We start from the raw sequence: 72,089 nt of genomic DNA on the forward strand, positions 1-72,089 counted from the left end.
CCTTTTTTGGCCTTTTCTATCCCGTCTGCACATCTCTAACAATTTTGAAGCCATTTTTGGCCATTTCTAACTCATGTTTGCTCATCCCTAAGCAATTCTGAATTGCATTTTTCGCTGTTTCTAACCCATTTTTGCAGATCTCTACGAACTTTTATGCCTTTTTTGGCCTTTTCTATCCAGTTTGCACATCTCTAACCATTTTGAAGCCATTTTTGGCCATTTCTAACCCTTTTTTGCAAATCTCTAAGCACCTTAAAGCCATTTTTAGCATTTCTAACCCATGTTTGCAAATCTCTAAGCACTTTCAAGCCATTTTTAGCATTTCTAACCCATGTTTGCACATCTCTAAGCAATTTTGAATGACATTTTTGGCCATTTCTAACCCATTTTTGCCGATCTCTACTAACTTTTAAGCCTTTTTTGGCCTTTTCTATCCCATCTGCACATCTCTAACAATTATGAAGCCATTTTTGGCCATTTCTAACTCATGTTTGCTCATCCCTAAGCAATTCTGAATTGCATTTTTCGCTGTTTCTAACCCATTTTTGCAGATCTCTACGAACTTTTATGCCTTTTTTGGCCTTTTCTATCCAGTTTGCACACCTCTAACCATTTTGAAGCCATTTTTGGCCATTTCTAACCTTTTTTTGCAAATCTCTAAGCACTTTAAAGCCATTTTTAGCATTTCTAACCTATTTTTGCAAATCTCTAAGCACTTTCAAGCCATTTTTAGCATTTCTAACCCATGTTTGCACATCTCTAAGCAATTTTGAATGGCATTTTTGGACGTTTCTAACCCTTGTTTGCACATCTCTAAGCAATTTTGAATGGCATTTTTGGCCGTTTCTAACCCATTTTTGCAAATCCCTAAGCACTTTAAAGCCTTTTTTGGCTTTTTCTTTCCAGTTTGCACATCTCTACCCATTTCAAAGCCATTTTTGGCCATTTCTAACCCTTTTTTGCTAATGTCTAAGCACTTTAAAGCCATTTTGGCCATTTCTAACCAATTTTTGCAAATCCCAAAGCACTTTAAAGCCATTTTTGGCATTTGTAACCCATGTTTGCACATCTCTAAGCAATTTTGAATGGCATTTTTGGCCGTTTCTAACCCATTGTTGCAGATCTCTAAGCATTTTTAAGACTTTTTTGTCCTTTTCTATGCAGTTTGTGCATCTCTAACCATTTTGAAGCCATTTTTGGCCATTTCTAACCCTTTTTTGCTAATCTCTAAGCACTTTCAAGCCATTTTTAGCATTTCTAACCCATGTTTGCACATCTCGAAGCAATTTTGAATGGCATTTTTGGACGTTTCTAACCCATTTTTGCAAATCCCTAAGCACTTTAAAGCCATTTTCAGCATTTCTAACTCGTTATTGCACATCTCTATGCACTTTTAAGCCATTTTGGCCATTCCTAACCCATCTTTGCACATCTCTAAGCACTTTTAAACCATTTTTTGTCCATTTCTAACCCATGTTTGCACATCTCTAAGCAATTTTGAATGACATTTTTGGCCATTTCTAACCCATTTTTGCCGATCTCTACTAACTTTTAAGCCTTTTTTGGCCTTTTCTATCCCATCTGCACATCTCTAACAATTATGAAGCCATTTTTGGCCATTTCTAACTCATGTTTGCTCATCCCTAAGCAATTCTGAATTGCATTTTTCGCTGTTTCTAACCCATTTTTGCAGATCTCTACGAACTTTTATGCCTTTTTTGGCCTTTTCTATCCAGTTTGCACACCTCTAACCATTTTGAAGCCATTTTTGGCCATTTCTAACCTTTTTTTGCAAATCTCTAAGCACTTTAAAGCCATTTTTAGCATTTCTAACCTATTTTTGCAAATCTCTAAGCACTTTCAAGCCATTTTTAGCATTTCTAACCCATGTTTGCACATCTCTAAGCAATTTTGAATGGCATTTTTGGACGTTTCTAACCCTTGTTTGCACATCTCTAAGCAATTTTGAATGGCATTTTTGGCCGTTTCTAACCCATTTTTGCAAATCCCTAAGCACTTTAAAGCCTTTTTTGGCTTTTTCTTTCCAGTTTGCACATCTCTACCCATTTCAAAGCCATTTTTGGCCATTTCTAACCCTTTTTTGCTAATGTCTAAGCACTTTAAAGCCATTTTGGCCATTTCTAACCAATTTTTGCAAATCCCAAAGCACTTTAAAGCCATTTTTGGCATTTGTAACCCATGTTTGCACATCTCTAAGCAATTTTGAATGGCATTTTTGGCCGTTTCTAACCCATTGTTGCAGATCTCTAAGCATTTTTAAGACTTTTTTGTCCTTTTCTATGCAGTTTGTGCATCTCTAACCATTTTGAAGCCATTTTTGGCCATTTCTAACCCTTTTTTGCTAATGTCTAAGCACTTTCAAGCCATTTTTAGCATTTCTAACCCATGTTTGCACATCTCTAAGCAATTTTGAATGGCATTTTTGGCCGTTTCTAACCATTTTTGCAAATCCCTAAGCACTTTAAAGCCATTTTTGGCATTTCTAACCCGTTTTTGGAAATCTCTAAGCACTTTAAAGCCATGTTTGGCATTTCGAACCCATTTTTGCACATCTCTAAGCACTTTTAAACCATTTTTGGCCATTTCTAACCCATGCTTGCTCATCTCTAAGCAATTTTGAATGACATTTTTGGCCATTTCTAACCCATTTTTGCCGATCTCTACGAACTTTTAAGCCTTTTTTGGCCTTTTCTATCCCGTCTGCACATCTCTAACAATTTTGAAGCCATTTTTGGCCATTTCTAACTCATGTTTGCTCATCCCTAAGCAATTCTGAATTGCATTTTTCGCTGTTTCTATCCCATTTTTGCAGATCTCTACGAACTTTTATGCCTTTTTTGGCCTTTTCTATCCAGTTTGCATATCTCTAACCATTTTGAAGCCATTTTTGGCCATTTCTAACCCTTTTTTGCAAATCTCTAAGCACTTTAAAGCCATTTTTAGCATTTCTAACCCATTTTTGCAAATCTCTAAGCACTTTCAAGCCATTTTTAGCATTTCTAACCCATGTTTGCACATCTCTAAGCAATTTTGAATGGCATTTTTGGACGTTTCTAACCCTTGTTTGCACATCTCTAAGCAATTTTGAATGGCATTTTTGGCCGTTTCTAACCCATTTTTGCAAATCCCTAAGCACTTTAAAGCCTTTTTTGGCTTTTTCTTTCCAGTTTGCACATCTCTACCCATTTCAAAGCCATTTTTGGCCATTTCTAACCCTTTTTTGCTAATGTCTAAGCACTTTAAAGCCATTTTGGCAATTTCTAACCAATTTTTGCAAATCTCAAAGCACTTTAAAGCCATTTTTGGCATTTGTAACCCATGTTTGCACATCTCTAAGCAATTTTGAATGGCATTTTTGGCCGTTTCTAACCCATTGTTGCAGATCTCTAAGCATTTTTAAGACTTTTTTGTCCTTTTCTATGCAGTTTGTGCATCTCTAACCATTTTGAAGCCATTTTTGGCCATTTCTAACCCTTTTTTGCTAATCTCTAAGCACTTTCAAGCCATTTTTAGCATTTCTAACCCATGTTTGCACATCTCGAAGCAATTTTGAATGGCATTTTTGGACGTTTCCAACCCATTTTTGCAAATCCCTAAGCACTTTAAAGCCATTTTCGGCATTTCTAACTCGTTATTGCACATCTCTATGCACTTTTAAGCCATTTTGGCCATTCCTAACCCATTTTTGCACATCTCTAAGCACTTTTAAACCATTTTTTGTCCATTTCTAACCCATGTTTGCACATCTCTAAGCAATTTTGAATGGCATTTTTGGCCGTTTCTAACCATTTTTGCAAATCCCTAAGCACTTTAAAGCCATTTTTGGCATTTCTAACCCGTTTTTGGAAATCTCTAAGCACTTTAAAGCCATGTTTGGCATTTCGAACCCATTTTTGCACATCTCTAAGCACTTTTAAACCATTTTTGGCCATTTCTAACCCATGCTTGCTCATCTCTAAGCAATTTTGAATGACATTTTTGGCCATTTCTAACCCATTTTTGCCGATCTCTACGAACTTTTAAGCCTTTTTTGGCCTTTTCTATCCCGTCTGCACATCTCTAACAATTTTGAAGCCATTTTTGGCCATTTCTAACTCATGTTTGCTCATCCCTAAGCAATTCTGAATTGCATTTTTCGCTGTTTCTATCCCATTTTTGCAGATCTCTACGAACTTTTATGCCTTTTTTGGCCTTTTCTATCCAGTTTGCACATCTCTAACCATTTTGAAGCCATTTTTGGCCATTTCTAACCCTTTTTTGCAAATCTCTAAGCACTTTAAAGCCATTTTTAGCATTTCTAACCCATTTTTGCAAATCTCTAAGCACTTTCAAGCCATTTTTAGCATTTCTAACCCATGTTTGCACATCTCTAAGCAATTTTGAATGGCATTTTTGGACGTTTCTAACCCATGTTTGCACATCTCTAAGCAATTTTGAATGGCATTTTTGGCCGTTTCTAACCCATTTTTGCAAATCCCTAAGCACTTTAAAGCCTTTTTTGGCTTTTTCTTTCCAGTTTGCACATCTCTACCCATTTCAAAGCCATTTTTGGCCATTTCTAACCCTTTTTTGCTAATGTCTAAGCACTTTAAAGCCATTTTGGCCATTTCTAACCAATTTTTGCAAATCCCAAAGCACTTTAAAGCCATTTTTGGCATTTGTAACCCATGTTTGCACATCTCTAAGCAATTTTGAATGGCATTTTTGGCCGTTTCTAACCCATTGTTGCAGATCTCTAAGCATTTTTAAGACTTTTTTGTCCTTTTCTATGCAGTTTGTGCATCTCTAACCATTTTGAAGCCATTTTTGGCCATTTCTAACCCTTTTTTGCTAATCTCTAAGCACTTTCAAGCCATTTTTAGCATTTCTAACCCATGTTTGCACATCTCGAAGCAATTTTGAATGGCATTTTTGGACGTTTCTAACCCATTTTTGCAAATCCCTAAGCACTTTAAAGCCATTTTCAGCATTTCTAACTCGTTATTGCACATCTCTATGCACTTTTAAGCCATTTTGGCCATTCCTAACCCATTTTTGCACATCTCTAAGCACTTTTAAACCATTTTTTGTCCATTTCTAACCCATGTTTGCACATCTCTAAGCAATTTTGAATGGCATTTTTGGCCGTTTCTAACCATTTTTGCAAATCCCTAAGCACTTTAAAGCCATTTTTGGCATTTCTAACCCGTTTTTGGAAATCTCTAAGCACTTTAAAGCCATGTTTGGCATTTCGAACCCATTTTTGCACATCTCTAAGCACTTTTAAACCATTTTTGGCCATTTCTAACCCATGCTTGCTCATCTCTAAGCAATTTTGAATGACATTTTTGGCCATTTCTAACCCATTTTTGCCGATCTCTACGAACTTTTAAGCCTTTTTTGGCCTTTTCTATCCCGTCTGCACATCTCTAACAATTTTGAAGCCATTTTTGGCCATTTCTAACTCATGTTTGCTCATCCCTAAGCAATTCTGAATTGCATTTTTCGCTGTTTCTATCCCATTTTTGCAGATCTCTACGAACTTTTATGCCTTTTTTGGCCTTTTCTATCCAGTTTGCACATCTCTAACCATTTTGAAGCCATTTTTGGCCATTTCTAACCCTTTTTTGCAAATCTCTAAGCACTTTAAAGCCATTTTTAGCATTTCTAACCCATTTTTGCAAATCTCTAAGCACTTTCAAGCCATTTTTAGCATTTCTAACCCATGTTTGCACATCTCTAAGCAATTTTGAATGGCATTTTTGGACGTTTCTAACCCTTGTTTGCACATCTCTAAGCAATTTTGAATGGCATTTTTGGCCGTTTCTAACCCATTTTTGCAAATCCCTAAGCACTTTAAAGCCTTTTTTGGCTTTTTCTTTCCAATTTGCACATCTCTACCCATTTCAAAGCCATTTTTGGCCATTTCTAACCCTTTTTTGCTAATGTCTAAGCACTTTAAAGCCATTTTGGCCATTTCTAACCAATTTTTGCAAATCCCAAAGCACTTTAAAGCCATTTTTGGCATTTGTAACCCATGTTTGCACATCTCTAAGCAATTTTGAATGGCATTTTTGGCCGTTTCTAACCCATTGTTGCAGATCTCTAAGCATTTTTAAGACTTTTTTGGCCTTTTCTATGCAGTTTGTGCATCTCTAACCATTTTGAAGCCATTTTTGGCCATTTCTAACCCTTTTTTGCTAATCTCTAAGCACTTTCAAGCCATTTTTAGCATTTCTAACCCATGTTTGCACATCTCGAAGCAATTTTGAATGGCATTTTTGGACGTTTCTAACCCATTTTTGCAAATCCCTAAGCACTTTAAAGCCATTTTCAGCATTTCTAACTCGTTATTGCACATCTCTATGCACTTTTAAGCCATTTTGGCCATTCCTAACCCATTTTTGCACATCTCTAAGCACTTTTAAACCATTTTTTGTCCATTTCTAACCCATGTTTGCACATCTCTAAGCAATTTTGAATGGCATTTTTGGCCGTTTCTAACCATTTTTGCAAATCCCTAAGCACTTTAAAGCCATTTTTGGCATTTCTAACCCGTTTCTGGAAATCTCTAAGCACTTTAAAGCCATGTTTGGCATTTCGAACCCATTTTTGCACATCTCTAAGCACTTTTAAACCATTTTTGGCCATTTCTAACCCATGCTTGCTCATCTCTAAGCAATTTTGAATGACATTTTTGGCCATTTCTAACCCATTTTTGCCGATCTCTACGAACTTTTAAGCCTTTTTTGGCCTTTTCTATCCCGTCTGCACATCTCTAACAATTTTGAAGCCATTTTTGGCCATTTCTAACTCATGTTTGCTCATCCCTAAGCAATTCTGAATTGCATTTTTCGCTGTTTCTATCCCATTTTTGCAGATCTCTACGAACTTTTATGCCTTTTTTGGCCTTTTCTATCCAGTTTGCACATCTCTAACCATTTTGAAGCCATTTTTGGCCATTTCTAACCCTTTTTTGCAAATCTCTAAGCACCTTAAAGCCATTTTTAGCATTTCTAACCCATGTTTGCAAATCTCTAAGCACTTTCAAGCCATTTTTAGCATTTCTAACCCATGTTTGCACATCTCTAAGCAATTTTGAATGACATTTTTGGCCATTTCTAACCCATTTTTGCCGATCTCTACGAACTTTTAAGCCTTTTTTGGCCTTTTCTATCCCGTCTGCACATCTCTAACAATTATGAAGCCATTTTTGGCCATTTCTGACTCATGTTTGCTCATCCCTAAGCAATTCTGAATTGCATTTTTCGCTGTTTCTAACCCATTTTTGCAGATCTCTACGAACTTTTATGCCTTTTTTGGCCTTTTCTATCCAGTTTGCACACCTCTAACCATTTTGAAGCCATTTTTGGCCATTTCTAACCTTTTTTTGCAAATCTCTAAGCACTTTAAAGCCATTTTTAGCATTTCTAACCTATTTTTGCAAATCTCTAAGCACTTTCAAGCCATTTTTAGCATTTCTAACCCATGTTTGCACATCTCTAAGCAATTTTGAATGGCATTTTTGGACGTTTCTAACCCATGTTTGCACATCTCTAAGCAATTTTGAATGGCATTTTTGGCCGTTTCTAACCCATTTTTGCAAATCCCTAAGCACTTTAAAGCCTTTTTTGGCTTTTTCTTTCCAGTTTGCACATCTCTACCCATTTCAAAGCCATTTTTGGCCATTTCTAACCCTTTTTTGCTAATGTCTAAGCACTTTAAAGCCATTTTGGCCATTTCTAACCAATTTTTGCAAATCCCAAAGCACTTTAAAGCCATTTTTGGCATTTGTAACCCATGTTTGCACATCTCTAAGCAATTTTGAATGGCATTTTTGGCCGTTTCTAACCCATTGTTGCAGATCTCTAAGCATTTTTAAGACTTTTTTGTCCTTTTCTATGCAGTTTGTGCATCTCTAACCATTTTGAAGCCATTTTTGGCCATTTCTAACCCTTTTTTGCTAATCTCTAAGCACTTTCAAGCCATTTTTAGCATTTCTAACCCATGTTTGCACATCTCGAAGCAATTTTGAATGGCATTTTTGGACGTTTCTAACCCATTTTTGCAAATCCCTAAGCACTTTAAAGCCATTTTCAGCATTTCTAACTCGTTATTGCACATCTCTATGCACTTTTAAGCCATTTTGGCCATTCCTAACCCATTTTTGCACATCTCTAAGCACTTTTAAACCATTTTTTGTCCATTTCTAACCCATGTTTGCACATCTCTAAGCAATTTTGAATGGCATTTTTGGCCGTTTCTAACCATTTTTGCAAATCCCTAAGCACTTTAAAGCCATTTTTGGCATTTCTAACCCGTTTTTGGAAATCTCTAAGCACTTTAAAGCCATGTTTGGCATTTCGAACCCATTTTTGCACATCTCTAAGCACTTTTAAACCATTTTTGGCCATTTCTAACCCATGCTTGCTCATCTCTAAGCAATTTTGAATGACATTTTTGGCCATTTCTAACCCATTTTTGCCGATCTCTACGAACTTTTAAGCCTTTTTTGGCCTTTTCTATCCCGTCTGCACATCTCTAACAATTTTGAAGCCATTTTTGGCCATTTCTAACTCATGTTTGCTCATCCCTAAGCAATTCTGAATTGCATTTTTCGCTGTTTCTATCCCATTTTTGCAGATCTCTACGAACTTTTATGCCTTTTTTGGCCTTTTCTATCCAGTTTGCACATCTCTAACCATTTTGAAGCCATTTTTGGCCATTTCTAACCCTTTTTTGCAAATCTCTAAGCACTTTAAAGCCATTTTTAGCATTTCTAACCCATGTTTGCACATCTCTAAGCAATTTTGAATGGCATTTTTGGACGTTTCTAACCCATGTTTGCACATCTCTAAGCAATTTTGAATGGCATTTTTGGCCGTTTCTAACCCATTTTTGCAAATCCCTAAGCACTTTAAAGCCTTTTTTGGCTTTTTCTTTCCAGTTTGCACATCTCTACCCATTTCAAAGCCATTTTTGGCCATTTCTAACCCTTTTTTGCTAATGTCTAAGCACTTTAAAGCCATTTTGGCCATTTCTAACCAATTTTTGCAAATCCCAAAGCACTTTAAAGCCATTTTTGGCATTTGTAACCCATGTTTGCACATCTCTAAGCAATTTTGAATGGCATTTTTGGCCGTTTCTAACCCATTGTTGCAGATCTCTAAGCATTTTTAAGACTTTTTTGTCCTTTTCTATGCAGTTTGTGCATCTCTAACCATTTTGAAGCCATTTTTGGCCATTTCTAACCCTTTTTTGCTAATCTCTAAGCACTTTCAAGCCATTTTTAGCATTTCTAACCCATGTTTGCACATCTCGAAGCAATTTTGAATGGCATTTTTGGCCGTTTCTAACCCATTTTTGCAAATCCCTAAGCACTTTAAAGCCATTTTCAGCATTTCTAACTCGTTATTGCACATCTCTATGCACTTTTAAGCCATTTTGGCCATTCCTAACCCATTTTTGCACATCTCTAAGCACTTTTAAACCATTTTTGGTCCATTTCTAACCCATGTTTGCACATCTCTAAGCAATTTTGAATGGCATTTTTGGCCGTTTCTAACCATTTTTGCAAATCCCTAAGCACTTTAAAGCCATTTTTGGCATTTCTAACCCGTTTTTGGAAATCTCTAAGCACTTTAAAGCCATGTTTGGCATTTCGAACCCATTTTTGCACATCTCTAAGCACTTTTAAACCATTTTTGGCCATTTCTAACCCATGCTTGCTCATCTCTAAGCAATTTTGAATGACATTTTTGGCCATTTCTAACCCATTTTTGCCGATCTCTACGAACTTTTAAGCCTTTTTTGGCCTTTTCTATCCCGTCTGCACATCTCTAACAATTTTGAAGCCATTTTTGGCCATTTCTAACTCATGTTTGCTCATCCCTAAGCAATTCTGAATTGCATTTTTCGCTGTTTCTAACCCATTTTTGCAGATCTCTACGAACTTTTATGCCTTTTTTGGCCTTTTCTATCCAGTTTGCACATCTCTAACCATTTTGAAGCCATTTTTGGCCATTTCTAACCCTTTTTTGCAAATCTCTAAGCACCTTAAAGCCATTTTTAGCATTTCTAACCCATGTTTGCAAATCTCTAAGCACTTTCAAGCCATTTTTAGCATTTCTAACCCATGTTTGCACATCTCTAAGCAATTTTGAATGACATTTTTGGCCATTTCTAACCCATTTTTGCCGATCTCTACGAACTTTTAAGCCTTTTTTGGCCTTTTCTATCCCGTCTGCACATCTCTAACAATTATGAAGCCATTTTTGGCCATTTCTAACTCATGTTTGCTCATCCCTAAGCAATTCTGAATTGCATTTTTCGCTGTTTCTAACCCATTTTTGCAGATCTCTACGAACTTTTATGCCTTTTTTGGCCTTTTCTATCCAGTTTGCACACCTCTAACCATTTTGAAGCCATTTTTGGCCATTTCTAACCTTTTTTTGCAAATCTCTAAGCACTTTCAAGCCATTTTTAGCATTTCTAACCCATGTTTGCACATCTCTAAGCAATTTTGAATGGCATTTTTGGACGTTTCTAACCCTTGTTTGCACATCTCTAAGCAATTTTGAATGGCATTTTTGGCCGTTTCTAACCCATTTTTGCAAATCCCTAAGCACTTTAAAGCCTTTTTTGGCTTTTTCTTTCCAGTTTGCACATCTCTACCCATTTCAAAGCCATTTTTGGCCATTTCTAACCCTTTTTTGCTAATGTCTAAGCACTTTAAAGCCATTTTGGCCATTTCTAACCAATTTTTGCAAATCCCAAAGCACTTTAAAGCCATTTTTGGCATTTGTAACCCATGTTTGCACATCTCTAAGCAATTTTGAATGGCATTTTTGGCCGTTTCTAACCCATTGTTGCAGATCTCTAAGCATTTTTAAGACTTTTTTGTCCTTTTCTATGCAGTTTGTGCATCTCTAACCATTTTGAAGCCATTTTTGGCCATTTCTAACCCTTTTTTGCTAATCTCTAAGCACTTTCAAGCCATTTTTAGCATTTCTAACCCATGTTTGCACATCTCGAAGCAATTTTGAATGGCATTTTTGGCCGTTTCTAACCCATTTTTGCAAATCCCTAAGCACTTTAAAGCCATTTTCAGCATTTCTAACTCGTTATTGCACATCTCTATGCACTTTTAAGCCATTTTGGCCATTCCTAACCCATTTTTGCACATCTCTAAGCACTTTTAAACCATTTTTGGTCCATTTCTAACCCATGTTTGCACATCTCTAAGCAATTTTGAATGGCATTTTTGGCCGTTTCTAACCATTTTTGCAAATCCCTAAGCACTTTAAAGCCATTTTTGGCATTTCTAACCCGTTTTTGGAAATCTCTAAGCACTTTAAAGCCATGTTTGGCATTTCGAACCCATTTTTGCACATCTCTAAGCACTTTTAAACCATTTTTGGCCATTTCTAACCCATGCTTGCTCATCTCTAAGCAATTTTGAATGACATTTTTGGCCATTTCTAACCCATTTTTGCCGATCTCTACGAACTTTTAAGCCTTTTTTGGCCTTTTCTATCCCGTCTGCACATCTCTAACAATTTTGAAGCCATTTTTGGCCATTTCTAACTCATGTTTGCTCATCCCTAAGCAATTCTGAATTGCATTTTTCGCTGTTTCTATCCCATTTTTGCAGATCTCTACGAACTTTTATGCCTTTTTTGGCCTTTTCTATCCAGTTTGCACATCTCTAACCATTTTGAAGCCATTTTTGGCCATTTCTAACCCTTTTTTGCAAATCTCTAAGCACCTTAAAGCCATTTTTAGCATTTCTAACCCATGTTTGCAAATCTCTAAGCACTTTCAAGCCATTTTTAGCATTTCTAACCCATGTTTGCACATCTCTAAGCAATTTTGAATGACATTTTTGGCCATTTCTAACCCATTTTTGCCGATCTCTACTAACTTTTAAGCCTTTTTTGGCCTTTTCTATCCCATCTGCACATCTCTAACAATTATGAAGCCATTTTTGGCCATTTCTAACCCTTTTTTGCTAATGTCTAAGCACTTTAAAGCCTTTTTTAGCATTTCTAACCCATGTTTGCACATCTCTAAGCAATTTTGAATGGCATTTTTGGACGTTTCTAACCCTTGTTTGCACATCTCTAAGCAATTTTGAATGGCATTTTTGGACGTTTCTAACCCTTGTTTGCACATCTCTAAGCAATTTTGAATGGCATTTTTGGACGTTTCTAACCCTTGTTTGCACATCTCTAAGCAATTTTGAATGGCATTTTTGGCCGTTTCTAACCCATTTTTGCAAATCCCTAAGCACTTTAAAGCCTTTTTTGGCTTTTTCTTTCCAGTTTGCACATCTCTACCCATTTCAAAGCCATTTTTGGCCATTTCTAACCCTTTTTTGCTAATGTCTAAGCACTTTAAAGCCATTTTGGCCATTTCTAACCAATTTTTGCAAATCCCAAAGCACTTCAAAGCCATTTTTGGCATTTGTAACCCATGTTTGCACATCTCTAAGCAATTTTGAATGGCATTTTTGGCCGTTTCTAACCCATTGTTGCAGATCTCTAAGCATTTTTAAGACTTTTTTGTCCTTTTCTATGCAGTTTGTGCATCTCTAACCATTTTGAAGCCATTTTTGGCCATTTCTAACCCTTTTTTGCTAATCTCTAAGCACTTTCAAGCCATTTTTAGCATTTCTAACCCATGTTTGCACATCTCGAAGCAATTTTGAATGGCATTTTTGGACGTTTCTAACCCATTTTTGCAAATCCCTAAGCACTTTAAAGCCATTTTCAGCATTTCTAACTCGTTATTGCACATCTCTATGCACTTTTAAGCCATTTTGGCCATTCCTAACCCATTTTTGCACATCTCTAAGCACTTTTAAACCATTTTTGGTCCATTTCTAACCCATGTTTGCACATCTCTAAGCAATTTTGAATGGCATTTTTGGCCGTTTCTAACCATTTTTGCAAATCCCTAAGCACTTTAAAGCCATTTTTGGCATTTCTAACCCGTTTTTGGAAATCTCTAAGCACTTTAAAGCCATGTTTGGCATTTCGAACCCATTTTTGCACATCTCTAAGCACTTTTAAACCATTTTTGGCCATTTCTAACCCATGCTTGCTCATCTCTAAGCAATTTTGAATGACATTTTTGGCCATTTCTAACCCATTTTTGCCGATCTCTACGAACTTTTAAGCCTTTTTTGGCCTTTTCTATCCCGTCTGCACATCTCTAACAATTTTGAAGCCATTTTTGGCCATTTCTAACTCATGTTTGCTCATCCCTAAGCAATTCTGAATTGCATTTTTCGCTGTTTCTATCCCATTTTTGCAGATCTCTACGAACTTTTATGCCTTTTTTGGCCTTTTCTATCCAGTTTGCACATCTCTAACCATTTTGAAGCCATTTTTGGCCATTTCTAACCCTTTTTTGCAAATCTCTAAGCACCTTAAAGCCATTTTTAGCATTTCTAACCCATGTTTGCAAATCTCTAAGCACTTTCAAGCCATTTTTAGCATTTCTAACCCATGTTTGCACATCTCTAAGCAATTTTGAATGACATTTTTGGCCATTTCTAACCCATTTTTGCCGATCTCTACGAATTTTTAAGCCTTTTTTGGCCTTTTCTATCCCGTCTGCACATCTCTACCCATTTCAAAGCCATTTTTGGCCATTTCTAACTCATGTTTGCTCATCCCTAAGCAATTCTGAATTGCATTTTTCGCTGTTTCTAACCCATTTTTGCAGATCTCTACGAACTTTTATGCCTTTTTTGGCCTTTTCTATCCAGTTTGCACACCTCTAACCATTTTGAAGCCATTTTTGGCCATTTCTAACCTTTTTTTGCAAATCTCTAAGCACTTTAAAGCCATTTTTAGCATTTCTAACCTATTTTTGCAAATCTCTAAGCACTTTCAAGCCATTTTTAGCATTTCTAACCCATGTTTGCACATCTCTAAGCAATTTTGAATGGCATTTTTGGACGTTTCTAACCCATGTTTGCACATCTCTAAGCAATTTTGAATGGCATTTTTGGCCGTTTCTAACCCATTTTTGCAAATCCCTAAGCACTTTAAAGCCTTTTTTGGCTTTTTCTTTCCAGTTTGCACATCTCTACCCATTTCAAAGCCATTTTTGGCCATTTCTAACCCTTTTTTGCTAATGTCTAAGCACTTTAAAGCCATTTTGGCCATTTCTAACCAATTTTTGCAAATCCCAAAGCACTTTAAAGCCATTTTTGGCATTTGTAACCCATGTTTGCACATCTCTAAGCAATTTTGAATGGCATTTTTGGCCGTTTCTAACCCATTGTTGCAGATCTCTAAGCATTTTTAAGACTTTTTTGTCCTTTTCTATGCAGTTTGTGCATCTCTAACCATTTTGAAGCCATTTTTGGCCATTTCTAACCCTTTTTTGCTAATCTCTAAGCACTTTCAAGCCATTTTTAGCATTTCTAACCCATGTTTGCACATCTCGAAGCAATTTTGAATGGCATTTTTGGCCGTTTCTAACCCATTTTTGCAAATCCCTAAGCACTTTAAAGCCATTTTCAGCATTTCTAACTCGTTATTGCACATCTCTATGCACTTTTAAGCCATTTTGGCCATTCCTAACCCATTTTTGCACATCTCTAAGCACTTTTAAACCATTTTTGGTCCATTTCTAACCCATGTTTGCACATCTCTAAGCAATTTTGAATGGCATTTTTGGCCGTTTCTAACCATTTTTGCAAATCCCTAAGCACTTTAAAGCCATTTTTGGCATTTCTAACCCGTTTTTGGAAATCTCTAAGCACTTTAAAGCCATGTTTGGCATTTCGAACCCATTTTTGCACATCTCTAAGCACTTTTAAACCATTTTTGGCCATTTCTAACCCATGCTTGCTCATCTCTAAGCAATTTTGAATGACATTTTTGGCCATTTCTAACCCATTTTTGCCGATCTCTACGAACTTTTAAGCCTTTTTTGGCCTTTTCTATCCCGTCTGCACATCTCTAACAATTTTGAAGCCATTTTTGGCCATTTCTAACTCATGTTTGCTCATCCCTAAGCAATTCTGAATTGCATTTTTCGCTGTTTCTAACCCATTTTTGCAGATCTCTACGAACTTTTATGCCTTTTTTGGCCTTTTCTATCCAGTTTGCACATCTCTAACCATTTTGAAGCCATTTTTGGCCATTTCTAACCCTTTTTTGCAAATCTCTAAGCACCTTAAAGCCATTTTTAGCATTTCTAACCCATGTTTGCAAATCTCTAAGCACTTTCAAGCCATTTTTAGCATTTCTAACCCATGTTTGCACATCTCTAAGCAATTTTGAATGACATTTTTGGCCATTTCTAACCCATTTTTGCCGATCTCTACTAACTTTTAAGCCTTTTTTGGCCTTTTCTATCCCATCTGCACATCTCTAACAATTATGAAGCCATTTTTGGCCATTTCTAACTCATGTTTGCTCATCCCTAAGCAATTCTGAATTGCATTTTTCGCTGTTTCTATCCCATTTTTGCAGATCTCTACGAACTTTTATGCCTTTTTTGGCCTTTTCTATCCAGTTTGCACATCTCTAACCATTTTGAAGCCATTTTTGGCCATTTCTAACCCTTTTTTGCAAATCTCTAAGCACTTTAAAGCCATTTTTAGCATTTCTAACCCATGTTTGCAAATCTCTAAGCACTTTCAAGCCATTTTTAGCATTTCTAACCCATGTTTGCACATCTCTAAGCAATTTTGAATGGCATTTTTGGACGTTTCTAACCCTTGTTTGCACATCTCTAAGCAATTTTGAATGGCATTTTTGGCCGTTTCTAACCCATTTTTGCAAATCCCTAAGCACTTTAAAGCCTTTTTTGGCTTTTTCTTTCCAGTTTGCACATCTCTACCCATTTCAAAGCCATTTTTGGCCATTTCTAACCCTTTTTTGCTAATGTCTAAGCACTTTAAAGCCATTTTGGCCATTTCTAACCAATTTTTGCAAATCCCAAAGCACTTTAAAGCCATTTTTGGCATTTGTAACCCATGTTTGCACATCTCTAAGCAATTTTGAATGGCATTTTTGGCCGTTTCTAACCCATTGTTGCAGATCTCTAAGCATTTTTAAGACTTTTTTGTCCTTTTCTATGCAGTTTGTGCATCTCTAACCATTTTGAAGCCATTTTTGGCCATTTCTAACCCTTTTTTGCTAATCTCTAAGCACTTTCAAGCCATTTTTAGCATTTCTAACCCATGTTTGCACATCTCGAAGCAATTTTGAATGGCATTTTTGGACGTTTCTAACCCATTTTTGCAAATCCCTAAGCACTTTAAAGCCATTTTCAGCATTTCTAACTCGTTATTGCACATCTCTATGCACTTTTAAGCCATTTTGGCCATTCCTAACCCATTTTTGCACATCTCTAAGCACTTTTAAACCATTTTTTGTCCATTTCTAACCCATGTTTGCACATCTCTAAGCAATTTTGAATGGCATTTTTGGCCGTTTCTAACCATTTTTGCAAATCCCTAAGCACTTTAAAGCCATTTTTGGCATTTCTAACCCGTTTTTGGAAATCTCTAAGCACTTTAAAGCCATGTTTGGCATTTCGAACCCATTTTTGCACATCTCTAAGCACTTTTAAACCATTTTTGGCCATTTCTAACCCATGCTTGCTCATCTCTAAGCAATTTTGAATGACATTTTTGGCCATTTCTAACCCATTTTTGCCGATCTCTACGAACTTTTAAGCCTTTTTTGGCCTTTTCTATCCCGTCTGCACATCTCTAACAATTTTGAAGCCATTTTTGGCCATTTCTAACTCATGTTTGCTCATCCCTAAGCAATTCTGAATTGCATTTTTCGCTGTTTCTATCCCATTTTTGCAGATCTCTACGAACTTTTATGCCTTTTTTGGCCTTTTCTATCCAGTTTGCACATCTCTAACCATTTTGAAGCCATTTTTGGCCATTTCTAACCCTTTTTTGCAAATCTCTAAGCACTTTAAAGCCATTTTTAGCATTTCTAACCCATGTTTGCACGTCTCTAAGCAATTTTGAATGGCATTTTTGGACGTTTCTAACCCATGTTTGCACATCTCTAAGCAATTTTGAATGGCATTTTTGGCCGTTTCTAACCCATTTTTGCAAATCCCTAAGCACTTTAAAGCCTTTTTTGGCTTTTTCTTTCCAGTTTGCACATCTCTACCCATTTCAAAGCCATTTTTGGCCATTTCTAACCCTTTTTTGCTAATGTCTAAGCACTTTAAAGCCATTTTGGCCATTTCTAACCAATTTTTGCAAATCCCAAAGCACTTTAAAGCCATTTTTGGCATTTGTAACCCATGTTTGCGCATCTCTAAGCAATTTTGAATGGCATTTTTGGCCGTTTCTAACCCATTGTTGCAGATCTCTAAGCATTTTTAAGACTTTTTTGTCCTTTTCTATGCAGTTTGTGCATCTCTAACCATTTTGAAGCCATTTTTGGCCATTTCTAACCCTTTTTTGCTAATCTCTAAGCACTTTCAAGCCATTTTTAGCATTTCTAACCCATGTTTGCACATCTCGAAGCAATTTTGAATGGCATTTTTGGACGTTTCTAACCCATTTTTGCAAATCCCTAAGCACTTTAAAGCCATTTTCAGCATTTCTAACTCGTTATTGCACATCTCTATGCACTTTTAAGCCATTTTGGCCATTCCTAACCCATTTTTGCACATCTCTAAGCACTTTTAAACCATTTTTGGTCCATTTCTAACCCATGTTTGCACATCTCTAAGCAATTTTGAATGGCATTTTTGGCCGTTTCTAACCATTTTTGCAAATCCCTAAGCACTTTAAAGCCATTTTTGGCATTTCTAACCCGTTTTTGGAAATCTCTAAGCACTTTAAAGCCATGTTTGGCATTTCGAACCCATTTTTGCACATCTCTAAGCACTTTTAAACCATTTTTGGCCATTTCTAACCCATGCTTGCTCATCTCTAAGCAATTTTGAATGACATTTTTGGCCATTTCTAACCCATTTTTGCCGATCTCTACGAACTTTTAAGCCTTTTTTGGCCTTTTCTATCCCGTCTGCACATCTCTAACAATTTTGAAGCCATTTTTGGCCATTTCTAACTCATGTTTGCTCATCCCTAAGCAATTCTGAATTGCATTTTTCGCTGTTTCTAACCCATTTTTGCAGATCTCTACGAACTTTTATGCCTTTTTTGGCCTTTTCTATCCAGTTTGCACATCTCTAACCATTTTGAAGCCATTTTTGGCCATTTCTAACCCTTTTTTGCAAATCTCTAAGCACCTTAAAGCCATTTTTAGCATTTCTAACCCATGTTTGCAAATCTCTAAGCACTTTCAAGCCATTTTTAGCATTTCTAACCCATGTTTGCACATCTCTAAGCAATTTTGAATGACATTTTTGGCCATTTCTAACCCATTTTTGCCGATCTCTACTAACTTTTAAGCCTTTTTTGGCCTTTTCTATCCCATCTGCACATCTCTAACAATTATGAAGCCATTTTTGGCCATTTCTAACTCATGTTTGCTCATCCCTAAGCAATTCTGAATTGCATTTTTCGCTGTTTCTATCCCATTTTTGCAGATCTCTACGAACTTTTATGCCTTTTTTGGCCTTTTCTATCCAGTTTGCACATCTCTAACCATTTTGAAGCCATTTTTGGCCATTTCTAACCCTTTTTTGCAAATCTCTAAGCACTTTAAAGCCATTTTTAGCATTTCTAACCCATGTTTGCAAATCTCTAAGCACTTTCAAGCCATTTTTAGCATTTCTAACCCATGTTTGCACATCTCTAAGCAATTTTGAATGGCATTTTTGGACGTTTCTAACCCTTGTTTGCACATCTCTAAGCAATTTTGAATGGCATTTTTGGCCGTTTCTAACCCATTTTTGCAAATCCCTAAGCACTTTAAAGCCTTTTTTGGCTTTTTCTTTCCAGTTTGCACATCTCTACCCATTTCAAAGCCATTTTTGGCCATTTCTAACCCTTTTTTGCTAATGTCTAAGCACTTTAAAGCCATTTTGGCCATTTCTAACCAATTTTTGCAAATCCCAAAGCACTTTAAAGCCATTTTTGGCATTTGTAACCCATGTTTGCACATCTCTAAGCAATTTTGAATGGCATTTTTGGCCGTTTCTAACCCATTGTTGCAGATCTCTAAGCATTTTTAAGACTTTTTTGTCCTTTTCTATGCAGTTTGTGCATCTCTAACCATTTTGAAGCCATTTTTGGCCATTTCTAACCCTTTTTTGCTAATCTCTAAGCACTTTCAAGCCATTTTTAGCATTTCTAACCCATGTTTGCACATCTCGAAGCAATTTTGAATGGCATTTTTGGACGTTTCTAACCCATTTTTGCAAATCCCTAAGCACTTTAAAGCCATTTTCAGCATTTCTAACTCGTTATTGCACATCTCTATGCACTTTTAAGCCATTTTGGCCATTCCTAACCCATTTTTGCACATCTCTAAGCACTTTTAAACCATTTTTTGTCCATTTCTAACCCATGTTTGCACATCTCTAAGCAATTTTGAATGGCATTTTTGGCCGTTTCTAACCATTTTTGCAAATCCCTAAGCACTTTAAAGCCATTTTTGGCATTTCTAACCCGTTTTTGGAAATCTCTAAGCACTTTAAAGCCATGTTTGGCATTTCGAACCCATTTTTGCACATCTCTAAGCACTTTTAAACAATTTTTGGCCATTTCTAACCCATGCTTGCTCATCTCTAAGCAATTTTGAATGACATTTTTGGCCATTTCTAACCCATTTTTGCCGATCTCTACGAACTTTTAAGCCTTTTTTGGCCTTTTCTATCCCGTCTGCACATCTCTAACAATTTTGAAGCCATTTTTGGCCATTTCTAACTCATGTTTGCTCATCCCTAAGCAATTCTGAATTGCATTTTTCGCTGTTTCTATCCCATTTTTGCAGATCTCTACGAACTTTTATGCCTTTTTTGGCCTTTTCTATCCAGTTTGCACATCTCTAACCATTTTGAAGCCATTTTTGGCCATTTCTAACCCTTTTTTGCAAATCTCTAAGCACTTTAAAGCCATTTTTAGCATTTCTAACCCATGTTTGCACGTCTCTAAGCAATTTTGAATGGCATTTTTGGACGTTTCTAACCCATGTTTGCACATCTCTAAGCAATTTTGAATGGCATTTTTGGCCGTTTCTAACCCATTTTTGCAAATCCCTAAGCACTTTAAAGCCTTTTTTGGCTTTTTCTTTCCAGTTTGCACATCTCTACCCATTTCAAAGCCATTTTTGGCCATTTCTAACCCTTTTTTGCTAATGTCTAAGCACTTTAAAGCCATTTTGGCCATTTCTAACCAATTTTTGCAAATCCCAAAGCACTTTAAAGCCATTTTTGGCATTTGTAACCCATGTTTGCACATCTCTAAGCAATTTTGAATGGCATTTTTGGCCGTTTCTAACCCATTGTTGCAGATCTCTAAGCATTTTTAAGACTTTTTTGTCCTTTTCTATGCAGTTTGTGCATCTCTAACCATTTTGAAGCCATTTTTGGCCATTTCTAACCCTTTTTTGCTAATCTCTAAGCACTTTCAAGCCATTTTTAGCATTTCTAACCCATGTTTGCACATCTCGAAGCAATTTTGAATGGCATTTTTGGACGTTTCTAACCCATTTTTGCAAATCCCTAAGCACTTTAAAGCCATTTTCAGCATTTCTAACTCGTTATTGCACATCTCTATGCACTTTTAAGCCATTTTGGCCATTCCTAACCCATTTTTGCACATCTCTAAGCACTTTTAAACCATTTTTTGTCCATTTCTAACCCATGTTTGCACATCTCTAAGCAATTTTGAATGGCATTTTTGGCCGTTTCTAACCATTTTTGCAAATCCCTAAGCACTTTAAAGCCATTTTTGGCATTTCTAACCCGTTTTTGGAAATCTCTAAGCACTTTAAAGCCATGTTTGGCATTTCGAACCCATTTTTGCACATCTCTAAGCACTTTTAAACCATTTTTGGCCATTTCTAACCCATGCTTGCTCATCTCTAAGCAATTTTGAATGACATTTTTGGCCATTTCTAACCCATTTTTGCCGATCTCTACGAACTTTTAAGCCTTTTTTGGCCTTTTCTATCCCGTCTGCACATCTCTAACAATTTTGAAGCCATTTTTGGCCATTTCTAACTCATGTTTGCTCATCCCTAAGCAATTCTGAATTGCATTTTTCGCTGTTTCTATCCCATTTTTGCAGATCTCTACGAACTTTTATGCCTTTTTTGGCCTTTTCTATCCAGTTTGCACATCTCTAACCATTTTGAAGCCATTTTTGGCCATTTCTAACCCTTTTTTGCAAATCTCTAAGCACTTTAAAGCCATTTTTAGCATTTCTAACCCATGTTTGCACGTCTCTAAGCAATTTTGAATGGCATTTTTGGACGTTTCTAACCCATGTTTGCACATCTCTAAGCAATTTTGAATGGCATTTTTGGCCGTTTCTAACCCATTTTTGCAAATCCCTAAGCACTTTAAAGCCTTTTTTGGCTTTTTCTTTCCAGTTTGCACATCTCTACCCATTTCAAAGCCATTTTTGGCCATTTCTAACCCTTTTTTGCTAATGTCTAAGCACTTTAAAGCCATTTTGGCCATTTCTAACCAATTTTTGCAAATCCCAAAGCACTTTAAAGCCATTTTTGGCATTTGTAACCCATGTTTGCACATCTCTAAGCAATTTTGAATGGCATTTTTGGCCGTTTCTAACCCATTGTTGCAGATCTCTAAGCATTTTTAAGACTTTTTTGTCCTTTTCTATGCAGTTTGTGCATCTCTAACCATTTTGAAGCCATTTTTGGCCATTTCTAACCCTTTTTTGCTAATCTCTAAGCACTTTCAAGCCATTTTTAGCATTTCTAACCCATGTTTGCACATCTCGAAGCAATTTTGAATGGCATTTTTGGACGTTTCTAACCCATTTTTGCAAATCCCTAAGCACTTTAAAGCCATTTTCAGCATTTCTAACTCGTTATTGCACATCTCTATGCACTTTTAAGCCATTTTGGCCATTCCTAACCCATTTTTGCACATCTCTAAGCACTTTTAAACCATTTTTTGTCCATTTCTAACCCATGTTTGCACATCTCTAAGCAATTTTGAATGGCATTTTTGGCCGTTTCTAACCATTTTTGCAAATCCCTAAGCACTTTAAAGCCATTTTTGGCATTTCTAACCCGTTTTTGGAAATCTCTAAGCACTTTAAAGCCATGTTTGGCATTTCGAACCCATTTTTGCACATCTCTAAGCACTTTTAAACCATTTTTGGCCATTTCTAACCCATGCTTGCTCATCTCTAAGCAATTTTGAATGACATTTTTGGCCATTTCTAACCCATTTTTGCCGATCTCTACGAACTTTTAAGCCTTTTTTGGCCTTTTCTATCCCGTCTGCACATCTCTAACAATTTTGAAGCCATTTTTGGCCATTTCTAACTCATGTTTGCTCATCCCTAAGCAATTCTGAATTGCATTTTTCGCTGTTTCTATCCCATTTTTGCAGATCTCTACGAACTTTTATGCCTTTTTTGGCCTTTTCTATCCAGTTTGCACATCTCTAACCATTTTGAAGCCATTTTTGGCCATTTCTAACCCTTTTTTGCAAATCTCTAAGCACTTTCAAGCCATTTTTAGCATTTCTAACCCATGTTTGCACATCTCTAAGCAATTTTGAATGGCATTTTTGGACGTTTCTAACCCATGTTTGCACATCTCTAAGCAATTTTGAATGGCATTTTTGGCCGTTTCTAACCCATTTTTGCAAATCCCTAAGCACTTTAAAGCCTTTTTTGGCTTTTTCTTTCCAGTTTGCACATCTCTACCCATTTCAAAGCCATTTTTGGCCATTTCTAACCCTTTTTTGCTAATGTCTAAGCACTTTAAAGCCATTTTGGCCATTTCTAACCAATTTTTGCAAATCCCAAAGCACTTTAAAGCCATTTTTGGCATTTGTAACCCATGTTTGCACATCTCTAAGCAATTTTGAATGGCATTTTTGGCCGTTTCTAACCCATTGTTGCAGATCTCTAAGCATTTTTAAGACTTTTTTGTCCTTTTCTATGCAGTTTGTGCATCTCTAACCATTTTGAAGCCATTTTTGGCCATTTCTAACCCTTTTTTGCTAATCTCTAAGCACTTTCAAGCCATTTTTAGCATTTCTAACCCATGTTTGCACATCTCGAAGCAATTTTGAATGGCATTTTTGGCCGTTTCTAACCCATTTTTGCAAATCCCTAAGCACTTTAAAGCCATTTTCAGCATTTCTAACTCGTTATTGCACATCTCTATGCACTTTTAAGCCATTTTGGCCATTCCTAACCCATTTTTGCACATCTCTAAGCACTTTGAAACCATTTTTTGTCCATTTCTAACCCATGTTTGCACATCTCTAAGCAATTTTGAATGGCATTTTTGGCCGTTTCTAACCATTTTTGCAAATCCCTAAGCACTTTAAAGCCATTTTTGGCATTTCTAACCCGTTTTTGGAAATCTCTAAGCACTTTAAAGCCATGTTTGGCATTTCGAACCCATTTTTGCACATCCCTAAGCACTTTTAAACCATTTTTGGCCATTTCTAACCCATGCTTGCTCATCTCTAAGCAATTTTGAATGACATTTTTGGCCATTTCTAACCCATTTTTGCCGATCTCTACGAACTTTTAAGCCTTTTTTGGCCTTTTCTATCCCGTCTGCACATCTCTAACAATTTTGAAGCCATTTTTGGCCATTTCTAACTCATGTTTGCTCATCCCTAAGCAATTCTGAATTGCATTTTTCGCTGTTTCTATCCCATTTTTGCAGATCTCTACGAACTTTTATGCCTTTTTTGGCCTTTTCTATCCAGTTTGCACATCTCTAACCATTTTGAAGCCATTTTTGGCCATTTCTAACCCTTTTTTGCAAATCTCTAAGCACTTTAAAGCCATTTTTAGCATTTCTAACCCATGTTTGCACATCTCTAAGCAATTTTGAATGGCATTTTTGGACATTTCTAACCCATGTTTGCACATCTCTAAGCAATTTTGAATGGCATTTTTGGCCGTTTCTAACCCATTTTTGCAAATCCCTAAGCACTTTAAAGCCTTTTTTGGCTTTTTCTTTCCAGTTTGCACATCTCTACCCATTTCAAAGCCATTTTTGGCCATTTCTAACCCTTTTTTGCTAATGTCTAAGCACTTTAAAGCCATTTTGGCCATTTCTAACCAATTTTTGCAAATCCCAAAGCACTTTAAAGCCATTTTTGGCATTTGTAACCCATGTTTGCACATCTCTAAGCAATTTTGAATGGCATTTTTGGCCGTTTCTAACCCATTGTTGCAGATCTCTAAGCATTTTTAAGACTTTTTTGTCCTTTTCTATGCAGTTTGTGCATCTCTAACCATTTTGAAGCCATTTTTGGCCATTTCTAACCCTTTTTTGCTAATCTCTAAGCACTTTCAAGCCATTTTTAGCATTTCTAACCCATGTTTCCACATCTCGAAGCAATTTTGAATGGCATTTTTGGACGTTTCTAACCCATTTTTGCAAATCCCTAAGCACTTTAAAGCCATTTTCAGCATTTCTAACTCGTTATTGCACATCTCTATGCACTTTTAAGCCATTTTGGCAATTCCTAACCCATTTTTGCACATCTCTAAGCACTTTTAAACCATTTTTTGTCCATTTCTAACCCATGTTTGCACATCTCTAAGCAATTTTGAATGGCATTTTTGGCCGTTTCTAACCCATTTTTGCAAATCCCTAAGCACTTTAAAGCCTTTTTTGGCTTTTTCTTTCCCGTTTGCACATCTCTACCCATTTCAAAGCCATTTTTGGCCATTTCTAACCCTTTTTTGCTAATGTCTAAGCACTTTAAAGCCATTTTGGCCATTTCTAACCAATTTTTGCAAATCCCAAAGCACTTTCAAGCCATTTTTGGCATTTGTAACCCATGTTTGCACATCTCTAAGCAATTTTGAATGGCATTTTTGGCCGTTTCTAACCCATTGTTGCAGATCTCTAAGCATTTTTAAGACTTTTTTGTCCTTTTCTATGCAGTTTGTGCATCTCTAACCATTTTGAAGCCATTTTTGGCCATTTCTAACCCTTTTTTGCTAATCTCTAAGCACTTTCAAGCCATTTTTAGCATTTCTAACCCATGTTTGCACATCTCGAAGCAATTTTGAATGGCATTTTTGGACGTTTCTAACCCATTTTTGCAAATCCCTAAGCACTTTAAAGCCATTTTCAGCATTTCTAACTCGTTATTGCACATCTCTATGCACTTTTAAGCCATTTTGGCCATTCCTAACCCATTTTTGCACATCTCTAAGCACTTTTAAACCATTTTTGGTCCATTTCTAACCCATGTTTGCACATCTCTAAGCAATTTTGAATGGCATTTTTGGCCGTTTCTAACCATTTTTGCAAATCCCTAAGCACTTTAAAGCCATTTTTGGCATTTCTAACCCGTTTTTGGAAATCTCTAAGCACTTTAAAGCCATGTTTGGCATTTCGAACCCATTTTTGCACATCTCTAAGCACTTTTAAACCATTTTTGGCCATTTCTAACCCATGCTTGCTCATCTCTAAGCAATTTTGAATGACATTTTTGGCCATTTCTAACCCATTTTTGCCGATCTCTACGAACTTTTAAGCCTTTTTTGGCCTTTTCTATCCCGTCTGCACATCTCTAACAATTTTGAAGCCATTTTTGGCCATTTCTAACTCATGTTTGCTCATCCCTAAGCAATTCTGAATTGCATTTTTCGCTGTTTCTAACCCATTTTTGCAGATCTCTACGAACTTTTATGCCTTTTTTGGCCTTTTCTATCCAGTTTGCACATCTCTAACCATTTTGAAGCCATTTTTGGCCATTTCTAACCCTTTTTTGCAAATCTCTAAGCACCTTAAAGCCATTTTTAGCATTTCTAACCCATGTTTGCAAATCTCTAAGCACTTTCAAGCCATTTTTAGCATTTCTAACCCATGTTTGCACATCTCTAAGCAATTTTGAATGACATTTTTGGCCATTTCTAACCCATTTTTGCCGATCTCTACTAACTTTTAAGCCTTTTTTGGCCTTTTCTATCCCATCTGCACATCTCTAACAATTATGAAGCCATTTTTGGCCATTTCTAACTCATGTTTGCTCATCCCTAAGCAATTCTGAATTGCATTTTTCGCTGTTTCTAACCCATTTTTGCAGATCTCTACGAACTTTTATGCCTTTTTTGGCCTTTTCTATCCAGTTTGCACACCTCTAACCATTTTGAAGCCATTTTTGGCCATTTCTAACCTTTTTTTGCAAATCTCTAAGCACTTTAAAGCCATTTTTAGCATTTCTAACCTATTTTTGCAAATCTCTAAGCACTTTCAAGCCATTTTTAGCATTTCTAACCCATGTTTGCACATCTCTAAGCAATTTTGAATGGCATTTTTGGACGTTTCTAACCCTTGTTTGCACATCTCTAAGCAATTTTGAATGGCATTTTTGGCCGTTTCTAACCCATTTTTGCAAATCCCTAAGCACTTTAAAGCCTTTTTTGGCTTTTTCTTTCCAGTTTGCACATCTCTACCCATTTCAAAGCCATTTTTGGCCATTTCTAACCCTTTTTTGCTAATGTCTAAGCACTTTAAAGCCATTTTGGCCATTTCTAACCAATTTTTGCAAATCCCAAAGCACTTTAAAGCCATTTTTGGCATTTGTAACCCATGTTTGCACATCTCTAAGCAATTTTGAATGGCATTTTTGGCCGTTTCTAACCCATTGTTGCAGATCTCTAAGCATTTTTAAGACTTTTTTGTCCTTTTCTATGCAGTTTGTGCATCTCTAACCATTTTGAAGCCATTTTTGGCCATTTCTAACCCTTTTTTGCTAATCTCTAAGCACTTTCAAGCCATTTTTAGCATTTCTAACCCATGTTTGCACATCTCGAAGCAATTTTGAATGGCATTTTTGGACGTTTCTAACCCATTTTTGCAAATCCCTAAGCACTTTAAAGCCATTTTCAGCATTTCTAACTCGTTATTGCACATCTCTATGCACTTTTAAGCCATTTTGGCCATTCCTAACCCATTTTTGCACATCTCTAAGCACTTTTAAACCATTTTTTGTCCATTTCTAACCCATGTTTGCACATCTCTAAGCAATTTTGAATGGCATTTTTGGCCGTTTCTAACCATTTTTGCAAATCCCTAAGCACTTTAAAGCCATTTTTGGCATTTCTAACCCGTTTTTGGAAATCTCTAAGCACTTTAAAGCCATGTTTGGCATTTCGAACCCATTTTTGCACATCTCTAAGCACTTTTAAACCATTTTTGGCCATTTCTAACCCATGCTTGCTCATCTCTAAGCAATTTTGAATGACATTTTTGGCCATTTCTAACCCATTTTTGCCGATCTCTACGAACTTTTAAGCCTTTTTTGGCCTTTTCTATCCCGTCTGCACATCTCTAACAATTTTGAAGCCATTTTTGGCCATTTCTAACTCATGTTTGCTCATCCCTAAGCAATTCTGAATTGCATTTTTCGCTGTTTCTATCCCATTTTTGCAGATCTCTACGAACTTTTATGCCTTTTTTGGCCTTTTCTATCCAGTTTGCACATCTCTAACCATTTTGAAGCCATTTTTGGCCATTTCTAACCTGTTTTTGCAAATCTCTAAGCACTTTAAAGCCATTTTGGCCATTTCTAACCCATTTTTGCAAATCTCTAAGCACTTTCAAGCCACTTTTAGCATTTCTAACCCATGTTTGCACATCTCTAAGCAATTTTGAATGGCATTTTTGGACGTTTCTAACCCATGTTTGCACATCTCTAAGCAATTTTGAATGGCATTTTTGGCCGTTTCTAACCCATTTTTGCAAATCCCTAAGCACTTTAAAGCCTTTTTTGGCTTTTTCTTTCCAGTTTGCACATCTCTACCCATTTCAAAGCCATTTTTGGCCATTTCTAACCCTTTTTTGCTAATGTCTAAGCACTTTAAAGCCATTTTGGCCATTTCTAACCAATTTTTGCAAATCCCAAAGCACTTTAAAGCCATTTTTGGCATTTGTAACCCATGTTTGCACATCTCTAAGCAATTTTGAATGGCATTTTTGGCCGTTTCTAAACCATTGTTGCAGATCTCTAAGCATTTTTAAGACTTTTTTGTCCTTTTCTATGCAGTTTGTGCATCTCTAACCATTTTGAAGCCATTTTTGGCCATTTCTAACCCTTTTTTGCTAATCTCTAAGCACTTTCAAGCCATTTCTAGCATTTCTAACCCATGTTTGCACATCTCTAAGCAATTTTGAATGGCATTTTTGGACGTTTCTAACCCATTTTTGCAAATCCCTAAGCACTTTAAAGCCATTTTCAGCATTTCTAACTCGTTATTGCACATCTCTATGCACTTTTAAGCCATTTTGGCCATTCCTAACCCATTTTTGCACATCTCTAAGCACTTTTAAACCGTTTTTTGTCCATTTCTAACCCATGTTTGCACATCTCTAAGCAATTTTGAATGGCATTTTTGGCCGTTTCTAACCATTTTTGCAAATCCCTAAGCACTTTAAAGCCATTTTTGGCATTTCTAACCCGTTTTTGGAAATCTCTAAGCACTTTAAAGCCATGTTTGGCATTTCAAACCCATTTTTGCACATCTCTAAGCACTTTTAAACCATTTTTGGCCATTTCTAACCCATGCTTGCTCATCTCTAAGCAATTTTGAATGACATTTTTGGCCATTTCTAACCCATTTTTGCCGATCTCTACGAACTTTTAAGCCTTTTTTGGCCTTTTCTATCCCGTCTGCACATCTCTAACAATTTTGAAGCCATTTTTGGCCATTTCTAACTCATGTTTGCTCATCCCTAAGCAATTCTGAATTGCATTTTTCGCTGTTTCTATCCCATTTTTGCAGATCTCTACGAACTTTTATGCCTTTTTTGGCCTTTTCTATCCAGTTTGCACATCTCTAACCATTTTGAAGCCATTTTTGGCCATTTCTAACCCTTTTTTGCAAATCTCTAAGCACTTTAAAGCCATTTTTAGCATTTCTAACCCATTTTTGCACATCTCTAAGCAATTTTGAATGGCATTTTTGGACGTTTCTAACCCTTGTTTGCACATCTCTAAGCAATTTTGAATGGCATTTTTGGCCGTTTCTAACCCATTTTTGCAAATCCCTAAGCACTTTAAAGCCTTTTTTGGCTTTTTCTTTCCAGTTTGCACATCTCTACCCATTTCAAAGCCATTTTTGGCCATTTCTAACCCTTTTTTGCTAATGTCTAAGCACTTTAAAGCCATTTTGGCCATTTCTAACCAATTTTTGCAAATCCCAAAGCACTTTAAAGCCATTTTTGGCATTTGTAACCCATGTTTGCACATCTCTAAGCAATTTTGAATGGCATTTTTGGCCGTTTCTAACCCATTGTTGCAGATCTCTAAGCATTTTTAAGACTTTTTTGTCCTTTTCTATGCAGTTTGTGCATCTCTAACCATTTTGAAGCCATTTTTGGCCATTTCTAACCCTTTTTTGCTAATCTCTAAGCACTTTCAAGCCATTTTTAGCATTTCTAACCCATGTTTGCACATCTCGAAGCAATTTTGAATGGCATTTTTGGCCGTTTCTAACCATTTTTGCAAATCCCTAAGCACTTTAAAGCCATTTTTGGCATTTCTAACCCGTTTTTGGAAATCTCTAAGCACTTTAAAGCCATGTTTGGCATTTCGAACCCATTTTTGCACATCTCTAAGCACTTTTAAACCATTTTTGGCCATTTCTAACCCATGCTTGCTCATCTCTAAGCAATTTTGAATGACATTTTTGGCCATTTCTAACCCATTTTTGCCGATCTCTACGAACTTTTAAGCCTTTTTTGGCCTTTTCTATCCCGTCTGCACATCTCTAACAATTTTGAAGCCATTTTTGGCCATTTCTAACTCATGTTTGCTCATCCCTAAGCAATTCTGAATTGCATTTTTCGCTGTTTCTATCCCATTTTTGCAGATCTCTACGAACTTTTATGCCTTTTTTGGCCTTTTCTATCCAGTTTGCACATCTCTAACCATTTTGAAGCCATTTTTGGCCATTTCTAACCCTTTTTTGCAAATCTCTAAGCACTTTAAAGCCATTTTTAGCATTTCTAACCCATTTTTGCAAATCTCTAAGCACTTTCAAGCCATTTTTAGCATTTCTAACCCATGTTTGCACATCTCTAAGCAATTTTGAATGGCATTTTTGGACGTTTCTAACCCTTGTTTGCACATCTCTAAGCAATTTTGAATGGCATTTTTGGACGTTTCTAACCCATTTTTGCAAATCCCTAAGCACTTTAAAGCCTTTTTTGGCTTTTTCTTTCCAGTTTGCACATCTCTACCCATTTCAAAGCCATTTTTGGCCATTTCTAACCCTTTTTTGCTAATGTCTAAGCACTTTAAAGCCATTTTGGCCATTTCTAACCAATTTTTGCAAATCCCAAAGCACTTTAAAGCCATTTTTGGCATTTGTAACCCATGTTTGCACATCTCTAAGCAATTTTGAATGGCATTTTTGGCCGTTTCTAACCCATTGTTGCAGATCTCTAAGCATTTTTAAGACTTTTTTGTCCTTTTCTATGCAGTTTGTGCATCTCTAACCATTTTGAAGCCATTTTTGGCCATTTCTAACCCTTTTTTGCTAATCTCTAAGCACTTTCAAGCCATTTTTAGCATTTCTAACCCATGTTTGCACATCTCGAAGCAATTTTGAATGGCATTTTTGGCCGTTTCTAACCATTTTTGCAAATCCCTAAGCACTTTAAAGCCATTTTTGGCATTTCTAACCCGTTTTTGGAAATCTCTAAGCACTTTAAAGCCATGTTTGGCATTTCGAACCCATTTTTGCACATCTCTAAGCACTTTTAAACCATTTTTGGCCATTTCTAACCCATGCTTGCTCATCTCTAAGCAATTTTGAATGACATTTTTGGCCATTTCTAACCCATTTTTGCCGATCTCTACGAACTTTTAAGCCTTTTTTGGCCTTTTCTATCCCGTCTGCACATCTCTAACAATTTTGAAGCCATTTTTGGCCATTTCTAACTCATGTTTGCTCATCCCTAAGCAATTCTGAATTGCATTTTTCGCTGTTTCTATCCCATTTTTGCAGATCTCTACGAACTTTTATGCCTTTTTTGGCCTTTTCTATCCAGTTTGCACATCTCTAACCATTTTGAAGCCATTTTTGGCCATTTCTAACCCTTTTTTGCAAATCTCTAAGCACTTTCAAGCCATTTTTAGCATTTCTAACCCATGTTTGCACATCTCTAAGCAATTTTGAATGGCATTTTTGGACGTTTCTAACCCTTGTTTGCACATCTCTAAGCAATTTTGAATGGCATTTTTGGCCGTTTCTAACCCATTTTTGCAAATCCCTTAGCACTTTAAAGCCTTTTTTGGCTTTTTCTTTCCAGTTTGCACATCTCTACCCATTTCAAAGCCATTTTTGGCCATTTCTAACCCTTTTTTGCTAATGTCTAAGCACTTTAAAGCCATTTTGGCCATTTCTAACCAATTTTTGCAAATCCCAAAGCACTTTAAAGCCATTTTTGGCATTTGTAACCCATGTTTGCACATCTCTAAGCAATTTTGAATGGCATTTTTGGCCGTTTCTATCCCATTGTTGCAGATCTCTAAGCATTTTTAAGACTTTTTTGTCCTTTTCTATGCAGTTTGTGCATCTCTAATCATTTTGAAGCCATTTTTGGCCATTTCTAACCCTTTTTTGCTAATCTCTAAGCACTTTCAAGCCATTTTTAGCATTTCTAACCCATGTTTGCACATCTCGAAGCAATTTTGAATGGCATTTTTGGACGTTTCTAACCCATGTTTGCACATCTCGAAGCAATTTTGAATGGCATTTTTGGCCGTTTCTAACCCATTTTTGCAAATCCCTAAGCACTTTAAAGCCATTTTCAGCATTTCTAACTCGTTATTGCACATCTCTATGCACTTTTAAGCCATTTTGGCCATTCCTAACCCATTTTTGCACATCTCTAAGCACTTTTAAACCATTTTTGGTCCATTTCTAACCCATGTTTGCACATCTCTAAGCAATTTTGAATGGCATTTTTGGCCGTTTCTAACCATTTTTGCAAATCCCTAAGCACTTTAAAGCCATTTTTGGCATTTCTAACCCGTTTTTGGAAATCTCTAAGCACTTGAAAGCCATGTTTGGCATTTCGAACCCATTTTTGCACATCTCTAAGCACTTTTAAACCATTTTTGGCCATTTCTAACCCATGCTTGCTCATCTCTAAGCAATTTTGAATGACATTTTTGGCCATTTCTAACCCATTTTTGCCGATCTCTACGAACTTTTAAGCCTTTTTTGGCCTTTTCTATCCCGTCTGCACATCTCTAACAATTTTGAAGCCATTTTTGGCCATTTCTAACTCATGTTTGCTCATCCCTAAGCAATTCTGAATTGCATTTTTCGCAGTTTCTATCCCATTTTTGCAGATCTCTACGAACTTTTATGCCTTTTTTGGCCTTTTCTATCCAGTTTGCACATCTCTAACCATTTTGAAGCCATTTTTGGCCATTTCTAACCCTTTTTTGCAAATCTCTAAGCACCTTAAAGCCATTTTTAGCATTTCTAACCCATGTTTGCAAATCTCTAAGCACTTTCAAGCCATTTTTAGCATTTCTAACCCATGTTTGCACATCTCTAAGCAATTTTGAATGACATTTTTGGCCATTTCTAACCCATTTTTGCCGATCTCTACGAACTTTTAAGCCTTTTTTGGCCTTTTCTATCCCGTCTGCACATCTCTAACAATTATGAAGCCATTTTTGGCCATTTCTAACTCATGTTTGCTCATCCCTAAGCAATTCTGAATTGCATTTTTCGCTGTTTCTAACCCATTTTTGCAGATCTCTACGAACTTTTATGCCTTTTTTGGCCTTTTCTATCCAGTTTGCACACCTCTAACCATTTTGAAGCCATTTTTGGCCATTTCTAACCTTTTTTTGCAAATCTCTAAGCACTTTAAAGCCATTTTTAGCATTTCTAACCTATTTTTGCAAATCTCTAAGCACTTTCAAGCCATTGTTAGCATTTCTAACCCATGTTTGCACATCTCTAAGCAATTTTGAATGGCATTTTTGGCCGTTTCTAACCCATTTTTGCAAATCCCTAAGCACTTTAAAGCCTTTTTTGGCTTTTTCTTTCCAGTTTGCACATCTCTACCCATTTCAAAGCCATTTTTGGCCATTTCTAACCCTTTTTTGCTAATGTCTAAGCACTTTAAAGCCATTTTGGCCATTTCTAACCAATTTTTGCAAATCCCAAAGCACTTTAAAGCCATTTTTGGCATTTGTAACCCATGTTTGCACATCTCTAAGCAATTTTGAATGGCATTTTTGGCCGTTTCTAACCCATTGTTGCAGATCTCTAAGCATTTTTAAGACTTTTTTGTCCTTTTCTATGCAGTTTGTGCATCTCTAACCATTTTGAAGCCATTTTTGGCCATTTCTAACCCTTTTTTGCTAATCTCTAAGCACTTTCAAGCCATTTTTAGCATTTCTAACCCATGTTTGCACATCTCGAAGCAATTTTGAATGGCATTTTTGGACGTTTCTAACCCATGTTTGCACATCTCTAAGCAATTTTGAATGGCATTTTTGGCCGTTTCTAACCCATTTTTGCAAATCCCTAAGCACTTTAAAGCCATTTTCAGCATTTCTAACTCGTTATTGCACATCTCTATGCACTTTTAAGCCATTTTGGCCATTCCTAACCCATTTTTGCACATCTCTAAGCACTTTTAAACCATTTTTGGTCCATTTCTAACCCATGTTTGCACATCTCTAAGCAATTTTGAATGGCATTTTTGGCCGTTTCTAACCATTTTTGCAAATCCCTAAGCACTTTAAAGCCATTTTTGGCATTTCTAACCCGTTTTTGGAAATCTCTAAGCACTTTAAAGCCATGTTTGGCATTTCGAACCCATTTTTGCACATCTCTAAGCACTTTTAAACCATTTTTGGCCATTTCTAACCCATGCTTGCTCATCTCTAAGCAATTTTGAATGACATTTTTGGCCATTTCTAACCCATTTTTGCCGATCTCTACGAACTTTTAAGCCTTTTTTGGCCTTTTCTATCCCGTCTGCACATCTCTAACAATTTTGAAGCCATTTTTGGCCATTTCTAACTCATGTTTGCTCATCCCTAAGCAATTCTGAATTGCATTTTTCGCTGTTTCTATCCCATTTTTGCAGATCTCTACGAACTTTTAAGCCTTTTTTGGCCTTTTCTATCCAGTTTGCACATCTCTAACCATTTTGAAGCCATTTTTGGCCATTTCTAACCCTTTTTTGCAAATCTCTAAGCACCTTAAAGCCATTTTTAGCATTTCTAACCCATGTTTGCAAATCTCTAAGCACTTTCAAGCCATTTTTAGCATTTCTAACCCATGTTTGCACATCTCTAAGCAATTTTGAATGACATTTTTGGCCATTTCTAACCCATTTTTGCCGATCTCTACGAACTTTTAAGCCTTTTTTGGCCTTTTCTATCCCGTCTGCACATCTCTAACAATTATGAAGCCATTTTTGGCCATTTCTAACTCATGTTTGCTCATCCCTAAGCAATTCTGAATTGCATTTTTCGCTGTTTCTATCCCATTTTTGCAGATCTCTACGAACTTTTATGCCTTTTTTGGCCTTTTCTATCCAGTTTGCACATCTCTAACCATTTTGAAGCCATTTTTGGCCATTTCTAACCCTTTTTTGCAAATCTCTAAGCACTTTCAAGCCATTTTTAGCATTTCTAACCCATGTTTGCACATCTCTAAGCAATTTTGAATGGCATTTTTGGACGTTTCTAACCCTTGTTTGCACATCTCTAAGCAATTTTGAATGGCATTTTTGGCCGTTTCTAACCCATTTTTGCAAATCCCTTAGCACTTTAAAGCCTTTTTTGGCTTTTTCTTTCCAGTTTGCACATCTCTACCCATTTCAAAGCCATTTTTGGCCATTTCTAACCCTTTTTTGCTAATGTCTAAGCACTTTAAAGCCATTTTGGCCATTTCTAACCAATTTTTGCAAATCCCAAAGCACTTTAAAGCCATTTTTGGCATTTGTAACCCATGTTTGCACATCTCTAAGCAATTTTGAATGGCATTTTTGGCCGTTTCTATCCCATTGTTGCAGATCTCTAAGCATTTTTAAGACTTTTTTGTCCTTTTCTATGCAGTTTGTGCATCTCTAATCATTTTGAAGCCATTTTTGGCCATTTCTAACCCTTTTTTGCTAATCTCTAAGCACTTTCAAGCCATTTTTAGCATTTCTAACCCATGTTTGCACATCTCGAAGCAATTTTGAATGGCATTTTTGGACGTTTCTAACCCATGTTTGCACATCTCGAAGCAATTTTGAATGGCATTTTTGGCCGTTTCTAACCCATTTTTGCAAATCCCTAAGCACTTTAAAGCCATTTTCAGCATTTCTAACTCGTTATTGCACATCTCTATGCACTTTTAAGCCATTTTGGCCATTCCTAACCCATTTTTGCACATCTCTAAGCACTTTTAAACCATTTTTGGTCCATTTCTAACCCATGTTTGCACATCTCTAAGCAATTTTGAATGGCATTTTTGGCCGTTTCTAACCATTTTTGCAAATCCCTAAGCACTTTAAAGCCATTTTTGGCATTTCTAACCCGTTTTTGGAAATCTCTAAGCACTTGAAAGCCATGTTTGGCATTTCGAACCCATTTTTGCACATCTCTAAGCACTTTTAAACCATTTTTGGCCATTTCTAACCCATGCTTGCTCATCTCTAAGCAATTTTGAATGACATTTTTGGCCATTTCTAACCCATTTTTGCCGATCTCTACGAACTTTTAAGCCTTTTTTGGCCTTTTCTATCCCGTCTGCACATCTCTAACAATTTTGAAGCCATTTTTGGCCATTTCTAACTCATGTTTGCTCATCCCTAAGCAATTCTGAATTGCATTTTTCGCTGTTTCTATCCCATTTTTGCAGATCTCTACGAACTTTTATGCCTTTTTTGGCCTTTTCTATCCAGTTTGCACATCTCTAACCATTTTGAAGCCATTTTTGGCCATTTCTAACCCTTTTTTGCAAATCTCTAAGCACCTTAAAGCCATTTTTAGCATTTCTAACCCATGTTTGCAAATCTCTAAGCACTTTCAAGCCATTTTTAGCATTTCTAACCCATGTTTGCACATCTCTAAGCAATTTTGAATGACATTTTTGGCCATTTCTAACCCATTTTTGCCGATCTCTACGAACTTTTAAGCCTTTTTTGGCCTTTTCTATCCCGTCTGCACATCTCTAACAATTATGAAGCCATTTTTGGCCATTTCTAACTCATGTTTGCTCATCCCTAAGCAATTCTGAATTGCATTTTTCGCTGTTTCTAACCCATTTTTGCAGATCTCTACGAACTTTTATGCCTTTTTTGGCCTTTTCTATCCAGTTTGCACACCTCTAACCATTTTGAAGCCATTTTTGGCCATTTCTAACCTTTTTTTGCAAATCTCTAAGCACTTTAAAGCCATTTTTAGCATTTCTAACCTATTTTTGCAAATCTCTAAGCACTTTCAAGCCATTGTTAGCATTTCTAACCCATGTTTGCACATCTCTAAGCAATTTTGAATGGCATTTTTGGCCGTTTCTAACCCATTTTTGCAAATCCCTAAGCACTTTAAAGCCTTTTTTGGCTTTTTCTTTCCAGTTTGCACATCTCTACCCATTTCAAAGCCATTTTTGGCCATTTCTAACCCTTTTTTGCTAATGTCTAAGCACTTTAAAGCCATTTTGGCCATTTCTAACCAATTTTTGCAAATCAAATCCCAAAGCACTTTAAAGCCATTTTTGGCATTTGTAACCCATGTTTGCACATCTCTAAGCAATTTTGAATGGCATTTTTGGCCGTTTCTAACCCAATTGTTGCAGATCTCTAAGCATTTTTAAGACTTTTTTGTCCTTTTCTATGCAGTTTGTGCATCTCTAACCATTTTGAAGCCATTTTTGGCCATTTCTAACCCTTTTTTGCTAATCTCTAAGCACTTTCAAGCCATTTTTAGCATTTCTAACCCATGTTTGCACATCTCGAAGCAATTTTGAATGGCATTTTTGGACGTTTCTAACCCATGTTTGCACATCTCTAAGCAATTTTGAATGGCATTTTTTGGCCGTTTCTAACCCATTTTTGCAATCCCTAAGCACTTTAAAGCCAATTTTCAGCATTTCTAACTCGTTATTGCACATCTCTATGCACTTTTAAGCCATTTTGGCCATTCCTAACCCATTTTTGCACATCTCTAAGCACTTTTAAACCATTTTTGGTCCATTTCTAACCCATGTTTGCACATCTCTAAGCAATTTTGAATGGCATTTTTGGCCGTTTCTAACCATTTTTGCAAATCCCTAAGCACTTTAAAGCCATTTTTGGCATTTCTAACCCGTTTTTGGAAATCTCTAAGCACTTTAAAGCCATGTTTGGCATTTCGAACCCATTTTTGCACATCTCTAAGCACTTTTAAACCATTTTTGGCCATTTCTAACCCATGCTTGCTCATCTCTAAGCAATTTGAATGACATTTTTGGCCATTTCTAACCCATTTTTGCCGATCTCTACGAACTTTTAAGCCTTTTTTGGCCTTTTCTAATCCCGTCTGCACATCTCTAACAATTTTGAAGCCATTTTTGGCCATTTCTAACTCATGTTTGTCCATCCCTAAGCAATTCTGAATTGCATTTTTCGCTGTTTCTATCCCATTTTTGCAGATCTCTACGAACTTTTAAGCCTTTTTTGGCCTTTTCTATCCAGTTTGCACATCTCTAACCATTTTGAAGCCATTTTTGGCCATTTCTAACCCTTTTTGGCAAATCTCTAAGCACCTTTAAAGCCATTTTTAGCATTTCTAACCCATGTTTGCAAATCTCTAAGCACTTTCAAGCCATTTTTAGCATTTCTAACCCATGTTTGCACATCTCTAAGCAATTTTGAATGACATTTTTGGCCATTTCTAACCCATTTTTGCCGATCTCTACGAACTTTTAGGCCTTTTTTGGCCTTTTCTATCCCGTCTGCACATCTCTAACAATTATGAAGCATTTTTGGCCATTTCTAACTCATGTTTGCTCATCCTCTAAGCAATTCTGAATTGCATTTTTCGCTGTTTCTAACCCAATTTTTGCAGATCTCTACGAACTTTTATGCCTTTTTTGGCTCTTTTCTATCCAGTTTGCACACCTTCTAACCATTTTGAAGCCATTTTTGGCCATTTCTAACCTTTTTTTGCAAATCTCTAAGCACTTTCAAGCCATTTTTAGCATTTCTAACCCAATGTTTGCACATCTCGAAGCAATTTTGAATGGCATTTTTGGACGTTTCTTACCCTTGTTTGCACATCTCTAAGCAATTTTGAATGGCATTTTTGGCCCGTTTCTAACCCATTTTTGCAAATCCCTAAGCACTTTAAAGCCTTTTTTGGCTTTTTCTTTCAGTTTGCACATCTCTACCCATTTCAAAGCATTTTTGGCCATTTCTAACCCTTTTTGCTAATGTCTAAGCACTTTAAAGCCATTTTGGCCATTTCTAACCAATTTTTGCAAATCCCAAAGCACTTTAAAGCCATTTTTGGCATTTGTAACCATGTTTGCACATCTCTAAGCAATTTTGAATCGCATTTTTGGCCGTTTCTATCCCATGTGTTGCAGATCTCTAAGCATTTTTAAGACTTTTTTGTCCTTTTCTATGCAGTTTGTGCATCTCTAACGGCATTTTTGAAGCCCATTTTTGGCCTTTTCTAACCCTTTTTTGCTAATCTCTAAGCACTTTCAAGCCATTTTAGCATTTCTAACCCATGTTTGCACATCTCGAAGCAATTTTGAATGGCATTTTTGGACGTTTCTTAACCCATGTTTGCAAATCCCTAAGCACTTTTAAGCCATTTTCAGCATTTCTAACTCGTTATTGCACATCTCTATGCACTTTTAAGCCATTTTGGCCATTCCTAACCCATTTTTGCACATCTCTAAGCACTTTTAAACCATTTTTGGTCCATTTCTAACCCATGTTTGCACATCTCTAAGCAATTTTGAATGGCATTTTTGGCCGTTTCTAACCATTTTTGCAAATCCCTAAGCACTTTAAAGCCATTTTTGGCATTTCTAACCGAGTTTTTGGAAATCTCTAAGCACTTGAAAGCCATGTTTGGCATTTCGAAACCCATTTTTGCACATCTCTAAGCACTTTTAAACCATTTTTTGGCCATTTCTAACCCATGCTTTGCTCATCTCTAAGCAATTTTGAATGACATTTTTGGCCATTTCTAACCCATTTTTGCCGATCTCTACGAACTTTTAAGCCTTTTTTGGCCTTTTCTATCCCGTCTGCACATCTCTAACAATTTTGAAGCATTTTTGGCCATTTCTAACTCATGTTTGCTCATCCCTAAGCAATTCTGAATTGCATTTTTCGCTGTTTCTATCCCATTTTTTGCAGATCTCTACGAACTTTTATGCCTTTTTTGGCCTTTTCTATCCAGTTTGCACATCTCTAACCATTTTGAAGCCATTTTTGGCCATTTCTAACCCTTTTTTTGCAAATCTCTAAGCACCTTAAAGCCATTTTTAGCATTTCTAACCCATGTTTGCAAATCTCTAAGCACTTTCAAGCCATTTTTAGCTTTTCTAACCCATGTTTGCACATCTCTAAGCAATTTGAATGACATTTTTGGCCATTTCTAACCCATTTTTGCCGATCTCTACGAACTTTTAAGCCTTTTTTGGCCTTTTCTATCCCGTCTGCACATCTCTAACAATTATGAAGCCATTTTTGGCCATTTCTAACTCATGTTTGCTCATCCTAAGCAATTCTGAATTGCATTTTTTCGCTGTTTCTAACCCATTTTTGCAGATCTCTACGAACTTTTATGCCTATTTTTGGCTCTTTCTATCCAGTTTGCACACCTCTAACCATTTTGAAGCCATTTTTGGCCATTTCTAACCTTTTTTTGCAAATCTCTAAGCACTTCAAAGCCATTTTTAGCATTTCTAACCTATTTTTGCAAATCTCTAAGCACTTTCAAGCCATTGTTAGCATTTCTAACCCATGTTTGCACATCTCTAAGCAATTTTGAATGGCATTTTTGGCCGTTTCTAACCCATTTTTGCAAATCCCTAAGCACTTTAAAGCCTTTTTTGGCTCTTTTCTTTCCAGTTTGCACATCTCTACCATTTCAAAGCCATTTTTGGCCATTTCTAACCCTTTTTTGCTAATGTCTAAGCACTTTAAAGCCATTTTGGCCATTTCTAACCAATTTTTGCAAATCCCAAAGCACTTTAAAGCCATTTTTGGCATTTGTAACCCATGTTTGCACATCTCTAAGCAATTTTGAATGGCATTTTTGGCCGTTTCTAACCATTTTTGCAAATCCCTAAGCACTTTAAAGCCATTTTTGGCATTTCTAACCCTTTTTTGGAAATCTCTAAGCACTTTAAAGCCATGTTTGGCATTTCGAACCCATTTTTGCACATCTCTAAGCACTTTTAAACCATTTTTGGCCATTTCTAACCCATGCTTGCTCATCTCTAAGCAATTTTGAATGACATTTTTGGCCATTTCTAACCCATTTTTGCCGATCTCTACGAACTTTTAAGCCTTTTTTTGGCCTTTTCTATCCCGTCTGCACATCTCTAACAATTTTGAAGCCATTTTTGGCCATTTCTAACTCATGTTTGCTCATCCCTAAGCAATTCTGAATTGCATTTTTCGCTGTTTCTATCCCATTTTTGCAGATCTCTACGAACTTTTATGCCTTTTTTGGCCTTTTCTATCCAGTTTGCACATCTCTAACCATTTTTGAAGCCATTTTTGGCCATTTCTAACCTTTTTTGCAAATCTCTAAGCACTTTCAAGCCATTTTTAGCATTTCTAACCCATGTTTGCACATCTCTAAGCAATTATTGAATGGCATTTTTGGACGTTTCTAACCCTTGTTTGCACATCTACTAAGCAATTTTGAATGGCATTTTTGGCCGTTTCTAACCATTTTTGCAAATCCCTAAGCACTTTAAGCCTTTTTTGGCTTTTTCTTTCCAGTTTGCACATCTCTACCCATTTCAAAGCCATTTTTGGCCATTTCTAACCCTTTTTGCTAATGTCTAAGCACTTTAAGCCATTTTGGCCATTTCTAACCAATTTTTGCAAATCCCAAAGCACTTTAAAGCCATTTTTGGCATTTGTAACCCATGTTTGCACATCTCTAAGCAATTTTGAATGGCATTTTTGGCTAGTTTCTAACCCATTGTTGCAGATCTCTAAGCATTTTTAAGACTTTTTTGTCCTTTTCTATGCAGTTTGTGCATCTCTAACCATTTTGAAGCCATTTTTGGCCATTTCTAACCCTTTTTTGCTAATCTCTAAGCACTTTCAAGCCATTTTTAGCATTTCTAACCCATGTTTGCACATCTCGAAGCAATTTTGAATGCATTTTTGGCCGTTTCTAACCCATTTTTTGCAAATCCCTAAGCACTTTAAAGCCATTTTCAGCATTTCTAACTTGTTATTGCACATCTCTATGCACTTTTAAGCCATTTTGGCCATTCCTAACCCATTTTTGCACATCTCTAAGCACTTTTAAACCATTTTTGGTCCATTTCTAACCCATGTTTGCACATCTCTAAGCAATTTTGAATGGCATTTTTGGCCGTTTCTAACCATTTTTGCAAATCCCTAAGCACTTTAAAGCCATTTTTGGCATTTCTAACCCGTTTTTTGGAATCTCTAAGCACTTTAAAGCCATGTTTGGCATTTCGAACCCATTTTTGCACATCTCTAAGCACTTTTAAACCATTTTTGGCCATTTCTAACCCATGCTTGCTCATCTCTAAGCAATTTTGAATACATTTTTGGCCATTTCTAACCCATTTTTGCCGATCTCTACGAACTTTTAAGCCTTTTTTGGCCTTTTCTATCCCGTCTGCACATCTCTAACAATTTTGAAGCCATTTTTGGCCATTTCTAACTCATGTTTGCTCATCCCTAAGCAATTCTGAATTGCATTTTTCGCTGTTTCTATCCCATTTTTGCAGATCTCTACGAACTTTTATGCCTTTTTTGGCCTTTTCTATCCAGTTTGCACATCTCTAACCATTTTGAAGCCATTTTTGGCCATTTCTAACCCTTTTTTGCAAATGTCTAAGCACTTTAAAGCCATTTTTAGCATTTCTAACCCATTTTTGCAAATCTCTAAGCACTTTCAAGCCATTTTTAGCATTTCTAACCCATGTTTGCACATCTCTAAGCAATTTTGAATGGCATTTTTGGACGTTTCTAACCCATGTTTGCACATCTCTAAGCAATTTTGAATGGCATTTTTGGCCGTTTCTAACCCATTTTGCAAATCCCTAAGCACTTTAAAGCCATTTTCAGCATTTCTAACTCGTTATTGCACATCTCTATGCACTTTTAAGCCATTTTGGCCATTCCTAACCCATTTTTGCAAATCCCTAAGCACTTTAAAGCCATTTTTAGCATTTCTAACCCATGTTTGCACATCTCTAAGCAATTTTGAATGCATTTTTGGCCGTTTCTAACCATTTTTGCAATCCCTAAGCACTTTAAAGCCATTTTGGCATTTCTAACCCGTTTTGGAAATCTCTAAGCACTTTAAAGCCATGTTTGGCATTTCGAACCCATTTTTGCACATCTGTAAGCACTTTTAAACCATTTTGGCCATTTCTAACCCATTTTTTGCCGATCTCTACGAACTTTTAAGCCTTTTTTGGCCTTTTCTATCCCGTCTGCACATCTCTAACAATTTTGAAGCCATTTTTGGCCATTTCTAACTCATGTTTGCTCATCCTAAGCAATTCTGAATTGCATTTTTCGCTGTTTCTATCCCATTTTTGCAGATCTCTACGAACTTTTATGCCTTTTTTGGCCTTTTCTATCCAGTTTGCACATCTCTAACCATTTTGAAGCCATTTTGGCCATTTCTAACCCGTTTTTGGAAATCTCTAAGCACTTTAAAGCCATTTTTAGCATTTCTAACCCATGTTTGCACATCTCTAAGCAATTTTGAATGGCATTTTTGGCCGTTTCTAAGCATTTTTGCAAATCCCTAAGCACTTTAAAGCCATTTTCAGCATTTCTAACTCGTTATTGCACATCTCTATGCACTTTTAAGCCATTTTGGCCATTCCTAACCCATTTTTGCACATCTCTAAGCACTTTTAAACCATTTTTTGTCCATTTCTAACCCATGTTTGCACATCTCTTAGCAATTTTGAATGGCATTTTTGGCCAGTTTCTAACCATTTTTGCAAATCCCTAAGCACTTTAAAGCCATTTTTGGCATTTCTAACCCGTTTTTGGAAATCTCTAAGCACTTTAAAGCCAATGTTTGGCATTTCGAACCCATTTTTGCACATCTCTAAGCACTTTTAAACCATTTTTGGCCATTTCTAACCCATGCTTGCTCATCTCTAAGCAATTTTGAATGACATTTTTGGCCATTTCTAACCCATTTTTGCGATCTCTACGAACTTTTAAGCCTTTTTTGGCCTTTTCTATCCCGTCTGCACATCTCTAACAATTTTGAAGCCATTTTTGGCCATTTCTAACTCATGTTTGCTCATCCCTAAGCAATTCTGAATTGCATTTTTCGCTGTTTCTATCCCTATTTTGCAGATCTCTACGAACTTTTATGCCTTTTTTGGCCTTTTCTATCCAGTTTGCACATCTCTAACCATTTTGAAGCCATTTTTGGCCATTTCTAACCCTTTTTTGCAAATCTCTAAGCACTCTTAAAGCCATTTTTAGCATTTCTAACCATGTTTGCAAATCTCTAAGCACTTTCAAGCCATTTTTAGCATTTCTAACCCATGTTTGCACATCTCTAAGCATTTTAGAATGACATTTTTGGCCATTTCTAACCCATTTTGCCGATCTCTACGAACTTTTAAGCCTTTTTTGGCCTTTTCTATCCCAGTCTGCACATCTCTAACAATTTTGAAGCCATTTTTTGGCCATTTCTAACTCATGTTTGCTTCATCCCTAAGCAATTCTGAATTGCATTTTTCGCTGTTTCTAACCATTTTTGCAGATCTCTACGAACTTTTATGCCTTTTTTGGCCTTTTCTATCCAGTTTGCACACCTCTAACCATTTTGAAGCCATTTTTGGCCATTTCTAACCTTTTTTTTGCAATCTCTAAGCACTTTCAAGCCATTTTTTAGCATTTCTAACCCATTTTTGCAAATCTCTAAGCACTTTCAAGCCATTGTTAGCATTTCTAACCCATGTTTGCACATCTCTAAGCAATTTTGAATGGCATTTTTGGCCGTTTCTAACCCATTTTTTGCAAATCCCTAAGCACTTTAAAGCCTTTTTTGGCTTTTTCTTTCCAGTTTGCACATCTCTACCCATTTCAAAGCCATTTTTGGCCATTTCTAACCCTTTTTTGCTAATGTCTAAGCACTTTAAAGCCATTTTGGCCATTTCTAACCAATTTTTGCAAATCCCAAAGCACTTTAAAGCATTTTTGGCATTTGTAACCCATGTTTGCACATCTCTAAGCAATTTTGAATGGCATTTTTGGCCGTTTCTAACCATTTTTGCAAATCCCTAAGCACTTTAAAGCCATTTTTGGCATTTCTAACCCTTTTTTGGAAATCTCTAAGCACTTTAAAGCCATGTTTGGCATTTCGAACCCATTTTTGCACATCTCTAAGCACTTTTAAACCATTTTTGGCCATTTCTAACCCATGCTTGCTCATCTCTAAGCAATTTTGAATTACATTTTTGGCCATTTCTAACCCATTTTTGCCGATCTCTACGAACTTTTAAGCCTTTTTTGGCCTTTTCTATCCCGTCTGCACATCTCTAACAATTTTGAAGCCATTTTTGGCATTTCTAACTCATGTTTGCTCATCCCTAAGCAATTCTGAATTGCATTTTTCGCTGTTTCTATCCCTTTTTTGCAGATCTCTACGAACTTTTATGCCTTTTTTGGCCTTTTCTATCCAGTTTGCACATCTCTAACCATTTTGAAGCCATTTTTGGCCATTTCTAACCCTTTTTTGCAAATCTCTAAGCACTTTAAAGCCATTTTTAGCATTTCTAACCCATGTTTGCACATCTCTAAGCAATTTTGAATGGCATTTTTGGACGTTTCTAACCCTTGTTTGCACATCTCTAAGCAATTTTGAATGGCATTTTTGGCCGTTTCTAACCCATTTTTGCAAATCCCTAAGCACTTTAAAGCCTTTTTTGGCTTTTTCTTTCCAGTTTGCACATCTCTACCCATTTCAAAGCCATTTTTGGCCATTTCTAACCCTTTTTTGCTAATGTCTAAGCACTTTAAAGCCATTTTGGCCATTTCTAACCAATTTTTGCAAATCCCAAAGCACTTTAAAGCCATTTTTGGCATTTGTAACCCATGTTTGCACATCTCTAAGCAATTTTGAATGGCATTTTTGGCCGTTTCTAACCCATTGTTGCAGATCTCTAAGCATTTTTAAGACTTTTTTGTCCTTTTCTATGCAGTTTGTGCATCTCTAACCATTTTGAAGCCATTTTTGGCCATTTCTAACCCTTTTTTGCTAATCTCTAAGCACTTTCAAGCCATTTTTAGCATTTCTAACCCATGTTTGCACATCTCGAAGCAATTTTGAATGGCATTTTTGGCCGTTTCTAACCCATTTTTTGCAAATCCCTAAGCACTTTAAAGCCATTTTCAGCATTTCTAACTCGTTATTGCACATCTCTATGCACTTTTAAGCCATTTTGGCCATTCCTAACCCATTTTTGCACATCTCTAAGCACTTTTAAACCATTTTTGCGCATTTCTAACCCATGTTTGCACATCTCTAAGCAATTTTGAATGGCATTTTGGCCGTTTTCTAACCATTTTTGCAAATCCCTAAGCACTTTAAAGCCATTTTTGGCATTTCTAACCCGTTTTTTGGAAATCTCTAAGCACTTTAAAGCCATGTTTGGCATTTCGACCCATTTTTGCACATCTCTAAGCACTTTTTAACCATTTTTGGCCATTTCTAACCCATGCTTGCTCATCTCTAAGCAATTTTGAATGACATTTTTGGCCATTTCTAACCCATTTTTGCCGATCTCTTACGAACTTTTAAGCCTTTTTTGGCCTTTTTCTATCCCGTCTGCACATCTCTAACAATTTTGAAGCCATTTTTGGCCATTTCTAACTCATGTTTGCTCATCCCTAAGCAATTCTGAATTGCATTTTTCGCTGTTTCTATCCCATTTTTGCAGATCTCTACGAACTTTTATGCCTTTTTTGGCCTTTTCTATCCAGTTTGCACATCTCTAACCATTTTGAAGCCATTTTTGGCCATTTCTAACCCTTTTTTGCAAATGTCTAAGCACTTTAAAGCCATTTTTAGCATTTCTAACCCATTTTTGCAAATCTCTAAGCACTTTCAAGCCATTTTTAGCATTTCTAACCATGTTTGCACATCTCGAAGCAATTTTGAATGGCATTTTTGGACGTTTCTAACCCATGTTTGCACATCTCTAAGCAATTTTGAATGGCATTTTTGGCCGTTTCTAACCCATTTTTGCAAATCCCTAAGCACTTTAAAGCCATTTTCAGCATTTCTAACTCGTTATTGCACATCTCTATGCACTTTTAAGCCATTTTGGCCATTCCTAACCCATTTTTGCAAATCCCTAAGCACTTTAAAGCCATTTTTAGCATTTCTAACCCATGTTTGCACATCTCTAAGCAATTTTGAATGGCATTTTTGGCCGTTTCTAACCATTTTTGCAAATCCCTAAGCACTTTAAAGCCATTTTTGGCATTTCTAACCCGTTTTTGGAAATCTCTAAGCACTTTAAAGCCATGTTTGGCATTTCGAACCATTTTTGCACATCTGTAAGCACTTTTAATCCCATTTTTGGCCATTTCTAACCATTTTTGCCGATCTCTACGAACTTTTAAGCCTTTTTTGGCCTTTTCTATCCCGTCTGCACATCTCTAACAATTTTGAAGCCATTTTTGGCCATTTCTAACTCATGTTTGCTCATCCCTAAGCAATTCTGAATTGCATTTTTCGCTGTTTCTATCCCATTTTTGCAGATCTCTACGAACTTTATGCCTTTTTTGGCCTTTTCTATCCAGTTTGCACATCTCTAACCATTTTGAAGCCATTTTTGGCCATTTCTAACCCGTTTTTTGGAAATCTCTAAGCACTTTAAAGCCATTTTTAGCATTTCTAACCCATGTTTGCACATCTCTAAGCAATTTTGAATGGCGATTTGGCCGTTTTCTAAGCCATTTTTGCAAATCCCTAAGCACTTTAAAGCCATTTTCAGCATTTCTAACTCGTTATTGGACATCTCTATGCACTTTTAAGCCATTTTGGCCATTCCTAACCCATTTTTGCACATCTCTAAGCACTTTTAAACCATTTTTTGTCCATTTCTAACCCATGTTTGCACATCTCTTAGCAATTTTGAATGGCATTTTTGGAAGTTTCTAACCCATTGTTGCAGATCTCTAAGCATTTTTAAGACTTTTTTGTCCTTTTCTATGCAGTTTGTGCATCTCTAACCATTTTGAAGCCATTTTTGGCCATTTCTAACCCTTTTTTGCTAATCTCTAAGCACTTTCAAGCCATTTTTAGCATTTCTAACCATGTTTGCACATCTCGAAGCAATTTTGAATGGCATTTTTTGGACGTTTCTAACCCATTTTTGCAAATCCCTAAGCACTTTAAAGCCATTTTCAGCATTTCTAACTCGTTATTGCACATCTCTATGCACTTTTAAGCATTTTGGCCATTCCTAACCCATTTTTGCACATCTCTAAGCACTTTTAAACCATTTTTTGTCCATTTCTAACCCATGTTTGCACATCTCTAAGCAATTTTGAATGGCATTTTTGGCCGTTTCTAACCATTTTTGCAAATCCCTAAGCACTTTAAAGCCATTTTTGGCATTTCTACCCGTTTTTGGAAATCTCTAAGCACTTTAAAGCCATGTTTGGCATTTCGAACCCATTTTTGCACATCTCTAAGCACTTTTAAACCATTTTTGGCCATTTCTAACCCATGCTTGCTCATCTCTAAGCAATTTTGAATGACATTTTTGGCCATTTCTAACCCATTTTTGCCGATCTCTACGAACTTTTAAGCCTTTTTTGGCCTTTTCTATCCCGTCTGCACATCTCTAACAATTTTGAAGCCATTTTTGGCCATTCTAACTCATGTTTGCTCATCCCTAAGCAATTCTGAATTGCATTTTTCGCTGTTTCTATCCCATTTTTGCAGATCTCTACGAACTTTTATGCCTTTTTTGGCCTTTTCTATCCAGTTTGCACATCTCTAACATTTTGAAGCCATTTTTGGCCATTTCTAACCCTTTTTTGCAAATCCCTAAGCACTTTAAAGCCATTTTTAGCATTTCTAACCCATTTTTGCAAATCTCTAAGCACTTTCAAGCCATTTTTAGCATTTCTAACCCATGTTTGCACATCTCTAAGCAATTTTGAATGGCATTTTTGGACGTTTCTAACCCATGTTTGCACATCTCTAAGCAATTTTGAATGGCATTTTTGGCCGTTTCTAACCCATTTTTGCAAATCCCTTAGCACTTTAAAGCCTTTTTGGCTTTTTCTTTCCAGTTTGCACATCTCTACCCATTTCAAAGCCATTTTTGGCCATTTCTAACCCTTTTTTGCTAATGTCTAAGCACTTATAAAGCCATTTTGGCCATTTCTAACCAATTTTTGCAAATCCCAAAGCACTTTAAAGCCATTTTTGGCATTTGTAACCCATGTTTGCACATCTCTAAGCAATTTTGAATGGCATTTTTGGCCGTTTCTAACCCATTGTTGCAGATCTCTAAGCATTTTTAAAGACTTTTTTGTCCTTTTCTATGCAGTTTGTGCATCTCTAACCATTTTGAAGCCATTTTTGGCCATTTCTAACCCTTTTTGCTAATCTCTAAGCACTTTCAAGCCATTTTTAGCATTTCTAACCCATGTTTGCACATCTCGAAGCAATTTTGAATGGCATTTTTGGCCGTTTCTAACCCATTTTTGCAAATCCCTAAGCACTTTAAAGCCATTTTCAGCATTTCTAACTCGTTATTGCACATCTCTATGCACTTTTAAGCCATTTTGGCCATTCCTAACCCATTTTTGCACATCTCTAAGCACTTTTAAACCATTTTTGGTCCATTTCTAACCCATGTTTGCACATCTCTAAGCAATTTTGAATGGCATTTTTGGCCGTTTCTAACCATTTTTGCAAATCCCTAAGCACTTTAAAGCCATTTTTGGCATTTCTAACCCGTTTTTGGAAATCTCTAAGCACTTTAAAGCCATGTTTGGCATTTCGAACCCATTTTTGCACATCTCTAAGCACTTTTAAACCATTTTTGGCCATTTCTAACCCATGCTTGCTCATCTCTAAGCAATTTTGAATGACATTTTTGGCCATTTCTAACCCATTTTTGCCGATCTCTACGAACTTTTAAGCCTTTTTTGGCCTTTTCTATCCCGTCTGCACATCTCTAACAATTTTGAAGCCATTTTTGGCCATTTCTAACTCATGTTTGCTCATCCCTAAGCAATTCTGAATTGCATTTTTCGCTGTTTCTAACCCATTTTTGCAGATCTCTACGAACTTTTATGCCTTTTTTGGCCTTTTCTATCCAGTTTGCACATCTCTAACCATTTTGAAGCCATTTTTGGCCATTTCTAACCCTTTTTTGCAAATCTCTAAGCACCTTAAAGCCATTTTTAGCATTTCTAACCCATGTTTGCAAATCTCTAAGCACTTTCAAGCCATTTTTAGCATTTCTAACCCATGTTTGCACATCTCTAAGCAATTTTGAATGACATTTTTGGCCATTTCTAACCCATTTTTGCCGATCTCTACGAACTTTTAAGCCTTTTTTGGCCTTTTCTATCCCGTCTACACATCTCTAACAATTATGAAGCCATTTTTGGCCATTTCTAACTCATGTTTGCTCATCCCTAAGCAATTCTGAATTGCATTTTTCGCTGTTTCTAACCCATTTTTGCAGATCTCTACGAACTTTTATGCCTTTTTTGGCCTTTTCTATCCAGTTTGCACACCTCTAACCATTTTGAAGCCATTTTTGGCCATTTCTAACCTTTTTTTGCAAATCTCTAAGCACTTTAAAGCCATTTTTAGCATTTCTAGCCTATTTTTGCAAATCTCTAAGCACTTTCAAGCCATTTTTAGCATTTCTAACCCATGTTTGCACATCTCTAAGCAATTTTGAATGGCATTTTTGGACGTTTCTAACCCATGTGTGCACATCTCTAAGCAATTTTGAATGGCATTTTTGGCCGTTTCTAACCCATTTTTGCAAATCCCTAAGCACTTTAAAGCCTTTTTTGGCTTTTTCTTTCCAGTTTGCACATCTCTACCCATTTCAAAGCCATTTTTGGCCATTTCTAACCCTTTTTTGCTAATGTCTAAGCACTTTAAAGCCATTTTGGCCATTTCTAACCAATTTTTGCAAATCCCAAAGCACTTTAAAGCCATTTTTGGCATTTGTAACCCATGTTTGCACATCTCTAAGCAATTTTGAATGGCATTTTTGGAAGTTTCTAACCCATTGTTGCAGATCTCTAAGCATTTTTAAGACTTTTTTGTCCTTTTCTATGCAGTTTGTGCATCTCTAACCATTTTGAAGCCATTTTTGGCCATTTCTAACCCTTTTTTGCTAATCTCTAAGCACTTTCAAGCCATTTTTAGCATTTCTAACCCATGTTTGCACATCTCGAAGCAATTTTGAATGGCATTTTTGGCCGTTTCTAACCCATTTTTGCAAATCCCTAAGCACTTTAAAGCCATTTTCAGCATTTCTAACTCGTTATTGCACATCTCTATGCACTTTTAAGCCATTTTGGCCATTCCTAACCCATTTTTGCACATCTCTAAGCACTTTTAAACCATTTTTGGTCCATTTCTAACCCATGTTTGCACATCTCTAAGCAATTTTGAATGGCATTTTTGGCCGTTTCTAACCATTTTTGCAAATCCCTAAGCACTTTAAAGCCATTTTTGGCATTTCTAACCCGTTTTTGGAAATCTCTAAGCACTTTAAAGCCATGTTTGGCATTTCGAACCCATTTTTGCACATCTCTAAGCACTTTTAAACCATTTTTGGCCATTTCTAACCCATGCTTGCTCATCTCTAAGCAATTTTGAATGACATTTTTGGCCATTTCTAACCCATTTTTGCCGATCTCTACGAACTTTTAAGCCTTTTTTGGCCTTTTCTATCCCGTCTGCACATCTCTAACAATTTTGAAGCCATTTTTGGCCATTTCTAACTCATGTTTGCTCATCCCTAAGCAATTCTGAATTGCATTTTTCGCTGTTTCTATCCCATTTTTGCAGATCTCTACGAACTTTTATGCCTTTTTTGGCCTTTTCTATCCAGTTTGCACATCTCTAACCATTTTGAAGCCATTTTTGGCCATTTCTAACCCTTTTTTGCAAATCTCTAAGCACCTTAAAGCCATTTTTAGCATTTCTAACCCATGTTTGCAAATCTCTAAGCACTTTCAAGCCATTTTTAGCATTTCTAACCCATGTTTGCACATCTCTAAGCAATTTTGAATGACATTTTTGGCCATTTCTAACCCATTTTTGCCGATCTCTACGAACTTTTAAGCCTTTTTTGGCCTTTTCTATCCCGTCTACACATCTCTAACAATTATGAAGCCATTTTTGGCCATTTCTAACTCATGTTTGCTCATCCCTAAGCAATTCTGAATTGCATTTTTCGCTGTTTCTAACCCATTTTTGCAGATCTCTACGAACTTTTATGCCTTTTTTGGCCTTTTCTATCCAGTTTGCACACCTCTAACCATTTTGAAGCCATTTTTGGCCATTTCTAACCTTTTTTTGCAAATCTCTAAGCACTTTAAAGCCATTTTTAGCATTTCTAGCCTATTTTTGCAAATCTCTAAGCACTTTCAAGCCATTTTTAGCATTTCTAACCCATGTTTGCACATCTCTAAGCAATTTTGAATGGCATTTTTGGACGTTTCTAACCCATGTGTGCACATCTCTAAGCAATTTTGAATGGCATTTTTGGCCGTTTCTAACCCATTTTTGCAAATCCCTAAGCACTTTAAAGCCTTTTTTGGCTTTTTCTTTCCAGTTTGCACATCTCTACCCATTTCAAAGCCATTTTTGGCCATTTCTAACCCTTTTTTGCTAATGTCTAAGCACTTTAAAGCCATTTTGGCCATTTCTAACCAATTTTTGCAAATCCCAAAGCACTTTAAAGCCATTTTTGGCATTTGTAACCCATGTTTGCACATCTCTAAGCAATTTTGAATGGCATTTTTGGAAGTTTCTAACCCATTGTTGCAGATCTCTAAGCATTTTTAAGACTTTTTTGTCCTTTTCTATGCAGTTTGTGCATCTCTAACCATTTTGAAGCCATTTTTGGCCATTTCTAACCCTTTTTTGCTAATCTCTAAGCACTTTCAAGCCATTTTTAGCATTTCTAACCCATGTTTGCACATCTCGAAGCAATTTTGAATGGCATTTTTGGACGTTTCTAACCCATTTTTGCAAATCCCTAAGCACTTTAAAGCCATTTTCAGCATTTCTAACTCGTTATTGCACATCTCTATGCACTTTTAAGCCATTTTGGCCATTCCTAACCCATTTTTGCACATCTCTAAGCACTTTTAAACCATTTTTTGTCCATTTCTAACCCATGTTTGCACATCTCTAAGCAATTTTGAATGGCATTTTTGGCCGTTTCTAACCATTTTTGCAAATCCCTAAGCACTTTAAAGCCATTTTTGGCATTTCTAACCCGTTTTTGGAAATCTCTAAGCACTTTAAAGCCATGTTTGGCATTTCAAACCCATTTTTGCACATCTCTAAGCACTTTTAAACCATTTTTGGCCATTTCTAACCCATGCTTGCTCATCTCTAAGCAATTTTGAATGACATTTTTGGCCATTTCTAACCCATTTTTGCCGATCTCTACGAACTTTTAAGCCTTTTTTGGCCTTTTCTATCCCGTCTGCACATCTCTAACAATTTTGAAGCCATTTTTGGCCATTTCTAACTCATGTTTGCTCATCCCTAAGCAATTCTGAATTGCATTTTTCGCTGTTTCTATCCCATTTTTGCAGATCTCTACGAACTTTTATGCCTTTTTTGGCCTTTTCTATCCAGTTTGCACATCTCTAACCATTTTGAAGCCATTTTTGGCCATTTCTAACCCTTTTTTGCAAATCCCTAAGCACTTTAAAGCCATTTTTAGCATTTCTAACCCATTTTTGCAAATCTCTAAGCACTTTCAAGCCATTTTTAGCATTTCTAACCCATGTTTGCACATCTCTAAGCAATTTTGAATGGCATTTTTGGACGTTTCTAACCCATGTGTGCACATCTCTAAGCAATTTTGAATGGCATTTTTGGCCGTTTCTAACCCATTTTTGCAAATCCCTAAGCACTTTAAAGCCTTTTTTGGCTTTTTCTTTCCAGTTTGCACATCTCTACCCATTTCAAAGCCATTTTTGGCCATTTCTAACCCTTTTTTGCTAATGTCTAAGCACTTTAAAGCCATTTTGGCCATTTCTAACCAATTTTTGCAAATCCCAAAGCACTTTAAAGCCATTTTTGGCATTTGTAACCCATGTTTGCACATCTCTAAGCAATTTTGAATGGCATTTTTGGAAGTTTCTAACCCATTGTTGCAGATCTCTAAGCATTTTTAAGACTTTTTTGTCCTTTTCTATGCAGTTTGTGCATCTCTAACCATTTTGAAGCCATTTTTGGCCATTTCTAACCCTTTTTTGCTAATCTCTAAGCACTTTCAAGCCATTTTTAGCATTTCTAACCCATGTTTGCACATCTCGAAGCAATTTTGAATGGCATTTTTGGACGTTTCTAACCCATTTTTGCAAATCCCTAAGCACTTTAAAGCCATTTTCAGCATTTCTAACTCGTTATTGCACATCTCTATGCACTTTTAAGCCATTTTGGCCATTCCTAACCCATTTTTGCACATCTCTAAGCACTTTTAAACCATTTTTTGTCCATTTCTAACCCATGTTTGCACATCTCTAAGCAATTTTGAATGGCATTTTTGGCCGTTTCTAACCATTTTTGCAAATCCCTAAGCACTTTAAAGCCATTTTTGGCATTTCTAACCCGTTTTTGGAAATCTCTAAGCACTTTAAAGCCATGTTTGGCATTTCAAACCCATTTTTGCACATCTCTAAGCACTTTTAAACCATTTTTGGCCATTTCTAACCCATGCTTGCTCATCTCTAAGCAATTTTGAATGACATTTTTGGCCATTTCTAACCCATTTTTGCCGATCTCTACGAACTTTTAAGCCTTTTTTGGCCTTTTCTATCCCGTCTGCACATCTCTAACAATTTTGAAGCCATTTTTGGCCATTTCTAACTCATGTTTGCTCATCCCTAAGCAATTCTGAATTGCATTTTTCGCTGTTTCTATCCCATTTTTGCAGATCTCTACGAACTTTTATGCCTTTTTTGGCCTTTTCTATCCAGTTTGCACATCTCTAACCATTTTGAAGCCATTTTTGGCCATTTCTAACCCTTTTTTGCAAATCCCTAAGCACTTTAAAGCCATTTTTAGCATTTCTAACCCATTTTTGCAAATCTCTAAGCACTTTCAAGCCATTTTTAGCATTTCTAACCCATGTTTGCACATCTCTAAGCAATTTTGAATGGCATTTTTGGACGTTTCTAACCCATGTTTGCACATCTCTAAGCAATTTTGAATGGCATTTTTGGCCGTTTCTAACCCATTTTTGCAAATCCCTTAGCACTTTAAAGCCTTTTTTGGCTTTTTCTTTCCAGTTTGCACATCTCTACCCATTTCAAAGCCATTTTTGGCCATTTCTAACCCTTTTTTGCTAATGTCTAAGCACTTTAAAGCCATTTTGGCCATTTCTAACCAATTTTTGCAAATCCCAAAGCACTTTAAAGCCATTTTTGGCATTTGTAACCCATGTTTGCACATCTCTAAGCAATTTTGAATGGCATTTTTGGCCGTTTCTAACCCATTGTTGCAGATCTCTAAGCATTTTTAAGACTTTTTTGTCCTTTTCTATGCAGTTTGTGCATCTCTAACCATTTTGAAGCCATTTTTGGCCATTTCTAACCCTTTTTTGCTAATCTCTAAGCACTTTCAAGCCATTTTTAGCATTTCTAACCCATGTTTGCACATCTCGAAGCAATTTTGAATGGCATTTTTGGCCGTTTCTAACCCATTTTTGCAAATCCCTAAGCACTTTAAAGCCATTTTCAGCATTTCTAACTCGTTATTGCACATCTCTATGCACTTTTAAGCCATTTTGGCCATTCCTAACCCATTTTTGCACATCTCTAAGCACTTTTAAACCATTTTTTGTCCATTTCTAACCCATGTTTGCACATCTCTAAGCAATTTTGAATGGCATTTTTGGCCGTTTCTAACCATTTTTGCAAATCCCTAAGCACTTTAAAGCCATTTTTGGCATTTCTAACCCGTTTTTGGAAATCTCTAAGCACTTTAAATCCATGTTTGGCATTTCGAACCCATTTTTGCACATCTCTAAGCACTTTTAAACCATTTTTGGCCATTTCTAACCCATGCTTGCTCATCTCTAAGCAACTTTGAATGACATTTTTGGCCATTTCTAACCCATTTTTGCCGATCTCTACGAACTTTTAAGCCTTTTTTGGCCTTTTCTATCCCGTCTGCACATCTCTAACAATTTTGAAGCCATTTTTGGCCATTTCTAACTCATGTTTGCTCATCCCTAAGCAATTCTGAATTGCATTTTTCGCTGTTTCTAACCCATTTTTGCAGATCTCTACGAACTTTTATGCCTTTTTTGGCCTTTTCTATCCAGTTTGCACATCTCTAACCATTTTGAAGCCATTTTTGGCCATTTCTAACCCTTTTTTGCAAATCTCTAAGCACCTTAAAGCCATTTTTAGCATTTCTAACCCATGTTTGCAAATCTCTAAGCACTTTCAAGCCATTTTTAGCATTTCTAACCCATGTTTGCACATCTCTAAGCAATTTTGAATGACATTTTTGGCCATTTCTAACCCATTTTTGCCGATCTCTACGAACTTTTAAGCCTTTTTTGGCCTTTTCTATCCCGTCTGCACATCTCTAACAATTATTATGCCATTTTTGGCCATTTCTAACTCATGTTTGCTCATCCCTAAGCAATTCTGAATTGCATTTTTCGCTGTTTCTAACCCATTTTTGCAGATCTCTACGAACTTTTATGCCTTTTTTGGCCTTTTCTATCCAGTTTGCACACCTCTAACCATTTTGAAGCCATTTTTGGCCATTTCTAACCTTTTTTTGCAAATCTCTAAGCACTTTAAAGCCATTTTTAGCATTTCTAACCTATTTTTGCAAATCTCTAAGCACTTTCAAGCCATTTTTAGCATTTCTAACCCATGTTTGCACATCTCTAAGCAATTTTGAATGGCATTTTTGGACGTTTCTAACCCTTGTTTGCACATCTCTAAGCAATTTTGAATGGCATTTTTGGCCGTTTCTAACCCATTTTTGCAAATCCCTAAGCACTTTAAAGCCTTTTTTGGCTTTTTCTTTCCAGTTTGCACATCTCTACCCATTTCAAAGCCATTTTTGGCCATTTCTAACCCTTTTTTGCTAATGTCTAAGCACTTTAAAGCCATTTTGGCCATTTCTAACCAATTTTTGCAAATCCCAAAGCACTTTAAAGCCATTTTTGGCATTTGTAACCCATGTTTGCACATCTCTAAGCAATTTTGAATGGCATTTTTGGCCGTTTCTAACCCATTGTTGCAGATCTCTAAGCATTTTTAAGACTTTTTTGTCCTTTTCTACGCAGTTTGTGCATCTCTAACCATTTTGAAGCCATTTTTGGCCATTTCTAACCCTTTTTTGCTAATCTCTAAGCACTTTCAAGCCATTTTTAGCATTTCTAACCCATGTTTGCACATCTCGAAGCAATTTTGAATGGCATTTTTGGCCGTTTCTAACCCATTTTTGCAAATCCCTAAGCACTTTAAAGCCATTTTCAGCATTTCTAACTCGTTATTGCACATCTCTATGCACTTTTAAGCCATTTTGGCCATTCCTAACCCATTTTTGCACATCTCTAAGCACTTTTAAACCATTTTTGGTCCATTTCTAACCCATGTTTGCACATCTCTAAGCAATTTTGAATGGCATTTTTGGCCGTTTCTAACCATTTTTGCAAATCCCTAAGCACTTTAAAGCCATTTTTGGCATTTCTAACCCGTTTTTGGAAATCTCTAAGCACTTTAAAGCCATGTTTGGCATTTCGAACCCATTTTTGCACATCTCTAAGCACTTTTAAACCATTTTTGGCCATTTCTAACCCATGCTTGCTCATCTCTAAGCAATTTTGAATGACATTTTTGGCCATTTCTAACCCATTTTTGCCGATCTCTACAAACTTTTAAGCCTTTTTTGGCCTTTTCTATCCCGTCTGCACATCTCTAACAATTTTGAAGCCATTTTTGGCCATTTCTAACTCATGTTTGCTCATCCCTAAGCAATTCTGAATTGCATTTTTCGCTGTTTCTATCCCATTTTTGCAGATCTCTACGAACTTTTATGCCTTTTTTGGCCTTTTCTATCCAGTTTGCACATCTCTAACCATTTTGAAGCCATTTTTGGCCATTTCTAACCCTTTTTTGCAAATCTCTAAGCACCTTAAAGCCATTTTTAGCATTTCTAACCCATGTTTGCAAATCTCTAAGCACTTTCAAGCCATTTTTAGCATTTCTAACCCATGTTTGCACATCTCTAAGCAATTTTGAATGACATTTTTGGCCATTTCTAACCCATTTTTGCCGATCTCTACTAACTTTTAAGCCTTTTTTGGCCTTTTCTATCCCATCTGCACATCTCTAACAATTATGAAGCCATTTTTGGCCATTTCTAACTCATGTTTGCTCATCCCTAAGCAATTCTGAATTGCATTTTTCGCTGTTTCTAACCCATTTTTGCAGATCTCTACGAACTTTTATGCCTTTTTTGGCCTTTTCTATCCAGTTTGCACACCTCTAACCATTTTGAAGCCATTTTTGGCCATTTCTAACCTTTTTTTGCAAATCTCTAAGCACTTTAAAGCCATTTTTAGCATTTCTAACCTATTTTTGCAAATCTCTAAGCACTTTCAAGCCATTTTTAGCATTTCTAACCCATGTTTGCACATCTCTAAGCAATTTTGAATGGCATTTTTGGACGTTTCTAACCCTTGTTTGCACATCTCTAAGCAATTTTGAATGGCATTTTTGGCCGTTTCTAACCCATTTTTGCAAATCCCTAAGCACTTTAAAGCCTTTTTTGGCTTTTTCTTTCCAGTTTGCACATCTCTACCCATTTCAAAGCCATTTTTGGCCATTTCTAACCCTTTTTTGCTAATGTCTAAGCACTTTAAAGCCATTTTGGCCATTTCTAACCAATTTTTGCAAATCCCAAAGCACTTTAAAGCCATTTTTGGCATTTGTAACCCATGTTTGCACATCTCTAAGCAATTTTGAATGGCATTTTTGGAAGTTTCTAACCCATTGTTGCAGATCTCTAAGCATTTTTAAGACTTTTTTGTCCTTTTCTATGCAGTTTGTGCATCTCTAACCATTTTGAAGCCATTTTTGGCCATTTCTAACCCTTTTTTGCTAATCTCTAAGCACTTTCAAGCCATTTTTAGCATTTCTAACCCATGTTTGCACATCTCGAAGCAATTTTGAATGGCATTTTTGGACGTTTCTAACCCATTTTTGCAAATCCTTAAGCACTTTAAAGCCATTTTCAGCATTTCTAACTCGTTATTGCACATCTCTATGCACTTTTAAGCCATTTTGGCCATTCCTAACCCATTTTTGCACATCTCTAAGCACTTTTAAACCATTTTTTGTCCATTTCTAACCCATGTTTGCACATCTCTAAGCAATTTTGAATGGCATTTTTGGCCGTTTCTAACCATTTTTGCAAATCCCTAAGCACTTTAAAGCCATTTTTGGCATTTCTAACCCGTTTTTGGAAATCTCTAAGCACTTTAAAGCCATGTTTGGCATTTCGAACCCATTTTTGCACATCTCTAAGCACTTTTAAACCATTTTTGGCCATTTCTAACCCATGCTTGCTCATCTCTAAGCAATTTTGAATGACATTTTTGGCCATTTCTAACCCATTTTTGCCGATCTCTACGAACTTTTAAGCCTTTTTTGGCCTTTTCTATCCCGTCTGCACATCTCTAACAATTTTGAAGCCATTTTTGGCCATTTCTAACTCATGTTTGCTCATCCCTAAGCAATTCTGAATTGCATTTTTCGCTGTTTCTATCCCATTTTTGCAGATCTCTACGAACTTTTATGCCTTTTTTGGCCTTTTCTATCCAGTTTGCACATCTCTAACCATTTTGAAGCCATTTTTGGCCATTTCTAACCCTTTTTTGCAAATCTCTAAGCACCTTAAAGCCAATTTTAGCATTTCTAACCCATGTTTGCAAATCTCTAAGCACTTTCAAGCCATTTATAGCATTTCTAACCCATGTTTGCACATCTCTAAGCAATTTTGAATGACATTTTTGGCCATTTCTAACCCATTTTTGCCGATCTCTACGAACTTTTAAGCCTTTTTTGGCCTTTTCTATCCCGTCTGCACATCTCTACCCATTTCAAAGCCATTTTTGGCCATTTCTAACTCATGTTTGCTCATCCCTAAGCAATTCTGAATTGCATTTTTCGCTGTTTCTAACCCATTTTTGCAGATCTCTACGAACTTTTATGCCTTTTTTGGCCTTTTCTATCCAGTTTGCACACCTCTAACCATTTTGAAGCCATTTTTGGCCATTTCTAACCCTTTTTTGCAAATCTCTAAGCACTTTAAAGCCATTTTTAGCATTTCTAACCCATGTTTGCACATCTCTAAGCAATTTTGAATGGCATTTTTGGACGTTTCTAACCCTTGTTTGCACATCTCTAAGCAATTTTGAATGGCATTTTTGGACGTTTCTAACCCTTGTTTGCACATCTCTAAGCAATTTTGAATGGCATTTTTGGCCGTTTCTAACCCATTTTTGCAAATCCCTAAGCACTTTAAAGCCTTTTTTGGCTTTTTCTTTCCAGTTTGCACATCTCTACCCATTTCAAAGCCATTTTTGGCCATTTCTAACCCTTTTTTGCTAATGTCTAAGCACTTTAAAGCCATTTTGGCCATTTCTAACCAATTTTTGCAAATCCCAAAGCACTTTAAAGCCATTTTTGGCATTTGTAACCCATGTTTGCACATCTCTAAGCAATTTTGAATGGCATTTTTGGAAGTTTCTAACCCATTGTTGCAGATCTCTAAGCATTTTTAAGACTTTTTTGTCCTTTTCTATGCAGTTTGTGCATCTCTAACCATTTTGAAGCCATTTTTGGCCATTTCTAACCCTTTTTTGCTAATCTCTAAGCACTTTCAAGCCATTTTTAGCATTTCTAACCCATGTTTGCACATCTCGAAGCAATTTTGAATGGCATTTTTGGACGTTTCTAACCCATTTTTGCAAATCCCTAAGCACTTTAAAGCCATTTTCAGCATTTCTAACTCGTTATTGCACATCTCTATGCACTTTTAAGCCATTTTGGCCATTCCTAACCCATTTTTGCACATCTCTAAGCACTTTTAAACCATTTTTTGTCCATTTCTAACCCATGTTTGCACATCTCTAAGCAATTTTGAATGGCATTTTTGGCCGTTTCTAACCATTTTTGCAAATCCCTAAGCACTTTAAAGCCATTTTTGGCATTTCTAACCCGTTTTTGGAAATCTCTAAGCACTTTAAAGCCATGTTTGGCATTTCGAACCCATTTTTGCACATCTCTAAGCACTTTTAAACCATTTTTGGCCATTTCTAACCCATGCTTGCTCATCTCTAAGCAATTTTGAATGACATTTTTGGCCATTTCTAACCCATTTTTGCCGATCTCTACGAACTTTTAAGCCTTTTTTGGCATTTTCTATCCCGTCTGCACATCTCTAACAATTTTGAAGCCATTTTTGGCCATTTCTAACTCATGTTTGCTCATCCCTAAGCAATTCTGAATTGCATTTTTCGCTGTTTCTATCCCATTTTTGCAGATCTCTATGAACTTTTATGCCTTTTTTGGCCTTTTCTATCCAGTTTGCACATCTCTAACCATTTTGAAGCCATTTTTGGCCATTTCTAACCCTTTTTTGCAAATCTCTAAGCACCTTAAAGCCATTTTTAGCATTTCTAACCCATGTTTGCAAATCTCTAAGCACTTTCAAGCCATTTTTAGCATTTCTAACCCATGTTTGCACATCTCTAAGCAATTTTGAATGACATTTTTGGCCATTTCTAACCCATTTTTGCCGATCTCTACTAACTTTTAAGCCTTTTTTGGCCTTTTCTATCCCATCTGCACATCTCTAACAATTATGAAGCCATTTTTGGCCATTTCTAACTCATGTTTGCTCATCCCTAAGCAATTCTGAATTGCATTTTTCGCTGTTTCTAACCCATTTTTGCAGATCTCTACGAACTTTTATGCCTTTTTTGGCCTTTTCTATCCAGTTTGCACACCTCTAACCATTTTGAAGCCATTTTTGGCCATTTCTAACCTTTTTTTGCAAATCTCTAAGCACTTTAAAGCCATTTTTAGCATTTCTAACCCATGTTTGCACATCTCTAAGCAATTTTGAATGGCATTTTTGGACGTTTCTAACCCTTGTTTGCACATCTCTAAGCAATTTTGAATGGCATTTTTGGACGTTTCTAACCCATTTTTGCAAATCCCTAAGCACTTTAAAGCCTTTTTTGGCTTTTTCTTTCCAGTTTGCACATCTCTACCCATTTCAAAGCCATTTTTGGCCATTTCTAACCCTTTTTTGCTAATGTCTAAGCACTTTAAAGCCATTTTGGCCATTTCTAACCAATTTTTGCAAATCCCAAAGCACTTTAAAGCCATTTTTGGCATTTGTAACCCATGTTTGCACATCTCTAAGCAATTTTGAATGGCATTTTTGGCCGTTTCTAACCCATTGTTGCAGATCTCTAAGCATTTTTAAGACTTTTTTGTCCTTTTCTATGCAGTTTGTGCATCTCTAACCATTTTGAAGCCATTTTTGGCCATTTCTAACCCTTTTTTGCTAATCTCTAAGCACTTTCAAGCCATTTTTAGCATTTCTAACCCATGTTTGCACATCTCGAAGCAATTTTGAATGGCATTTTTGGCCGTTTCTAACCCATTTTTGCAAATCCCTAAGCACTTTAAAGCCATTTTCAGCATTTCTAACTCGTTATTGCACATCTCTATGCACTTTTAAGCCATTTTGGCCATTCCTAACCCATTTTTGCACATCTCTAAGCACTTTTAAACCATTTTTGGTCCATTTCTAACCCATGTTTGCACATCTCTAAGCAATTTTGAATGGCATTTTTGGCCGTTTCTAACCATTTTTGCAAATCCCTAAGCACTTTAAAGCCATTTTTGGCATTTCTAACCCGTTTTTGGAAATCTCTAAGCACTTTAAAGCCATGTTTGGCATTTCGAACCCATTTTTGCACATCTCTAAGCACTTTTAAACCATTTTTGGCCATTTCTAACCCATGCTTGCTCATCTCTAAGCAATTTTGAATGACATTTTTGGCCATTTCTAACCCATTTTTGCCGATCTCTACGAACTTTTAAGCCTTTTTTGGCCTTTTCTATCCCGTCTGCACATCTCTAACCATTTTGAAGCCATTTTTGGCCATTTCTAACTCATGTTTGCTCATCCCTAAGCAATTCTGAATTGCATTTTTCGCTGTTTCTATCCCATTTTTGCAGATCTCTACGAACTTTTATGCCTTTTTTGGCCTTTTCTATCCAGTTTGCACATCTCTAACCATTTTGAAGCCATTTTTGGCCATTTCTAACCCTTTTTTGCAAATCTCTAAGCACCTTAAAGCCATTTTTAGCATTTCTAACCCATGTTTGCAAATCTCTAAGCACTTTCAAGCCATTTTTAGCATTTCTAACCCATGTTTGCACATCTCTAAGCAATTTTGAATGACATTTTTGGCCATTTCTAACCCATTTTTGCCGATCTCTACTAACTTTTAAGCCTTTTTTGGCCTTTTCTATCCCATCTGCACATCTCTAACAATTATGAAGCCATTTTTGGCCATTTCTAACTCATGTTTGCTCATCCCTAAGCAATTCTGAATTGCATTTTTCGCTGTTTCTAACCCATTTTTGCCGATCTCTACGAACTTTTATGCCTTTTTTGGCCTTTTCTATCCAGTTTGCACACCTCTAACCATTTTGAAGCCATTTTTGGCCATTTCTAACCCTTTTTTGCAAATCTCTAAGCACTTTAAAGCCATTTTTAGCATTTCTAACCCTTGTTTGCACATCTCTAAGCAATTTTGAATGGCATTTTTGGCCGTTTCTAACCCATTTTTGCAAATCCCTAAGCACTTTAAAGCCTTTTTTGGCTTTTTCTTTCCAGTTTGCACATCTCTACCCATTTCAAAGCCATTTTTGGCCATTTCTAACCCTTTTTTGCTAATGTCTAAGCACTTTAAAGCCATTTTGGCCATTTCTAACCAATTTTTGCAAATCCCAAAGCACTTTAAAGCCATTTTTGGCATTTGTAACCCATGTTTGCACATCTCTAAGCAATTTTGAATGGCATTTTTGGAAGTTTCTAACCCATTGTTGCAGATCTCTAAGCATTTTTAAGACTTTTTTGTCCTTTTCTATGCAGTTTGTGCATCTCTAACCATTTTGAAGCCATTTTTGGCCATTTCTAACCCTTTTTTGCTAATCTCTAAGCACTTTCAAGCCATTTTTAGCATTTCTAACCCATGTTTGCACATCTCGAAGCAATTTTGAATGGCATTTTTGGACGTTTCTAACCCATTTTTGCAAATCCCTAAGCACTTTAAAGCCATTTTCAGCATTTCTAACTCGTTATTGCACATCTCTATGCACTTTTAAGCCATTTTGGCCATTCCTAACCCATTTTTGCACATCTCTAAGCACTTTTAAACCATTTTTTGTCCATTTCTAACCCATGTTTGCACATCTCTAAGCAATTTTGAATGGCATTTTTGGCCGTTTCTAACCATTTTTGCAAATCCCTAAGCACTTTAAAGCCATTTTTGGCATTTCTAACCCGTTTTTGGAAATCTCTAAGCACTTTAAAGCCATGTTTGGCATTTCGAACCCATTTTTGCACATCTCTAAGCACTTTTAAACCATTTTTGGCCATTTCTAACCCATGCTTGCTCATCTCTAAGCAATTTTGAATGACATTTTTGGCCATTTCTAACCCATTTTTGCCGATCTCTACGAACTTTTAAGCCTTTTTTGGCCTTTTCTATCCCGTCTGCACATCTCTAACAATTTTGAAGCCATTTTTGGCCATTTCTAACTCATGTTTGCTCATCCCTAAGCAATTCTGAATTGCATTTTTCGCTGTTTCTATCCCATTTTTGCAGATCTCTACGAACTTTTATGCCTTTTTTGGCCTTTTCTATCCAGTTTGCACATCTCTAACCATTTTGAAGCCATTTTTGGCCATTTCTAACCCTTTTTTGCAAATCCCTAAGCACTTTAAAGCCATTTTTAGCATTTCTAACCCATTTTTGCAAATCTCTAAGCACTTTCAAGCCATTTTTAGCATTTCTAACCCATGTTTGCACATCTCTAAGCAATTTTGAATGGCATTTTTGGAGGTTTCTAACCCATGTTTGCACATCTCTAAGCAATTTTGAATGGCATTTTTGGCCGTTTCTAACCCATTTTTGCAAATCCCTTAGCACTTTAAAGCCTTTTTTGGCTTTTTCTTTCCAGTTTGCACATCTCTACCCATTTCAAAGCCATTTTTGGCCATTTCTAACCCTTTTTTGCTAATGTCTAAGCACTTTAAAGCCATTTTGGCCATTTCTAACCAATTTTTGCAAATCCCAAAGCACTTTAAAGCCATTTTTGGCATTTGTAACCCATGTTTGCACATCTCTAAGCAATTTTGAATGGCATTTTTGGCCGTTTCTAACCCATTGTTGCAGATCTCTAAGCATTTTTAAGACTTTTTTGTCCTTTTCTATGCAGTTTGTGCATCTCTAACCATTTTGAAGCCATTTTTGGCCATTTCTAACCCTTTTTTGCTAATCTCTAAGCACTTTCAAGCCATTTTTAGCATTTCTAACCCATGTTTGCACATCTCGAAGCAATTTTGAATGGCATTTTTGGCCGTTTCTAACCCATTTTTGCAAATCCCTAAGCACTTTAAAGCCATTTTCAGCATTTCTAACTCGTTATTGCACATCTCTATGCACTTTTAAGCCATTTTGGCCATTCCTAACCCATTTTTGCACATCTCTAAGCACTTTTAAACCATTTTTTGTCCATTTCTAACCCATGTTTGCACATCTCTAAGCAATTTTGAATGGCATTTTTGGCCGTTTCTAACCATTTTTGCAAATCCCTAAGCACTTTAAAGCCATTTTTGGCATTTCTAACCCGTTTTTGGAAATCTCTAAGCACTTTAAAGCCATGTTTGGCATTTCGAACCCATTTTTGCACATCTCTAAGCACTTTTAAACCATTTTTGGCCATTTCTAACCCATGCTTGCTCATCTCTAAGCAATTTTGAATGACATTTTTGGCCATTTCTAACCCATTTTTGCCGATCTCTACGAACTTTTAAGCCTTTTTTGGCCTTTTCTATCCCGTCTGCACATCTCTAACAATTTTGAAGCCATTTTTGGCCATTTCTAACTCATGTTTGCTCATCCCTAAGCAATTCTGAATTGCATTTTTCGCTGTTTCTATCCCATTTTTGCAGATCTCTACGAACTTTTATGCCTTTTTTGGCCTTTTCTATCCAGTTTGCACATCTCTAACCATTTTGAAGCCATTTTTGGCCATTTCTAACCCTTTTTTGCAAATCTCTAAGCACCTTAAAGCCATTTTTAGCATTTCTAACCCATTTTTGCAAATCTCTAAGCACTTTCAAGCCATTTTTAGCATTTCTAACCCATGTTTGCACATCTCTAAGCAATTTTGAATGGCATTTTTGGAGGTTTCTAACCCATGTTTGCACATCTCTAAGCAATTTTGAATGGCATTTTTGGCCGTTTCTAACCCATTTTTGCAAATCCCTTAGCACTTTAAAGCCTTTTTTGGCTTTTTCTTTCCAGTTTGCACATCTCTACCCATTTCAAAGCCATTTTTGGCCATTTCTAACCCTTTTTTGCTAATGTCTAAGCACTTTAAAGCCATTTTGGCCATTTCTAACCAATTTTTGCAAATCCCAAAGCACTTTAAAGCCATTTTTGGCATTTGTAACCCATGTTTGCACATCTCTAAGCAATTTTGAATGGCATTTTTGGCCGTTTCTAACCCATTGTTGCAGATCTCTAAGCATTTTTAAGACTTTTTTGTCCTTTTCTATGCAGTTTGTGCATCTCTAACCATTTTGAAGCCATTTTTGGCCATTTCTAACCCTTTTTTGCAAATCTCTAAGCACTTTAAAGCCATTTTTAGCATTTCTAACCCTTGTTTGCACATCTCTAAGCAATTTTGAATGGCATTTTTGGCCGTTTCTAACCCATTTTTGCAAATCCCTAAGCACTTTAAAGCCTTTTTTGGCTTTTTCTTTCCAGTTTGCACATCTCTACCCATTTCAAAGCCATTTTTGGCCATTTCTAACCCTTTTTTGCTAATGTCTAAGCACTTTAAAGCCATTTTGGCCATTTCTAACCAATTTTTGCAAATCCCAAAGCACTTTAAAGCCATTTTTGGCATTTGTAACCCATGTTTGCACATCTCTAAGCAATTTTGAATGGCATTTTTGGAAGTTTCTAACCCATTGTTGCAGATCTCTAAGCATTTTTAAGACTTTTTTGTCCTTTTCTATGCAGTTTGTGCATCTCTAACCATTTTGAAGCCATTTTTGGCCATTTCTAACCCTTTTTTGCTAATCTCTAAGCACTTTCAAGCCATTTTTAGCATTTCTAACCCATGTTTGCACATCTCGAAGCAATTTTGAATGGCATTTTTGGACGTTTCTAACCCATTTTTGCAAATCCCTAAGCACTTTAAAGCCATTTTCAGCATTTCTAACTCGTTATTGCACATCTCTATGCACTTTTAAGCCATTTTGGCCATTCCTAACCCATTTTTGCACATCTCTAAGCACTTTTAAACCATTTTTTGTCCATTTCTAACCCATGTTTGCACATCTCTAAGCAATTTTGAATGGCATTTTTGGCCGTTTCTAACCATTTTTGCAAATCCCTAAGCACTTTAAAGCCATTTTTGGCATTTCTAACCCGTTTTTGGAAATCTCTAAGCACTTTAAAGCCATGTTTGGCATTTCGAACCCATTTTTGCACATCTCTAAGCACTTTTAAACCATTTTTGGCCATTTCTAACCCATGCTTGCTCATCTCTAAGCAATTTTGAATGACATTTTTGGCCATTTCTAACCCATTTTTGCCGATCTCTACGAACTTTTAAGCCTTTTTTGGCCTTTTCTATCCCGTCTGCACATCTCTAACAATTTTGAAGCCATTTTTGGCCATTTCTAACTCATGTTTGCTCATCCCTAAGCAATTCTGAATTGCATTTTTCGCTGTTTCTATCCCATTTTTGCAGATCTCTACGAACTTTTATGCCTTTTTTGGCCTTTTCTATCCAGTTTGCACATCTCTAACCATTTTGAAGCCATTTTTGGCCATTTCTAACCCTTTTTTGCAAATCCCTAAGCACTTTAAAGCCATTTTTAGCATTTCTAACCCATTTTTGCAAATCTCTAAGCACTTTCAAGCCATTTTTAGCATTTCTAACCCATGTTTGCACATCTCTAAGCAATTTTGAATGGCATTTTTGGAGGTTTCTAACCCATGTTTGCACATCTCTAAGCAATTTTGAATGGCATTTTTGGCCGTTTCTAACCCATTTTTGCAAATCCCTTAGCACTTTAAAGCCTTTTTTGGCTTTTTCTTTCCAGTTTGCACATCTCTACCCATTTCAAAGCCATTTTTGGCCATTTCTAACCCTTTTTTGCTAATGTCTAAGCACTTTAAAGCCATTTTGGCCATTTCTAACCAATTTTTGCAAATCCCAAAGCACTTTAAAGCCATTTTTGGCATTTGTAACCCATGTTTGCACATCTCTAAGCAATTTTGAATGGCATTTTTGGCCGTTTCTAACCCATTGTTGCAGATCTCTAAGCATTTTTAAGACTTTTTTGTCCTTTTCTATGCAGTTTGTGCATCTCTAACCATTTTGAAGCCATTTTTGGCCATTTCTAACCCTTTTTTGCTAATCTCTAAGCACTTTCAAGCCATTTTTAGCATTTCTAACCCATGTTTGCACATCTCGAAGCAATTTTGAATGGCATTTTTGGCCGTTTCTAACCCATTTTTGCAAATCCCTAAGCACTTTAAAGCCATTTTCAGCATTTCTAACTCGTTATTGCACATCTCTATGCACTTTTAAGCCATTTTGGCCATTCCTAACCCATTTTTGCACATCTCTAAGCACTTTTAAACCATTTTTTGTCCATTTCTAACCCATGTTTGCACATCTCTAAGCAATTTTGAATGGCATTTTTGGCCGTTTCTAACCATTTTTGCAAATCCCTAAGCACTTTAAAGCCATTTTTGGCATTTCTAACCCGTTTTTGGAAATCTCTAAGCACTTTAAAGCCATGTTTGGCATTTCGAACCCATTTTTGCACATCTCTAAGCACTTTTAAACCATTTTTGGCCATTTCTAACCCATGCTTGCTCATCTCTAAGCAATTTTGAATGACATTTTTGGCCATTTCTAACCCATTTTTGCCGATCTCTACGAACTTTTAAGCCTTTTTTGGCCTTTTCTATCCCGTCTGCACATCTCTAACAATTTTGAAGCCATTTTTGGCCATTTCTAACTCATGTTTGCTCATCCCTAAGCAATTCTGAATTGCATTTTTCGCTGTTTCTATCCCATTTTTGCAGATCTCTACGAACTTTTATGCCTTTTTTGGCCTTTTCTATCCAGTTTGCACATCTCTAACCATTTTGAAGCCATTTTTGGCCATTTCTAACCCTTTTTTGCAAATCTCTAAGCACCTTAAAGCCATTTTTAGCATTTCTAACCCATTTTTGCAAATCTCTAAGCACTTTCAAGCCATTTTTAGCATTTCTAACCCATGTTTGCACATCTCTAAGCAATTTTGAATGGCATTTTTGGAGGTTTCTAACCCATGTTTGCACATCTCTAAGCAATTTTGAATGGCATTTTTGGCCGTTTCTAACCCATTTTTGCAAATCCCTTAGCACTTTAAAGCCTTTTTTGGCTTTTTCTTTCCAGTTTGCACATCTCTACCCATTTCAAAGCCATTTTTGGCCATTTCTAACCCTTTTTTGCTAATGTCTAAGCACTTTAAAGCCATTTTGGCCATTTCTAACCAATTTTTGCAAATCCCAAAGCACTTTAAAGCCATTTTTGGCATTTGTAACCCATGTTTGCACATCTCTAAGCAATTTTGAATGGCATTTTTGGCCGTTTCTAACCCATTGTTGCAGATCTCTAAGCATTTTTAAGACTTTTTTGTCCTTTTCTATGCAGTTTGTGCATCTCTAACCATTTTGAAGCCATTTTTGGCCATTTCTAACCCTTTTTTGCAAATCTCTAAGCACTTTAAAGCCATTTTTAGCATTTCTAACCCTTGTTTGCACATCTCTAAGCAATTTTGAATGGCATTTTTGGCCGTTTCTAACCCATTTTTGCAAATCCCTAAGCACTTTAAAGCCTTTTTTGGCTTTTTCTTTCCAGTTTGCACATCTCTACCCATTTCAAAGCCATTTTTGGCCATTTCTAACCCTTTTTTGCTAATGTCTAAGCACTTTAAAGCCATTTTGGCCATTTCTAACCAATTTTTGCAAATCCCAAAGCACTTTAAAGCCATTTTTGGCATTTGTAACCCATGTTTGCACATCTCTAAGCAATTTTGAATGGCATTTTTGGAAGTTTCTAACCCATTGTTGCAGATCTCTAAGCATTTTTAAGACTTTTTTGTCCTTTTCTATGCAGTTTGTGCATCTCTAACCATTTTGAAGCCATTTTTGGCCATTTCTAACCCTTTTTTGCTAATCTCTAAGCACTTTCAAGCCATTTTTAGCATTTCTAACCCATGTTTGCACATCTCGAAGCAATTTTGAATGGCATTTTTGGACGTTTCTAACCCATTTTTGCAAATCCCTAAGCACTTTAAAGCCATTTTCAGCATTTCTAACTCGTTATTGCACATCTCTATGCACTTTTAAGCCATTTTGGCCATTCCTAACCCATTTTTGCACATCTCTAAGCACTTTTAAACCATTTTTTGTCCATTTCTAACCCATGTTTGCACATCTCTAAGCAATTTTGAATGGCATTTTTGGCCGTTTCTAACCATTTTTGCAAATCCCTAAGCACTTTAAAGCCATTTTTGGCATTTCTAACCCGTTTTTGGAAATCTCTAAGCACTTTAAAGCCATGTTTGGCATTTCGAACCCATTTTTGCACATCTCTAAGCACTTTTAAACCATTTTTGGCCATTTCTAACCCATGCTTGCTCATCTCTAAGCAATTTTGAATGACATTTTTGGCCATTTCTAACCCATTTTTGCCGATCTCTACGAACTTTTAAGCCTTTTTTGGCCTTTTCTATCCCGTCTGCACATCTCTAACAATTTTGAAGCCATTTTTGGCCATTTCTAACTCATGTTTGCTCATCCCTAAGCAATTCTGAATTGCATTTTTCGCTGTTTCTATCCCATTTTTGCAGATCTCTACGAACTTTTATGCCTTTTTTGGCCTTTTCTATCCAGTTTGCACATCTCTAACCATTTTGAAGCCATTTTTGGCCATTTCTAACCCTTTTTTGCAAATCCCTAAGCACTTTAAAGCCATTTTTAGCATTTCTAACCCATTTTTGCAAATCTCTAAGCACTTTCAAGCCATTTTTAGCATTTCTAACCCATGTTTGCACATCTCTAAGCAATTTTGAATGGCATTTTTGGAGGTTTCTAACCCATGTTTGCACATCTCTAAGCAATTTTGAATGGCATTTTTGGCCGTTTCTAACCCATTTTTGCAAATCCCTTAGCACTTTAAAGCCTTTTTTGGCTTTTTCTTTCCAGTTTGCACATCTCTACCCATTTCAAAGCCATTTTTGGCCATTTCTAACCCTTTTTTGCTAATGTCTAAGCACTTTAAAGCCATTTTGGCCATTTCTAACCAATTTTTGCAAATCCCAAAGCACTTTAAAGCCATTTTTGGCATTTGTAACCCATGTTTGCACATCTCTAAGCAATTTTGAATGGCATTTTTGGCCGTTTCTAACCCATTGTTGCAGATCTCTAAGCATTTTTAAGACTTTTTTGTCCTTTTCTATGCAGTTTGTGCATCTCTAACCATTTTGAAGCCATTTTTGGCCATTTCTAACCCTTTTTTGCTAATCTCTAAGCACTTTCAAGCCATTTTTAGCATTTCTAACCCATGTTTGCACATCTCGAAGCAATTTTGAATGGCATTTTTGGCCGTTTCTAACCCATTTTTGCAAATCCCTAAGCACTTTAAAGCCATTTTCAGCATTTCTAACTCGTTATTGCACATCTCTATGCACTTTTAAGCCATTTTGGCCATTCCTAACCCATTTTTGCACATCTCTAAGCACTTTTAAACCATTTTTTGTCCATTTCTAACCCATGTTTGCACATCTCTAAGCAATTTTGAATGGCATTTTTGGCCGTTTCTAACCATTTTTGCAAATCCCTAAGCACTTTAAAGCCATTTTTGGCATTTCTAACCCGTTTTTGGAAATCTCTAAGCACTTTAAAGCCATGTTTGGCATTTCGAACCCATTTTTGCACATCTCTAAGCACTTTTAAACCATTTTTGGCCATTTCTAACCCATGCTTGCTCATCTCTAAGCAATTTTGAATGACATTTTTGGCCATTTCTAACCCATTTTTGCCGATCTCTACGAACTTTTAAGCCTTTTTTGGCCTTTTCTATCCCGTCTGC

The sequence above is a fragment of the Lathamus discolor genome, chromosome W, assembly GCF_037157495.1.
Source record: "Lathamus discolor isolate bLatDis1 chromosome W, bLatDis1.hap1, whole genome shotgun sequence".
NCBI classification, from domain to species: Eukaryota; Metazoa; Chordata; class Aves; order Psittaciformes; family Psittacidae; genus Lathamus; species Lathamus discolor.